The 71832-nt window shown below is 35.5% G+C and overlaps 7 protein-coding genes and 1 non-coding gene across 11 annotated transcripts; 5 read left to right on the top strand and 3 right to left on the bottom strand.

Moving 5' to 3' along the window:
- The first annotated feature begins 215 nt into the window (after positions 1–215).
- On the top strand, positions 216–6817 carry LOC145602677 (uncharacterized). The gene is made up of 6 exons (XM_081658841.1): positions 216–344; positions 465–540; positions 620–672; positions 794–939; positions 2844–3048; positions 6405–6817. The coding sequence occupies exons 1-6, from the start codon at positions 342–344 to the stop codon at positions 6570–6572; spliced, it is 651 nt and encodes a 216-aa protein (XP_081514967.1). The 5' UTR covers positions 216–341; the 3' UTR covers positions 6573–6817.
- Positions 6818–7614: 797 nt separating this feature from the next.
- LOC145601667 (putative zinc finger protein At1g68190) lies at positions 7615–11614 on the top strand. Of its 4 annotated transcripts, none has more exons than XM_081657722.1 (6): positions 7615–7825; positions 8691–9124; positions 9593–9931; positions 10019–10243; positions 10331–10647; positions 11226–11614. In XM_081657722.1, exons 2-6 carry the CDS (start codon positions 8714–8716, stop codon positions 11350–11352), a joined length of 1419 nt encoding a protein of 472 aa, XP_081513848.1. In that variant the 5' UTR covers positions 7615–7825; positions 8691–8713; the 3' UTR covers positions 11353–11614. The 4 variants fall into 4 exon arrangements, with proteins under 4 accessions (XP_081513848.1, XP_081513847.1, XP_081513846.1 ...); XM_081657721.1 differs by having other exon boundaries at positions 7618–7842; positions 8684–9124; positions 9593–9946; XM_081657720.1 differs by having other exon boundaries at positions 7618–7825; positions 8684–9124; positions 9593–9946.
- A 1453-nt stretch (positions 11615–13067) lies between these two features.
- On the top strand, positions 13068–13526 carry LOC145600487 (uncharacterized). Its single transcript, XM_081656376.1, has one exon. It carries the CDS (start codon positions 13068–13070, stop codon positions 13524–13526), a length of 459 nt encoding a protein of 152 aa, XP_081512502.1.
- Positions 13527–24477: 10951 nt separating this feature from the next.
- Positions 24478–27083, top strand: LOC145600488 (Zinc finger C-x8-C-x5-C-x3-H type family protein). Its single transcript, XM_081656377.1, has 2 exons — positions 24478–25167; positions 26775–27083. The coding sequence occupies exons 1-2, from the start codon at positions 24478–24480 to the stop codon at positions 27081–27083; spliced, it is 999 nt and encodes a 332-aa protein (XP_081512503.1).
- A 1104-nt stretch (positions 27084–28187) lies between these two features.
- Positions 28188–30339, bottom strand: LOC145602521 (photosynthetic NDH subunit of subcomplex B 5, chloroplastic-like). Its single transcript, XM_081658714.1, has 5 exons — positions 30050–30339; positions 29433–29493; positions 28956–29018; positions 28820–28878; positions 28188–28714 (listed from the first exon to the last, which is right to left on the bottom strand). Exons 1-5 carry the CDS (start codon positions 30296–30298, stop codon positions 28484–28486), a joined length of 663 nt encoding a protein of 220 aa, XP_081514840.1. The 5' UTR covers positions 30299–30339; the 3' UTR covers positions 28188–28483.
- A 6464-nt stretch (positions 30340–36803) lies between these two features.
- On the bottom strand, positions 36804–37481 carry LOC145600489 (agamous-like MADS-box protein AGL62). The gene has a single exon (XM_081656378.1). The coding sequence runs from the start codon at positions 37479–37481 to the stop codon at positions 36804–36806; it is 678 nt and encodes a 225-aa protein (XP_081512504.1).
- A 4172-nt stretch (positions 37482–41653) lies between these two features.
- Positions 41654–46889, bottom strand: LOC145602137 (uncharacterized). The gene is made up of 3 exons (XM_081658304.1): positions 46719–46889; positions 45797–46353; positions 41654–42171 (listed from the first exon to the last, which is right to left on the bottom strand). The coding sequence occupies exons 2-3, from the start codon at positions 46251–46253 to the stop codon at positions 42122–42124; spliced, it is 507 nt and encodes a 168-aa protein (XP_081514430.1). The 5' UTR covers positions 46254–46353; positions 46719–46889; the 3' UTR covers positions 41654–42121.
- Positions 46890–62267: 15378 nt separating this feature from the next.
- On the top strand, positions 62268–62373 carry LOC145603271 (small nucleolar RNA R71). The gene has a single exon (XR_014104789.1). It is a non-coding gene; the product is annotated as a small nucleolar RNA R71 (small nucleolar RNA).
- Positions 62374–71832: the final 9459 nt, after the last annotated feature.

The following is a 71832-nucleotide window of genomic DNA, read 5'->3' on the forward strand; positions in this document are numbered from 1 at the left end:
ATCACTGAGAAAAAATAAAAGTTTATGGTTACCAAAGAAAATTTCCCGAAAAAATTTTGGTATTAGGTTGTTTTAACAAGAAAAATTTTATAAGGTGTTTTTTCTAAACAATTTGGTTTCAATAGATGTTATTTGACAAAATTTCCTTTTTTAATCTTTAAATGTTGTTTCAAATTTCAAAACTCTCCATTCATAAATTGAAAACAAATTTAAAAATCAAGTGTTATATGACGTAGGATGAAAGGGTTGCGCACTTGCGTATTTTAGTTTCGGACTTTAAACTCATACACTCATACTCAACTCCAATTCCAAAAACCCCAGACCTAGATTTTTACCCTAATATGGTAAGCAATTTTATTCACAAAATCTCTTGTTTTGAATTCGATTTCAATTTGATATTTGATTATTCTCAATTTAATTTTGAATTCGATTTCAATTTGATGTTTGATTAATCATATGAAAAGGGGGATTCATATGAAGAGCTTGAACCATTGTTTGATTATCGCCGAGTTCAACCCGTTACTTTCGTCAACCTTGAAGGTTTCTGACCCTCATTCTCTCTCTTCCTCCTTCATTATATTTCCTTAATTATTTTTTAATATATATTTTTTTTGAACAGATGATTCTGATTCAGATTCTTCGCCGAAGCGGAGAAAGACTTCCACTAATGGGGTATTTTTTTTTTCTTTCTTTCTTTTTTTTTTTTAAATAATTTTTTGGTACTTTGAGCTTTAATTTTAATTGGGGTTGCTTATTTAATTGTAAATTTTTGTGGGTATTGTTGAAAAACAAGGAAGAGAACAATAGTGATAAAGGAAAATCAGTTCAAGTAATTAATTGCGAGGATGAAGATGAGGAAAAGGAGAATTTGTTGCCGCCGCCTCCAAAGAATGTAGCTCCTTCAAAGATTTTTGAAGATTCCACCATTAAGCAATTGAGGTAAAAATTGTAATATTTTTTCCTTCAGTTCAATTATTTGCTCATGCTTAATTTTTATTTTTTATTTGATAGTGTTTTTAGGGGATTCTGTATCATGTTTGAAGTGGTTATGGATGGTTTCTAGTTATTGTCAGTGGTCTGACTAAGAATCCTAGACTATTTAGTAACACGTCGTCTTAAGGGTTTAACTTTTGCTAACCCTGTTTGATTGTTTTAAGGGTGCGTTCAATTGACTTGATATTACTCGTCATTTTCCTTGGCAATATAATATGTTGTATGTTAGTTAATTAATCTCTATATATGTGCTAATGTACATGGTCTTCAACAAAATTTCTATGTCGCTTATAATTTGTGAAGCAGAATGCAATCAATGCATTTGAATCAAAGGGTTTAATGAAAGCTTTTGTGTCTGGTGGGAAGGCAGTGTAATTTACACCCTTATTCTATGTAGCATCATGTTCTTTGGCTTAATGAATGGAACATGTGTAGATGTGATATGTAATTTTGTATATGTTATGCCATCCAAGGAGTTGTTTGGTATACAAAAATAAAGGAACAAAATGGGTTAAGCTGCTAGTGTAATACTAGGTGAATGGACTGCAGTCAACAAAAGATTTTTCAGCATTTTCTAGCTATTGAAACTCCTTGAGATTTGGAAATATACTTGAAACGTAACTTTCTTTTGTGACTAAGGCTTTGATGTTGTTATTTGTTGTGGTGATTGGGAAATGTAACTCTCTATGCACAACTAAGGACTACTAAGTCTGAGCAAGCTTTGTCTCCAATTATTTTTATTCTTCGTCTCTAAAGAGTCTCAAAGCTATGGATGAACAAAAATATGCCATTCTGGTACCAAATTTATTTTTGAAGGATATTTTGGACTTGGATTTGCAAGCGATAAATGAATTTAGAGAATGAGCTGATTGTAATCAGTAGGCACGTGTAATTGGTGTTAGACTCTCAAGGTTACGTTGTAAAATTCAGGATATGTTTGTTTGTTTTAGATGTGTTTATCTTATCATCAAATTTGAGTATGTATCCTTTATACACTTGAAGTCTTGTTTTGAAATTAATATGCAAAATTTGCTTCAACTAGGCTGTGGCTGTGTTATTGTATCGATATGCAGTTGTTCTTTTTCTCTCTCTCTCTCTCTCTTCTTTTTTTTTTTTTTTTTTTTTTTTTTTTTTTTTTTTTGGGGTTTATTAGCCTATGTTGCTTGGGTAGGGTACTTCAGTGTAGGCGTGTAGCAGTATCAATAGTATCTTTAAGAGGCTTGTATATCAAATAATTTGTCTACTCCTAGCTTTAGTTGCCTCTTCCTCTTTTTCATATCTTTGACTGATTGTAGTTCCATTTAGTGTGGATTGTGGATTTTCTTTAGGTGCATATCTTCGACAAGTGAGACAAACATAGGATTGCTTGAAATTGGAAGAGAGTATCTTAAAGCAAGATAATTTACACTGTTTGGATAGTGAAAGGGGAATGAAAAGAAGGGGAGGGAAGGGGAGGGGAGGGGAAAGAAGAATGATGAGTTTTCCTTTAAAATCTCTCCATTGTTGGAGAGATTAATTTCTTACATTTTAATCCCTCCATATCTCTCACCTCCAATTCCCTTCCTTCCTCATTTGCTATACAAATGAAAGATACTCCATCCCTCTCTGTCCCTCCATTTCTTTCAATTCAAACAATGAGCTCTGGTTATTATAATCTGCTCAACAGTCGCCATGAAGCGGTGTTCTCTTTTCTCCGATAGATTTCTCTTTTATTTGTAGTATCCAACTTAGGGTGCCCTTAAGGATTGGGTCATCTAATTTTCCTGTCTTTATGTTTTATGACAGGGGCTTATTTTGTTTTTATTTTTTAAAAGAAGAAAATCTTATGTGGGATTCTATTTCCATGGCAGGTTAAAAAAGCAGGAGTGCGCGTCATTTCTCCAGTCAACTGGACAAGCTTTACAAGCTGCTGATGAACCATTTCCCTCTTTATCTCACTCTGTTGAAGAGAAAACTGCCGAGGAAGCACCAAAGCCCGCAGCTGCGGCTGATCGAACGAAGATAGTCATATCTATGCAAGATAAGGCTGGATCTAAACAATATCGAATATTTGCGGTACATTTTATTACCTTTGATTATTTGACATAAGACTGCATGCAATTCATCAATTATCTTAATATGTTGCGTCACCTACTGTTTCAGTTATAAATTAATACTTTTCAATTAGAGTTTCTTATTATTTGGATTTTGTTTGAAACTTTGCTTTCACTTTTAGTAGTCACTAATCAGAAGTTTGGCTTAAGGAATAGTAACGCTGGTTATATAGGAACTTTTCTGTAATTTGTAATGTTCCTGGTTTTTATGGATTTTCTGTGGCCTAGTGTGGCTTGATAATGATGTTATGTTAGCACCAATGTAGCTGTAAACCAGTCAATATACCGGTCACTTTATGCTGCTAGTTGTACTGTTTGTCAATTAATGTTAGATTATGCACAGCTGGCTACGCTTACTACACTGGTATGGTTTGAGGTCCTAATTGTTCAGGAAAAAATTAGTTCAAGTAAGGGTTTATAACGGCTACCCAATTTTATTCACAACTAAAAATAAGTTCTAATAAGGATAAGCTCAGATAAGTGTAGGTAGGTTAAAATAAGTTATATAAAGTTCATTTAATTTGAGTAAAAATCTGGTGAATGGAATACATTCTTAGTTGTAAATTATGGGTAACCCTTTTTTAACCTTAATGTATCCTTAGTTGTATATTGGACTTGGGCAACCCTTTTTAACCTTTATCAAGACTTGTTAATTCAATGTGTAATATCTGAACTCATTTACCCTATTTGAACTTTTTCCTGAAAGAAGCATAGTCTGAATTGTGGTTGCAGTAGTGACCACGATAACTGTCACATTGTTGTGGAAACGGCTTGTAACGGATATAAGAACAAAATGCAGCTGCGTTGTGAATATTTTCAAAGAAAAAAAAAAAAATTACATTGATGAGTTTAAACCTTGTTTAAAAAACATTCCTTTAACAAAATATAACCAAACTTTACTATAAATATCACGATTTAATAACTAACTAACTAATTACTAATAGAAAAATTTGTTAAAAAAAACCTTTTAAAAGCATCAATTTGTGAAAAACAACCTTTTAAAAGTTTTTTTGCAAAAGAAAACCTCATTGTAAATTTTCTTTGCTGAAGACAACCTAGTATATCTAATTCATCTAATTAACCTCTAATTTCTTCTAAATATCACTTAATAACTATATAATAATTAAATTAATTTATAAATTAAAAAAATAAACCACCACCAAGGCACCAACTTGCCACGACGCCACCCCTTCCTTTCCTCCTCCCTGGCAGCAGGCGTCCCCCAGCTGCCCACCACCGAGTCAACCCCTTCCTTTTCCCAATTTCTCCTTTACCCATTACTAACCCCTTTCCTATTACTAATCAGCTAGCGCAGCTTCAATGTTCAATATCGTAGTTCTGTAAATGATATCACATAAAATTCTAGTTTTAGGGGGTCACATAAGAAAAATCAAGGTAAGTTGGAAAACTAGTTTTCCCTTGTTCCCACGCTGTAGATTTCGATATAGGTTGGAGTAATATTAAAGGGTAATTGAGATTATTTATAACACCCATGTCGCAAAAAAATGTTCTTCTTTAATTCAAAGGTTCAAACCCTCATAATATTAGCAAACTAATAATTAATTCAACAATTATAGAAATCATGAAAATACTTTGCTTCGAAAACACCAATGAAATTTTGTGTTTTTGATGAAAATGAAATTGAACACCGGTGTGTAGAGTTTGCCGAGGACTGTTATCGGTGTGTAGTCGCAGTGACGATAAAGGGGAAACTGGGAAAGGGGTCCACTTGGCGATGGAGGTGGGTCGCTGTGGGTAGAGGGTCCTATGTGGTGGCTCATTTAGGGGAGGGGGCTGCTGCTAGGGGAAGGGTGAAAGGTAGGGGGTGGTGGTATTTTTTTTTTAATTTTGAAATTAATTTAATCATCAAATGGATAAGTGAGAGTTAAAGGGTAATTAGAAAAATTTAGAAGTTAATTGAGTAAAAAAGTAATACTAGGTTGTATTCAACAAAAAAATTTAACAATAAGGTTTTCTTTTGCAAAAAAACTTTTAAAAGGTTGTTTTTTTTAAAATAGTGTTTTTAAAAGGTTTTTTTTGACAAATTTTCCTTACTAATATTCATTGTAACTTAAATATAAAATGGATGTAATGAGTAAAATACATGTTCTATCACAGCAAGAGTAACCTTTATGTAATGGATGACGAAAAGACGTGATATTTATTGCAGCGTCATGTTAAGGAGTTTGCGGAACGGAAAATCCACATTTGTCACATAATGGCCATTCGAATGGCTGAGTTTTTTATCCCATAGAAATAAGGGGAAATAAAGTAAATAAAACAAGGCATAAGTAGTTGGTAAGGTACTTGCCTATAACTGCTGCTCAATGGTGACTTTTATCATGCGATACCAAGTGATATCAGTACGATTTGTCTAGTTGCTGGCTGAGAGCTTGAGACTTCTAGGAAAGCTTTGTTGAAGAGTGATGCTGCTCACTGTTATTTCTGTGGGGTTTAAGAGTCTTTGCATGTGTCTGGACTACATTTTATGCCATCCAAAAGGCTAATTTCAGTCATTGAAAGCCTCAGTCATTTTTTCTATAGCTCTCTAATTTCTGTCTTGTATGAGATCAATAGATTAATTAAAAGGCAATGTAGGTCAAATAGGTTGAAGACCTTGAACAATTCAGATTTCAGAAAGAGACAGCCCACATAGGTGACGAATGGCTGTTGATGATGCCATCTCTTGTAGACTGCTAATTTCTAATGACAATTAACAGGGTGGAATATTTTATTTTTTTGTCTGATAATGAATTTATTACTGGTTCTTTATGCTCTTTAATAAACAAAACATATTCCTGGCAAGGCTGGCATTCTGTTGGATTTGTGTATATATACATACATACATACATACATATATATATATATATATATATATATATATATATATATATATATATATATATATATATATATATATATATATATATATTATACCTTGGAGTATGATGGGTTCCTTTAAACTGTTTAAATTCTGCCTTTTTAAGATGCAGTACTCTGTGTAACTTAATATCAAGCTACATCTGCTGAAGAAGTAAATCTATGAAGCTGAGAGATTAATAGATAATAATAGCTAAATAGCTGCAGCTTCATGTTAAATTTCAATTTCAAGGAGTGAGAAATACAGATTAGACACCAGGGGATTGGGGACCTAAGGCCACAGAGTTATAGAAAGTGTACCATTTTGAAATCATTAAATATTCTTAATTTACAAGGTTTAGGACAATGTGGACTACTTCAGGATATTTGTTTGCTTTACTTTGCCATCTTTACGATTTTCCAGCCATTAATACTTGTTTATCTTTTGCCTTGGTATAGGATGAGAAATTTGAGCAGCTGTTCACAAAGTATGCGCAGAAGGTGAAGACTGATGTACATAACCTAGTATTTACTTTTGATGGCGACAAAATTGATCCAGCATCAACGCCTCAGACCCTTGGGATGGAGGATGATGATCTTATTGAAGTGCATGTGAAGTCAAGCTGACAAGATATGATTTTTTTTTTTTTTTTTTTTTTTTTTTTTCCCTATTTTATGAATTTCCGTTCATGTTTTGTGGTAAACAGTAAACTACCAAGTTTGGCATCCGCTTGGTGCTTTAATCAGTAGAGGAATTTGCAAAGCAAAGTAGTGGAATAAAAAAAAAAAAAAGTTTTTCTTTTTCCTTTCTATTTTTGGAAATATTTTGCTTAACTGTATTTCTCTTGTCCTGCACATATGATTCACTTGCAGAAAATCTGCTCCATCTGTATAATTACTGATTTTGTGCTTGTGTGAGTTTCACTGCACTCTTATATATTGCCAGGAATTGTTGATCAGCTGAAGTTTTTCTTCCCTAACTGTAGATGCTTAGGTTTAATAGTTTTTCTGGTCCGATGGATGAAGTGCAAACCTTATAATTTCGAGCTGTACGGAACGAACAAATTTTGTTCACATTATTCTAGTAAAAACTTGTTGCCATGTTCCTAAAATTTCTAGGTATAGCAAAGTGCTTTTCACAAACTTTTTTTTTCTAAAATGATGAATAAAGCTTTTTCTACATGATTTTTGTAAAATTGTATATGGGCGTGGAAAAATGGCAATCCTAAACAATAAGGAGTAACACATAGTATGTGTTTTAGAAATGCCAAAACTGATTCGAGTTTAATCAAATTCAGTGTGATCCTATCCAACATTAACTGATTCGACCTGATTTGACAATGCTTCTATGACCTAACCCATCAATAACAACCCGAACCTAAGCCCGATTTGACAATGCTTCTAGTGCCCAACTAAAATAGTGCTTATTACAAACGCCATCAAATTTCCAAAAAATGCAAAATTTTGACTAGTAATGAACAAACGTGGAAAGATGGGACAACGTGATTGGTTAAGGCAGTAAACTTTTGGATGACATGAAAAGGTTTTCCAATAAAACAGGATAACGTAAAATGGGACCCACATTTGCCAAGTGGGTCGACCCACGTCGGCATGGCTCTTGCCCATAACTCCCATTCCACATCACCCTAAAAAGTTGCAAAAAAGGGATAGATTTTAGATAAAAAAGTGGACTCACCAAACCAAACACACCCCTTAATTTTTATTTATATTTTCCAAAATATCAAAAAAAAAAAAAAAAAAAAAAAAAAGTTTCTTGTTTGCTGATAAATCACCTTGACTGATGACTTGACTGTTTCAATGGCAGAAGTACAACACTCAAATCTTTGTTAGATTTTATCAAGATTCTTCTTCACTCTCAGGTTGGATTTTTCTTAAAGTATGTTTCTATAACATGATTATTACTCCGTATTTTTTTTCTTAAATTTTTCATCATATGATTCATTGTGATTCATATTTAATAGCATAAGATGAAGTTTAATTTGTAAATTCGAAGATTTTTTTTTTTATTAATACTCGAAATTTATTTTGATTTGGATCGCGGTTATGAACAACATGCGAGTACAAAAGTAATGAATATTAGTACCCAAGTCTCGAGATTGAATTTTGTACATGTTTTATTGTAGTGTTGAATGGATCATTAGGAGATCTAACCAAAACAAGTTTAGAAACTAGTGGGTTTTAAGTTGAATTTGAGTTCACCCTAAAAAGAAGTTACTCTTATAATAATTAAAATGATTAAGATGACATAAATAGACTGTCCTAATGCAAATTATTTTATATTATGAAAACAGGGATAGGAGATTTATTTATTCCCTCTATTAGTTTTGGCTTATGTTTATTTTCATTTAAAATATTACAGTTGACATAATAGATAATTAATAAGTTGTTTTTTAAGAGAAACTGTGCAATCATATAAGTAGTTTTAGTTTGTTAAAAATGTTCAAAATGTTTGAGTTTATTAACCTATGAAGCTTAATTTGTATTGACAATCAACTTTGGATGAAAGTAGATAGTAAGTTTGAAACTTGAGTTGTTCATTGGTTCAAATTGGACGAATATAACCAAACTAAATCAAACTGAAATTCAAATGAAATAAGTCTTGTACGAAATAAGTCTTGTTTTAGATACTAAAGCTAATGTTAAATTTGTCATTTGGGATAATGTGACTATTAATTGTGGACAAAGGAATACAATTTAAGGTTTGACAATCTATATAGTTTGCAGCCAATGAATAAAGGGACTCGAAAATGGAAAAAACATGTGAATTTTGTGGAGCGCCAGGGCCAGTTGTATACTGCGAAGCAGATGCAGCACTACTCTGCCTCTCCTGTGATGCTAAGGTGCATTCAGCTAATGCACTCTTTGGTCGTCACTCAAGGAGTCTTCTGTGTGATTCTTGCAAAGAAAATCAGTCCAGTGTTCGATGCTTAGACCATCTGATGCTGCTATGTCAGGAATGTGATTCGTTCCTGCACAAGTGTTTCGCTCACCATAAGAAGCTGATGATCGGCAGTTTTACTGGATGTCCTTCAGTGAAGCAGTTTGCAGAATTATGGGGCTTTGATATCAATGATCTCCATCAGTTTTCGACAGGAGAGTCTGCAACTTCTACTGCTAGTTTAGATACTGAACGAGGTTCTTGCAGCCAACAGCATAAGGTAACCTGAAATTTTCTGTTATTTCAGCTGATGTTGTAACTGAATATGGACTAATTCACAGCCTTATCTTCTCCTGCTTACCTCCATTTTGTAACAATGGCTTTTTGATTAAATCCCATGTCAGTCATTGATATGAGTTTGTTAGAAACTCCCTCCCCTGCAGTACAGATGATTCTGTTTTTATTCCTATTTTTATTCTGAGAGTCTGATACATTTGATTAGTGAAATTCAAGGATTCTGGAGTCCATTATTATTATTAGTCGCAAAACTTGGTATAACTTATTCCATTGTAGCATTGTAGGCCGTCTGACATACATTACAAGGGAATTCCCATTGTATGCTAATGCTAACTTATGCGTCAACAACAGTTCAGGTCATCAAAACTCATGGAAACTCTGGAATGATCAAGTGCAAAACATAAGTTCTATGAATTGGATCAATACTTATATTTGATTATTTGCTATGCAGAAACTCAGCAATAATCAACACAAGCAGCACAATGGCTTAATCCTGCATCAGCTACTCGAGTTGAAAAGCCTTCAGCTTACTGAAGGAGATAATCAGACAACATCACTGCGACACAATGGAGAGTATGTCACATCCTCCTCGATGCACAGTAATTCAGGAACATTGCTCAATGAAAGACTCAAACAACAATCCAAGGAATTCAATAAAATCACTAATGAGCTTCAGAGCTTAGACAAATCAAATCAAGTACTAAACGGAGAACATTTTCCTTCGCCTATTTCTCAGCTAGATATATCTTCATCTGTAGCAGACCCCTTTTGGCAGCACAATAAAAGTCCGGTAGACAACGATCAGGTTTGTAGATCCTGATAGCTTTTGCAAAATCTGGTTTACATTCTCAAAGAATATTTGGATGTGGCACTGCAGTTTTGGTCGCAAAATTTGCAAGATCTTGGAATGTGTCAAGAACTCGGATCCATTGATGACTTCAACATGCCAGAAGTTGATATAACATTCCGCAACTTTGAAGACTTACTCACAGGTGATCCTGACCTAACCCGAGCTTTAATTGAAGACGATGATCCCATGAGTTCAGATACTGAGAAGGCATCGATGAATAAGTTGGAAAAGAGTCTTATTGAAACAACACAGGTTATATATCATCCATTTATATGTGTGATTTTCTGATGTATATATGAATGAGTTATTTTATGTTTTACTGTTGCATTGCCATTTCAGGAAACGGCTGCTTCATTAGAGTCCATCAATAAGCATATTAATTTCATGAAAGAAGCAAATACATCAGACCATGTAACTCATGGGCTATCCAGAAGTGTGGGGAATTCAGCACATCCTTTTAGATACTCGCGTTCAGCTACATTCTCTTGTTCACGGCTCAGTGCAGAAAGCTGTCGCAGTGACTTTCTAAACTCCGAAACTTCAGGGAATTTCAGAAGAAGTGAATCTTCAAACAATGTGGCAGAGTTACATGGTGTAGAAATGGAAGGTTTGGAAAATTCAGTCAGAACATCGAAAGACAAAAAGAAGAATCGAATGTAAGTGAACAAATAGACTAAACATGCCACTAAATTTGTGAAGTACTTTCTCCATTGGGAACAAATAGTCACATAATATTTTAGGATATCCGGAAAATTTCACAATTTCTGAAGTAGTGATAAATATTATTTAAAATCATTTTCAACCTCTGCTACTGGTGCACATCTGATTTACAGTTTTTCTGAATCAACAGTCGCACAGTTTCTTTACCAGTTTCTTTACACATGACTATATTTCCACATATTGGATACTGTATGATACTTAGCCTAATTATATAATCCAAGATCTTGATGCACAACTTAATTTTTTTTTTTTTTTTTTTACCTTTCCTGCCTTTTTGAGTTAGCTGGTCTCAATAAGCTCGAAACTCAGCAAAATCTTCTTCTGAATGCCTGCTACAGAACTATGATTTCAGATTCCTCATCCCTGTGTTCCCTAGAAGGAAAAAAAAATGTAGTGAATGTTGTGAACGCGTTTAGTGGTGAAATAATTCAGATTTGAGACGAGTTGTGTGATTATGCAACCTTCCATAGTGCAAGATTGCTAAGGGACTGACTGATGTGATTTCTTATTACAGGCATGGTAAAAAGACTCAACTTGCACCACGTAAGGCTAGTACCGATTTGCATAAGAAGAACAAAAGCCGGTATGCTAAGTTACAAGGCTATGATTCCGATACAGTAACTGCAACAAAGAGCTGCTGAACTGAAGTGAACTCGTCGACTTCCCTTGTTGATCTTTGTATGTACAATTGTGCATATTTTTTCATTCTAGAAGTTTGGCTTTCGATATTTGACACGATCCATATTTACAAGCCACACACTTACAAGTTTCACCTTTTTTTTTTCTAGCATTGTAGAACTAAATGTCATAAGCCGAAGCCAAATGAATTTTATACATTCGAGCTCCAGCATTTTCTTCATTTATTATTTGCCTATTTGGTAATCAATTGTAATTTATACCAAATTAAGAGTATTTACATCATGTCAACAGATTTTTTTTGAAATCCAACCTTTGTTGTTTTATTATATTTTTATACAATTTTATCTAATTAATATCCAAAATATAATTTGTGTCCTAATTATCTTAGGATAAAAGCACATAAGCATATTTATACAAGCTTACAATTTATTTTCTTCATTTATTTTTGGTAATCGATTGCAATATACTTATAGGACAGTTTTAGAATGGCCACAATAATTATTTTAGCCACTGTAATTTTTAAATGTGCACCGTTAATATTTAAGATTAAATCTAAGCCATTTGTTTAGTTGACTAGATAAAAATTAAAAAAAGATAACAACAAATATTAGTTTTAAATTTTCTTCCTTCTTAACGCTTTGGTCGTCTTATTAATCTGTTTGATTTTTCATTGATATCCGTCAATTCTTGATAGTTCTTAACATCATATTTTTCTCAAGATTTCAATATAATTGGAGATCAATTTTGTCGATTAAATTAGGGTTTGTGTGAAGGATAGAAAAATATTAGATTGGTGAATAATTGTTCATTTGGAGGGATGATGATAAAAGATTGGAAATTTGGAAGACCTTTACATATATATACTTGATCCGATCTATGTTAAATTTTTCTCCTACATATTTAATGGAGATTTAGGTTGAAGGTTGAAGATAAAGTTGAAACTGCATCAATGTATGGCAGCGATAAAGCAGTTTTTTTTTTTGGCAATTAGTTTTTAAAATTTTTTTTATTCATAATTTCAAAGTCAAATATAAGAATGTACAAGATTAATCTTTAATATTTTAACGGTTGAGATTAAAAGCAGTTACAATGGCTACATTTTTTATGTGGCTATTAAAAAGTCATCCTAATAGGAAAAACTAAATTGAGAATATTTACATCATGTCAATAGAATCTTGATTACCAACAAATGTTTTTTTTCTTTTTGACAATTTTTTCTAATTAATAATTAATATCCAAAATATTATTTGTGTCCCAATAATCTTAGGGTAAAACTGTAAAAGCACATAAGCATAGTCACAACAGTTACAAGACTTGCATAGCAAGCTAAACCTACAAAGATTTAGGAAACTAATCAAAACTTTTAAACATAATCTTATCCTTTAATATCCTAAAATATACACTATACCCTATCATAATTCACAAGATCAATATATTCCTTTTATAATAAACTACCAAAACTTACCATTATTATTATTATTATTATTATTATTATTATTATTATTATTATTATTATTATTATTATTATTATTATTATTATTATTATTATTATTATTATTATATAATCAATACTCTTCAATATCACCAAAAATAATTGTTGTAGTTCATTATTTTTATTTGCGACGCGAGACTATATTATAGAAGGACGGACGTCATACAACAAGATCACTTGCTTTCAAAGTTTCGATCATTACTTCATTAGCATAATTAATTAACAATGTCATCATTAAGCCATGATAATCAACAGCTCGTTGCAACTATTATTCATACTGCCCTGGAAGATGTTCTTATGGGAATGGAAGATTCTACTACGGAATTCAGATACGACAGAGAGTACCTTATGTCCATGAGCGGCGAGATGACAAGATTAGCCACAATATTCTTATATGGCCTCGAAGACATGACCGAGGATGGAGTAATACCGACGTGTGTGGTGCCTGCGGACAAGTCATCCGTGGCAAGTTTGGAGATCAAGAAAGCTAGTCAAGAGTTGGCTAATAGTGGTGAAGTTTGTTCGGTTTGTCTTGAAGGGTGGAAAGTAGGAGATGATGTTAAGTATTCGCCTTGTAAACACTGTTTTCATCCTGGTTGTGTTGATAAGTGGTTCAATATTAATCGCTTCTGTCCACTTTGTCGATTCGAGTTGCCGGCGACGAGAGATGCTAGAGGTGTTTGATCTTCGTATGTATCTTTGTTTTCTTTTCTTTCATTCATTCAACAAAGAATATTATTAGGATTTACTCTTTCTTTCTTTAATTAATACTACTCCGTAGCTTGTTTAAAGTAATTACAATTTGTATCTTAGCTTACCTTGTTGATGTGATTATGTGAAATCCAAAGCAGGTTATATAACTCTCATTAAAATTAGCCTTGTTATGTATTCTTTTTTCATTCTTTGTTACGATTATTGTTACTTGTACCTTTTATCGTTGTTTTCATTAATTTCCGCAATTATATTTTGGTAGAGGTTAACGTGTTATCGAATTTGTTGATGTGTAATTTCTTATATTCATAATTTTATTTGTGGTTTTTAAGTGTGTGTTAATGGCCACTTAAAAATATACACTCGTAAAATATTTCTTATAACTACTAGTACTTTGATACTTGAATCTTTGTAAGAACAAAGACATAGGAGTGCACTAGTAGTCTAGTACCGTACTTAGTCATTATTATTGTTTTTTATTTTATTTTTTTATTATTTGTCCAAAAACCTAGCTTATACTGTTATACAAACATAGAATATTAGTTAGGTTTTACTATTTCTTTACTTAGTTTTTGTTATTAGATTTTTCTTCACACCATAGCTTAAGATAAATTACAGTTTCGTATAGTTGTTTTCATTAATTCCGGCAATTATCTTTTGGTCGAGGTTCACTTGTTATTGATGTATACTAGATAGAATTTATTGATTTGTAATTAATTATATTCATAAAATGATCTAATATTATGATACTGATTGTAATTTACCATAATTCACAATAGGGGTCCTTTAGAAACAGAGATTTTCTTACCTTTATATCCTTATTATTATCCTTAAACATATTGGAATTCTAAAATTGATAGTTGGCGTTGACGCTGACGCGTTTTAGTAACAGTTTTGAACTTTTGATGATATTGGAAAATAAACATATTTTTATGCAAGAAGAACTGTAAACATCCGAGCCCCATAATTTTCCTCATTTATTAGATTTTTGGTAATCATTAAATTGAGAGTAAGGGTCTAATCTCTTCCGTTGAAATTCAGTTCAGTTCAGTTCAGTTCAGCTCTTATGTCTAATAATATTGCTAATGATATAAAGCCAAATTTCATTCTTTTAAGCTCTTATTACAACGACGACAACAACAACAAATAATAATAATAATAATAATAATAATAATAATAATAATAATAATAATTATTATTATTATCAATAAATAATAATAATCATGAATAAATAATAATAATAATACTAATAATAATAATCAATAATTAATTATAATAATAATAATAATTAATAATAATAATAATAATATACACATAGGTATAGTAATATATAATCAAAGAGCACTAATCCGTAGTTAAAAATCACTAATTAATAAGTTCAGTTCAGTTCAGTTGATTTCAGTCAATTAGAACAGGCCCTTATTACATGTCAATTATTGTCAAAAAAAAATATATAAAATTACATATCAACTGAATTAAAAGTAAGTTAGAAGCAAATTGAGTGAAGGGTGGATAATCAAGAAGAAATATCTCTTTCAATCGTTTACCAACTAGTCACATTTTATGTTAAGTAGGTCGTTATTTTATTTTAGAATAATATTTAAAGATTGTTTATTTTTAAAATAACGGTCAAAGGTCATTTTATTCACAATTTTTTAAAAGTAATATCCAAAATTAAATTTGTAATATCCCATTAATCTTAAGATAAAAGCTTATATTCATATTTCATTTTATTTTTGAAAGAACGATCAAAGGTCATTTTATCATTCACGATTTTTTTCAACTAATATCCAAAATTATATTTGTAATATCCCATTAATCTTAAGATAAAAGCACATAGGCATATTTCGTTTTATTTTTGAATGGTAAATGGGAATTGCATCATTCACAATTTTTTTTTTTTAACTAATATCCTAAATTATATTATAATCCCATTACTCTTAAGATAAAAGCACATAAGCATATTTATACAAGCTTACAAAGTTACAAGCCTTGCATATTAAGCTAACCTACATGCAAAAATTTAGGAAACTAATCAAAACTACTTAACATAAATACATAATCCTATCCTTTAATTAATTTCCTAAAATATACTATACCCTATCATAATCCACATGATCGATATATACCTTCCTTTCTCAATAATGTATTAATTTATATATACCACCTAAACTACCTTTATTTTTTTCATCAATACTCTTTCAATACAACCAAAAAAAAAAAAAAAAAAAAAAGTGTAGGCTGTACGGAAATCGTTTAACAGAAGACTACACTTTCGAGCATTAGCAAAACTGATTAAACAATGTCATCATTAAGCGAAGATTATTATTATCAACAACTCGGCGACCTATTTCTTGATATTCCTGCCTTGGAGGATTATATCATGGACTTGGAAAATCTTACGGAACTCTGGTACGACAACGAGATGAGAATAATTGCCATTGCAGCAAGCCGCATCTTAGAGACAATATATACATTACTCATAGATGGCCTCGAAGACGTGAGGACCGAGGATGGAGTAATAATACCGACGGGTGTGGTGCCTGCGGACGAGTCATTCGTGGCAAGTTTGGAGATCAAGAAAGCTAGTGAAGAGTTGGCTAATAGTGGTGAAGTTTGTTCGGTTTGTCTTGAAGGATGGAAAGTAGGAGATGATGTTAAGTATTCGCCTTGTAAACATTGCTTTCATCCTGGTTGTGTAGATAAGTGGTTCAAGATTAATCACTTCTGTCCAGTTTGTCGATTCGAGTTGCCGGCTGCGAGAGATGTTAGAGGTGTACTTGTTTGATCGATCTTTGAATCTTTGTAAGAAGGAAGACATAGGAGTTAAGTGATACTAGTAGTACGTGGTCATTTTAATTATTGTTTCTTTTCTTTTATTAATAAGGGTTTAGCCGTTTTACTAGCTTAAGAGAAATTACATAGTTTGTATATATTATTAGTTTACCTTATTAATGAGAAATCCAAAGCAAGTTTACATTAAGCTTATAGTAAATGCTTCAGTTGTTATATAACTCTAATTAAAATTAGCCTTGTTATGTAATATGTATTTATTTTTCATTCTTTGTTACGACTTACGAGTATTATTACATGTACCTTTTTTTCATAAATTACGGCAATTATCTTTTGGTAGAGGCTAATTTAATGTGTTATTTTTTTTTTTTTTTTTTTGAAACAACAATTTAACATGTTATTGATATATATGGAGTACTAAATAGAATTTAATTGATGTGTAATTAGTTATATTCATAAAATGATCAAATATTATGATATTGACTGTATTTGTGATTTTCTAATGTTTAATACATGGACACTTAAAATAAAATGCTTATAAAATATTTTATGGAGTAACAAATCAAAAGAGATGCTTTTCAATATTAAGTTGATGAAGGTTAAAAAGTTTCTTTAAATTTTATCATTATCATAGAGTTACTTTTTCTTAGATTTTTTTATTTAATTTGGCAGCAAATGTGCCAAAAGCTATTTGTATTTGTAACACAATATAAATCAATAATATTTAAAATATTTTATATTTTAACACCATGCATTTCTGGTTTATTAGTAAGAATTGTATGTATCTCTCAAAATAATTAGGGCTATTCCACGACAGTACTAGCTTAGGGGCTTTTTAGGAATGAAGTTGTTGGAATCTATCTATAAATAATACTAAAGTAGCAACCGTTGACGTCATTCTATTTTAAAACTAGACACATGTCATGCTGTCACTAAAATTTTTCACTCCAAAGCTATAAATGATGTCATCGTTTTGTGAATTCTATTTTATTTTATTAAAATTCTGGTCAATTACATTATTATTAGTATCACATTCTTAAAAATGGTCTATTCTCTTTAACAATGATAATTTAGTTTGTCTTCCTTGAATACTTTTTCGTCATTTAATTTTTTTATGAGCTTTATTTTATGTTTATTTGTTTTGTGAATATTTTTGTTTTAATTTTCATATGAAAAAATAATAAATTTATTAGAAAATTTAATCTGATTAAATTGTGCATCGCACGAGACTAATCTATACTTACTATTTAAAAGCACAAACCATCATCTTTAACATGCCATATTGTAGGCCAGGCGTCGCTCGAAGTGCGCCTACGTTAAGCATGGTGTGAATATGCTTGGCACTCATATATAGGAAGTGGGAATTGACATATACGATTAGGGACAAGGAAAGTAGGGAGCCACCAACAAGTTTTTAAGGAACTTGTAAACCGTTCACGGATCATAAAAGGCAACCACGAAAAGGGACAACGATAGGCAACAACGATTGACCCGTGAAGGTTACACCCCATTCATAATCCATGAGATTACTAACTCCATATGGTTCGGAACCGCGAAAGGAGGATCGGGGATGATGGTTGACAGGCTAAAGTCGTATCACCTAATAAAAAATAATTACCCAAGTCCACTAGCTTATGCAGATAGGGAAGTAGGGTCGAATCCACAGGGAAACTAGTCTTTCTACTCCTAATTAATTAATATAGTCTAAATTATTAAAGTAACCAATATTTGTTGTGATTATAAATTATACTACGAAGATTATGAGTAAAGAGAATAAATAAGGAAGAAATCAATAATAATAAAGCCTAGGGCATAGGTTCACTAATAAACAATATTCCAGGGTAAAACACAATAATCAATCATCAATGCATTAATTAATCAGATCATAAAGGGCTTTCGCTACGTATTACAATCACAGAATTAATTTACCGGTATTAAATCTCATATCTCGAATCTCGACCTAACCATTTATAAATTAATCTGCCTACTGAAACTAAGCCTAAACATCAATTCTCATCTCTCGAATCTCGAATCAATATTGCTAAACTCATACAATTAAACCTGGCCAAATCTAATTGCATAGCATTTAAACAATCAATAGGAAATCAATTAAGCATTAATGATCAACAATCATAAAATTACCCTTTCATATTATTTATTAGATCTCCAAAAACCCTAGAAGGAAAACTACTCAGACATAATTAAAACTAAGAAAAACATAATAATTAAACAAGACATGAAGAAATTGAATGAAGAAAATACTGAGATTAATTAAGAGAGAAATCGTACCAAGACGGCGGAATTACAATAGAGTCGAGATGAGAAGTAAAGTAGAGAGAAAAGTCTAGAGAGAGAAAAATTGAGTAGAGAGAGAAAGTGAAAAGGAAAAGTATCCCAAAATAATTATCCTAAAACGTACTTAAACGAAATTCTAAACAACTCCTAATTAGAAACTAAGTGTCTCGACAAACAAGCACTTCCAGAAACACGCGCCCGATCGGGCGCGCCTTTTTCTCGCAATGCCTTGTAAACCGCTGCGCCCGATCGAGCTAACATTACACCCGATCGGGCGCGCCTATAGCTTGCACCAGCCCCTTTGTTGCACGCCTTGCCCGATCGAGCGTAGCTTGCCCGATCGGGCCCTTGTGGCTCCTCGAGGCTTGGACTTCCGATTGGGCTCGACTCCTCTTCGGGTCTTGAATGCTCGGTCCAAACCTCGGTATTCCAAATACCGAGCCCTTAATCACCGGCTCGATGGCTCTAGCCGGCCTTGGGCTTCAACGACGGTCATACTCCTCCAATGCTCGTAGTAGCTTCATAAAATCCCGGGAAAGTGCTCCAAAGGTGCAATTTCCTACAAAACTCAACTAACACTACGAAAACACTAGAAAATGCATATTAGTAACAAAAGTGGCTCTAAGGAGCCAAAAACACTACTAATTATGACCAAGGGACGGGGGGTAAAACACTATATAAAATGGACATATCAATGGTACGAAGTGAGTCATGGAGTCACATTCGCCCGTATTGGCCTCTACTCGATTCTTATTGTGAAAAGTATTCTTGCAATCTCAAAGGCATACAAACTAAGATTCAATTTGCTCCAAACTATTATTAAGCTATATTGGTTGAATATTAATGCAACACATAATTCTAAAATATTAGTGATCACTTCAATTAATAATAAGATTAAAGGAACCTAAACCGGTCGTCCAAATTATCTTATTAAGCGTGATTTTCAATTACATATTCCCTTTAAACATGCAATATGGTGATCATAATAACAATAGAAACCAACATTAATATTGGAAGCAATTTAACAATAATAGCGTTAGTCAAATCAAATAATAATAATAATCATGATATTAGCAATATAAAATAATAATAAGTAATTAAGTTAATTAATTACTCACATTTCACGCGTTTCTTAAAATTGCTACATCATGAATAAATTGTTAGTAACTTCAATAAAAATAAATCAAATTGAAATAATTAAATTAAATAAAAGTAGAGTTGATTTGGTCCAAACCCTCAGTTAATTATACCTTTCACGCCTTGGTTTCAGTATAGAACTTCGGGTATTATATGGACTCCTAGGAGTGCTTAGGGGAATTATTATGGAAGAATAAGAAAGCTAGAAATTAGGTTAAAGAGGGAGAGGAGAATATTTTAGGTGTAAGGTAAGGGAGAATGATATTTTTGTGCCCTGAACTGCAGAAAGGAAGGGGGTTTTTATAGGGAAAATGAGCAGAGGGAACACACGGAACCCTAAAAAGATAAAAACCCTAAAAAAGGCTACCGCGACACGGTAGATTCTACCGCAACACGGCAGGTTCTACCGTGTCACGGGGAAAATTAGTGTGACGCGGGGAAATTTAGAGTGACACGGGAAATATTTGACCTACGGGAGTAAAAACGCGTGAAGGGTTTACGCGGAAAAGACACGAGAAGATTCTGTTACACGACATAGGTACCGTGACACGGCAGTATCTACCGTATCACGGTACAGTACACCGTGTCACGGTATGGGAGACGCGGAATTTACACGAAAACAACACCGTGACACGGTGGGAATTACCGTGTCACGGCAGCAGGTACCGTGTCACGGCAACAGGTACCGTGCCACGGTGGAATTTGATGCGAAAAAGCTTCAAAAATGGCACCGCGACACGATGCACAGTACCGTGTCACGGTACTAGGCACCGTCAGACGGGAGAAATCACCGTCAAACGGGGCAAACTCCCGTGACACGGTGCTTTTGCACTGTGCACGGTGATTCCATTTTTTTTTACCCTTTTTTAAAATCATCATAACTTTTGATCCGTAACTCGGAATTGAATAAGGCATATAATATATCATTGGAAAGCTTATCAAGTCTACTTTCCAACCCAATACCCAATTAGAATCAGGTCAAAATGATTTGTAGATTTTAATATATGATCGTTTTAGTAGAACGGTGTCGGTTTTGGGCCGAGTTTAGTGTTTTGCTCATATCTTTTTCGTTATTGCTCGGAATTGGGCTTATGATATATGGTTGGAAAGCTTATTGAAAGACCTATCCAACAAAATAATAATTGGATCAAAATTATATAGCCATAAAATCAGTTCAGCTCGGTTTTGTAATGTGGATATGGAAAGTGGAAAGTAAGTTATGGTTTAGGGAAATGAGCTAGGAAATGGATTGGTTTATGAAATGTATTGGATAGAAACATGGATTTAAGCACTCCAAAGATTAAATACTCAACCCAACCAATAACGGCGGTGAAAGGTGTTCATCATCGAGTTTGGTTTTGGGGAGACATTTTTAGGTGTCTACACATATGTACATTTTATTTTTCACCAATGTCACGTGTCACCTCATTTAATCCCCTTTCTCATATTAAAATACTATGTTTAAATCAATATATATATATATATATATATATATATATATATATATATATATATATATATATATATATATATATATATGTGTGTGTGTGTGTGTGTGCGCGTGTGTGTGTGTATGTGTGTGTGTGTGTGTGTGTGTGTGTTACTTGGTTCATTTTCCCCCAAATTAATTTTTTTTCTACAATTACATTCAATTTTCACTCCTTTATCTCCTTTTTAAACTATATATTTTCCAATAAAAACAAATAAAAATTTACAAATATATTATATACCTATAAACAATCCGTGCATTGCACGGGCCATAAGGCTAGTCTAGTTTTAAAATATAGAGTTTCCTTCTAGGAGAAAGGTAGGCGTTGTAGTAATAGTTTTGATGAAATTTAATTGGAAAATATTAATTGTGCAAGAAGAATTGTGGCCCTAGAATTAACAACCGTTGACATTATTAAATGAAATCATGAAATTTGGAAGACCTAAAAGAAATCAATGGAACATGCATGTTACCAAACACTTCGATTGTTTGTTATACTCTAGTTGTCATAGACAAGCAAAACACCCCCAAAACACATCATCGTTACTCTTTCACGTTTATCATTTGTCATAGTCAATCAATTATATGATCCATAACATAAAATTAAATTCAAAAAATTAATGAAGACAACATTTTTTTTGTAGTCCGTTCGTAAATTAAACATACCATTGCTAAACTTTTTTTTTAATTTTTTATTTTTTAAAAAGAATTTAAGTTATTTTAGTTACTCGAGGTGAATAGGTTTTTTATGTCAAACTGATGTGTTAATTCCTTGAATGATATCGTGAAGGTTTAAGGAATAAAGAAAATAAAAGGAGATCAGATACGATAAGAAAAAATAGTCAAAAAAATATTTTATTTTTGTCGAAATGATTGTATATATATTGTTAAACCAACAATATTGCAACATTTACTAAACTGAGCTGAACTGAACTGAACTGATTGGAGCTGAAATGAACTGAATTGAACTGATTAGAGCTGAACTGAACTGAATTGAATTGAGCTGAAATGAATATTTTATGAGAGAGGGAAATTAGGAGTTGAACTGAACAGAACTGATTGGAGCTGAACAGACCTGAACTGAAGTGATTGGAGCTGAATTGAACCGAACTGAACTGAAATTAAGTAAATGTGAACATGCTTTCAATTACAGGCTTACAACTATATTTAACTCCAAACAATGATTAAAATTATTGTATTGATTCAATATTATTTATTAAGTCTAATTTAAATTACCACTTAAGAAAGAGAGAGAGAGGGGGGGGGGGGGGTTAGGGAAGTTATCCTATTTGAAACTTAGGTACAAATAAGGGTTAATTATTAGAGCAGAAGGTTTTGTATGAATCCGTTTCACGTGAGTATTAGAGCAGAAGGTTTTGTGTGAATCCGTTTCACGTGAGTCTAGTTTAATTTATAACATCACATCATCAAAACCCACAACAATGGCAGAACCTTTATCCCCCAATCTAACCTACCACCTTCTTCTAATCAAATTAGAAACAATTCCACCATCTCCAAACCTCTCGGAATCCAAATCTTCCACCGTTGATTGGTTGCCGGAATTCGCCTGATACTCATGGATTGCTTATGGAGCTTCCTCTCTCCTCGTCAATCTAAGTGTTAACTTAGCAAGCCTAAATTACTCATACCTTACCATATAACACCAAGGCCACACCGCAATGTTCATCATACCCCTTTTTTATTAGCTTTTTCAATTCGTTCTCATCTTCGTTGGAAAATTGAGAAATCTGATAGAAGCCACGAAGGTCGAAGGCACCAGAAATAAGAACGACCTTCTCCAAGTTTAATTTTGTACAGTTTTTACAAATTTCTGATATACATAACCTAATATCTGATGTATATATCCTAATATTTGATAGCTATAACCTAATTCCTGACAATTATAATATAATTTTTAATATTTATAATTTAATATCTGACCATTATCATCTAATTTCTGAACCATATCATCTAATTTCTAACCAATTTAATCTAATTTCTGACACTTAATAACTTAATATCTAACCGTTATTATCTAATTTCTGCTATCTAAGAATTTTTTTTTTTTTTTTCTATTTGTATGACCGGACTCACGTGAGTCCGTTCTACACAATACTTTTCCTTATTCGGGAGATAACTCGTTAGACCTATCTTTGTAGACACGTTGAAGAATTGAGTAACCATATAATCATCATCACCTTAGTTGGCTACATAATTTACGATCATCATTTTTTATCGCTCTATAAAGTAAAAATTAAAAATTTAAAGATTGTAAGACCTCCTAGCTTTAATTGACTTCCGAAGAAAGACAAGGACAATGCGGTAAAATTAAATCAAGAAAATTACAGTCTCGCTCATCAATTCACCATTGACGGTAAATTCTCATTCCGGCGTTGACAAATTGACTGAGGTCATAACAACCAACAAAATTCGGATTTTCCCCTCTTTATTTTCTTCCCGCCCATTTCCTTCTCTCTTATTCACCGCCACTCTATTTCTCTCTCTTCCCTCTCCTCTTTCTCTCTCTAAAAAGTTTCCTCAATTTTCTCAGAAGAAATTCTTCTAGCTATTCTTCACTTTAATTTCGAAGTAGATTATCAAGAATTTCATCCTGTAAGTGATCCTCTGCTATTTTCTGATTGTTAATTTCTTTATCTTCGTTGAAATTTGATGTTTTAGGTTACTGAGATTGTTTAATTCATTCTACTGAAACAAATTTTTACGATAATTGAAACTTTTCGCTGATTTATGTATTGTTATTATTGAATTTGATCGCAATTTCAATTGTTTATGAATTTCAATCTGTAAGTGATCCTCTGTTAATTATTGATTGTTAATTTCCTTTATTTTCGTTGAAATTCAAAGTTTTAGGTTACTAAGAGTGTATGAATTATTCTGCAGAAAAATATTTGTATGATAATCCAAACATTTCGCTAATTTTTGAATTCGTTTTTGTTGAATTTGATCGCAATTTCAGATGTTCTATGATTTCGAGTTTTTGATTTTCCTACTAGCTCAGAATTCGCAATGTTGTAATTTTCTCTCTAAATTCGATCAATTAGTTTCTGATTACAATAATTCACTGTGAATTTGTGAAATTACGATCGAATTTTGTGATTCGATCATCTGCATTGTGTAAAACCCTAAGAATTAATCACTGAAATCTATTTGCTCTGTTTTCTCTTCAATTTTGCCAGAAAATACCGGAAAATGCAGCAAGACACTTCCTCCTCTACAAACGTGATGTCATCAGCCGGAGATATGTTCACTCCACCGCCATACTCCATTTTCTTCCACTCCGCTACTTCTCCGACGAGCTTCAACTCATCTCCGGTCAATTCCGACGGTAATTCCGGCAGAAACACCGACAGCATCAGAGCTATAGCTTTGAGAAGCCTCTCTCGGATAATAGCGGAACACAAGGAGCTGCTCAATCGCCACTCACTCTGCCTCACTCAGCTTCAGAAGACGTTCAATGAAGCAGAGACTCTCAGGCAAGAGAACACGAACCTCCGACTCGAAAATCTTGAGCTGAGCAACCAACTCAACCACCTCATCCAGGATAATATCCAGAGTCGATACCTAGCTATGTCGTTTTCTGATTATCCGGAGAATTTAGGCGGTGGCAGCAGTGGCGAAAGCTTCGAGAAGGAGAGAGTGAGTGGAGGTTGGGATGAAGGATTCTGCAGTAATAATCAGAATCGATCAACTGTGAATGAGAAGAGTCAAAAGGAGGATTGTAAGGAGGAGAATGCTCGTGTTGCTCTGCCTAAGAGTATCTCAGTCAGGTCTAATGGATTCTTGAAGATGAATCAGATTGCTACTGGTTCAACTCAGAAGGATTCGACTCCAGCTCGGCCTGTGACTCCGCTTCGATCTTCAGGCAATGTGTCTGGACCGGTATGATTCTAAACTTGATAATTACTTTTTAATTTCTGGATTATACGTTTCTTTGATTATAATTTTATTTGTTAAGTATTATTATATGGTTAATGGTTATGATTAATTGTTTGAAGTTATGTAATGGTTGTTTGGTGCATGAATAAAGTTTAGTTGAATTTACATTGGTTGATTGTTGCTATGGTTGTTACGTGACCAAATTAGCTTTTGAATTGGTGATATGGTAACATGATTTCGAATGTCCTGTCAAAAGAAAAATATCAATTTCAATGTTAGGCAATGGCTGTTGGTAACTTTATTTATTGTTAAGGTGACTAAAAGTTGATACATTTATCTTGTTCCTGTGATGGTGTTACTGTGATAGAAATTAGGAATTTTTTTGTTGTTATTGTTGCTGTTGGTTTGCCTCATTGCAAAGGCCGCCAAGTTAGTGTTATATACGGAGTATTTGACTGGCTAAGCGTTCATATTAGTCAGAACATATTGTTTAACTAGCACTGATTATTAGATGAACTTACGGTGTTAATTGTTGAATTAGGAATTGTGTTCTATTTTACATGTAGCAGAACTTCTAAAGATTTGTTAAGTAGTAGTTGACTAGTTGGTGATTTGCAGTTTAAGTTCTTGTGTGTGAAAGCTATTTGGATGTCTTCAATTTAATACTTGTATTAATTTGTAAGCAATCATGATTTTGTACTTGATGATGCAGTAGTATACTTGTACTACTCATGCCTCTGAACTTGATAAACACAGGGTTTAGACTATTATACTTACAGTTCTAAAATGTGAATATCAAGTAAAAAAATAAATATAGTTCATCAATCCTTTTCTTTGATTTAACTGGCTTAAGTAGTTATATTAAAGTACAGCTTTAGGTTGAAGTAAGTTATAATTTACTAGCTCAAATTTATTTGTCTTTGGAACTCAAAGATATAGGTATTGGTCATTCTATACTGATTTTGAATTACTCTTTGTCATATTTCTTAACAAGGACAGTATGTTAAGGACCACATGCTGTGCATTACCTGTATTTTGTTATGTGTATATGATTAGCAACCAATTTCTTGTGCTGATCATTGCTGTTAAATTTACTCATGTAGTATTGGCTTGGGGGCTGGGGTTGTGAAGTGAGCACCGCTTGAGCAATTTCAAGTAGTTGCAGGATTTCACTAAACTAGATTGATAATTTTGGTCATAAGAAAGAACATAGTAAGCCTGGTGATTAATTAGCATGCTGAAGATCTTCAGTTTGATTTTAAGACTTGCCAATATGCTTTAATGTGTACTTGTGTAGTAGTAGTTTGTTGTTGTTGGGGTAAGAGTATTTCTGAAATTCTCACTGGATATCAAATCTTCCCCTCATTTTGGCTTGGTATCATTGAGAAATTATTTGGGATTGAGTTGTTTGGCCCGAAAACTTCACCTTCCTAGACTATCAATTGCTATCTTATACAGTCTTTCATTCTGGACTTCAGGTCAGTACATAGCAGTAAAGCAGTTGTCTATTAGATATCATCTGATTTGTGTAAAATTCTAATTCCTGCATTATCTTATAGATATCATGAGGACTGCAATATTTTGCTTGATTAACTTGTTCTGTGTGACAGCAAAAGGTATATGTGCGAGGAGGGAGCAACAAAAACGGACCAATTGAGCTGGAAGTTTACAATCAAGGCATGTTCAAGACTGAGCTATGCAACAAATGGCAAGAGACTAAGACCTGCCCTTATGGTGATCATTGCCAATTTGCTCATGGCATTGAGGAGCTTCGTCCTGTCATCCGTCACCCTCGCTACAAGACTGAGGTCTGTCGCATGGTCCTTGCTGGTGATCCCTGCCCTTATGGTCATCGCTGTCACTTCCGCCATGCCCTCACTGATGAGGAGAAGCTCATGCATTCACCCAGGCTTAACTAGCCAACTCTTTCCCTGGTTGCCCAATTCATCATCTGCTGGAAACCTAGTCTGAGGTATGATGACTTACAATATACCATGATGGGAGACTGAATGTTTATAGTTCCGTATAATAATACCTATGAGTGAAATATACTATATAGCATAAATTACATAAAAAGATATAAAAATTACATAATCAGGATTCAATTAGTAAGTATAGTGTCTATAATTACCAAAAAAATTAAGAAACAGGAAAGTAGATATCATTGTGGCTGAGAGAAGATGTTGATGGTTTGCTAGCTTTTACTGATGCTGAAAGCGTCAGTCAAGACTCAGAGGAAAACTGAACTAGATTTTGTAATAAGTTCTATTAGTTCATGCTTCATTCCACTAGCAACATTTTGCCAGAGCTTGTTTGTAAATAAGTCATTGAGAATCTGAAACTGCAGAGGTTTTTGATTCATAGTAATGAATCTATACTTTGTATATTGTGCATGGTTTGATTGCATAATATTCTAAGGATAATTGTATATAACAGTACTGTTCAGTAGTGGTATCAAACAAGCCCTGTAATGGTTTGAGTGCTTCCAAACATTCATCATTCATGTTTAAATTCTGAAGAGTCCTCGTATTTTAAGAGGGGGGTGTGGAGGGAAGAGGAGGGAAACGGGAGTAATCTAATGTCGTATAAGTAAGATTGTGTCATTACATTGATGTCTGATATGGTAATCTGAAATTTGGAATTCGGTCTGCTTTGTTCAAAAGTCACATAAGCTAAACAATGTTTGCCAGGATGCCATTATAATGCCGTTGCACCTTAGGACAACCAAACATTTTCAAGACTAAGGAAGCTAAATATTATAGCCACATATAAACAATTGACGCCACATTAGTACATAGAGTGTCTGCTTCACATCAGAATCAGAGAATCAAGATTAAGGCCTGCTGCTCAGAAAACTAGATTGCCATCCCTCAATTAACTGCTCATAGCATTTTCTTTCATTCAATATTCACGAAAGCATGTCCATATCCATAACAATCTACAATAGTGAGGACTTTGTTATATTACAAAACTGATGTAGGTAAATCAGATCACATAGCAAAATCAAATACAAATCTGCACTCTTCTGATAACGAATATAGTATCATGAATTACCATAGAATAATATGTATGTGAATTTATTATTTACAATCATACATTTTTTTTCCGTGACAAACTGACAATAATAAGGCCATGGTTTGTGCTCAGCAGCTTCAACTTTCAATTTACATGTTGGACACTAATTCAATTTGTACACTCTGACCAGAGACCAATTATTGGACAAGGCTAAACATCTTAACTGAAGAAATCAGACAAATATACCCGATTCAACTAAGCAAGCTAGTTGGGAAAATCCCAAACTAAGGCCTTTTCTGGATAATTATCTCTTCGCTATATCATCGTTCTTCAAAGTAAAATCCCAGAGTTCTCCGTATTTTTCATTAAAGTCCCAAATGTCCATAGTATTATAATCAGCAATCAACTTATCACGAGCTCCTCTCTCCATGTTGTATATTTGGGGCTCAAAGTTGTGAGGTTTGTCTGGTTTATCCATCTCAATTATGCAAAATACGATTGTAAATAGACCTGCTCCAATGTACAGATACTCCCCCTACAAGTTGGTCACAAAAGTTTAAGCTTAGTTTATCTATGAATCTATCAAGGTATGTGAGCTTTAATAGTAGGTAGTGGATTATCATTGCAGACAGTTTAGTACCGGAACATTGAAATACATCCCAGCAGCAACTGCTGGAAGGAACAGCCACGAAATAAGACCTGCCAATCAAGATAAGTGTGAAGTTAACAGTTTATCATAAATCATATATATAGAGAGTCGGAGAACAAAAACAAACCTTGGAAACCAGTAGGTGGCTCCATGGCATTATATTCTTCAGCCACTGCTCCCCAAAATGTTCCTGAAATAGATCGCCAGAAAGTGTATTTATATGATCTCATTGACTGGAATTAAAGCGGGTGTAAATATATGACACTTTCAACAGCATTCAATTTATACATAAAACATGAAGTGATGCTATATCCTCTTGTTTTCAGGAAATGATGTCGAGTATTTTCTGTATAATTTTCCCTGAAATTCTGTTTCATACTGCAACTTCCTGTATGAACTGATAACTCCATATTAGACATACACTGATGCACATATAGATCCTCATGTAACTGGTTTAGTGGTATTAAACAATTAGATGTGCTTTATAGAAAAGCTGATATATTTTATCTAAAGAATTTTTACACTGCCTGACAAATATTTATTTCGAAAAACAAGCAGTAAAGTCAATTTACAAGAGGAGACCAATCAACCAAGTGTTCCCTACCTTTCTCTGAAGTTTCAAAATATGTATGATGTCCATCATATTCTCCATATACAAAATCTTCCTACAGACAGCAGTAAAAACCAAATTCAACCAACACATATGCTTACTGTAGTAACAAACAAATCCAGTTAAAGACTATATATACCGTCGATGAAAATGGTACAGAACTGCATTTGATATTATAACAACTTTCTAGCTATGTAACATTCATATAAATTATAACGACTTTCTAGTTATGTAACATTCATATAAAAGATTTTTGCTCAATTATCCATAATTTTCTCTGTTCTTCCTTATTTAATACTCAGTTTATCCGAAACCCCAATTACCAAATAAGAAATAATCACCACAATTTCACTATATCACCCTTTCCTCTCTTCACCGCTTTTTTTTTTTTTTTTTTGGGAAGAGTTATGTTCATGTATCAAAACTGTAATCTAGATCTGTTTTAGGAAATGCGACAACTTTTTTTCCGGACATACTCTATGTGGGTATTGATTTAGATATCAAAATACCCACATTTGTTCAATTAGTCCTTAACCTCTAAAATCACTCAATCATCATACATCATATACAAGTATAATGAAAATTAAAGTAAGAGAGAAAGAGAGACATACAGCATCAACTCCATTCGTAGCCCACCGGTCACCAGGATCTTCATTGAGGTCAGGTTCAATATCGGTTAAACCGGCTGCTCTCAACTTTGTAGACAACCTTGTTGTTGTTCTTGGATTGCTGCTAATCAAGACCTTATTACTATGATAAGGTGTTGGGGTTAACTTCATGCTGATTTTGGATGATGGATTTCTGCAAACTGCTGCAGCTGCAGTTGCAGGTAACCAAGTAGAAGTACAAGTTGCTGCCATAGCTTTGTCTTCAGATCAGTAGCAATTGTTAAGGAGTGGTGGAGGGTGTATATTTAATTTAACATTTTTAACAGATTATACTCATATTGCCTATGGTGTTGCCACGTCAGCTTTTGCTACATCCAATCATTTCTATATCCTAAATCAAAAGGTTGTTATAATTTTTTTTTTTAAAAAAAGGTTGGTTATAGGGTCCGTGTTATGCACAGTCATTTTACTATTTTTAATTAGAAAAACTAGTATTTGGATCTGGACAATGTCCCGGGTCATTGCACATAGCTAACCATGTCCCGGGTATTTGAATCCGGACAATGCCCCGGGTCATAAATTAATACATTTAATTTATGAATCAGTTATCAATCATGTAATTGAATTTGCTATTTATATTGTCTTTTATTAAACATTAATATATTGTGGTGATCATTAAAGTATGACATAGCTTGGTGGTAAGACATTGAGTGTGTTGAATTGGAGGTCACGTGTTCAAATCTTGTATATACGAGTATTTGTTTTTTTAATAAGTTGACGGCATACATGAAATAAGGATCGAAATGATGATTGTGAGTTGTGACATGTGTCACATATAACCGACAGTCGAAATGAGGAGAGTGACACGTGTCACGTAGACTGATTTAGAAACGCCTTTAATTTTAACATATAGTATAAATAATAATATTTTTCTAATAAAAATATCATGGACAAAATACAACTATAATATGTTTATTAAGTATTAACACGACTCAACGCAACTAAGAAAAAAAATCCTAATAAATTATGGAAATTTTGATGAATTTATTTTTTCATATAACACGACAATATGACATGAACCGGACACGAAAAAGTGGGTTTGTGTCATGAATTTTCAACACGTTTAATTAAATGGAGTCGACACAACACGTCACATTCATTATATGGGTCGGGTTAGTGTTGAGGTTTCCCAACCCGTTTCATTTCGAACAAAAACACAACAGACACAATTGTCATCTCTAAATTTTAATTTTAAACTGTACGAAGTAAGAGATATTGAAAATATTTTTTTAATATAAATATGGAAAATATATAAATCAAAATTATAAAAAAAAAAGAAAAAGAAAAAAAGGGGAGGGGGTTTTCGGAGGGAAAAAACAACACCAGGTTTTGACGCATGTCATTCCTTGTGTTTGTTTTAGTATTATATCAGTTTAGAACCTGTGCTATTCACGGTTTTAAAGTATAACTAGTATTTGGGCCCGGGCGATGCCCCGGGTCGTTAAATTTTTTTCTTGTAAATAACTGTTATATATATAAATATTTGTCTCAATAGGTAACATGAATAGCTTGATGGTAAGATGCTCAACTTTAAAAATAGACGTTGCATGTTCAAATTGGTGACATGGCGTAATAAGAAGTTGAGTAGATGATGTGGCGTTATGAAGGTGGTTACGTTGCACATAGACTTTCTTAGGAACGCCTTTTAATAGATTAGTACATACTTTCATTATTCATATATCAAAAATTGTATAAAATGAAACCATTGTTAGGCCCCGTTCTCTTCAACTTAATTTTGTTGAACTGAAATTATTTTTGCTGAACTTAAATTATTTTTACTGAACTAAAATTTACTGAATTGAAATTATTTTTACTGATTTTCTATTATAATTCTTCTTTAAGAAAACTGAATTTTACTGAACTGAACTTATTTAATTTTTACTGAAGTGAAATTAATTTTACTGAACTGAACTTGTTTTTACTGAACTGAACTTATTTTTACTGAACTGAAATTAATTTTACTTTGAAATTATTTCGTTGGTGAAAAAGTTATCAAGTTTTCGAATACGGACAGATGAATCAGAAGGAAAACATCCTCACGGCTACAAAGGATCGTTAGATTGTCTCTCCAATAAGGCTGTAATTTTTATCGATATAAGCGAGAGATGCTCCACAATACAAGATCTACTCGACAATTGTAGTTTTTATGAAGGAAACTTCTATTTGATTCAATATCTTATGTATTTGTCAACATCGAATTTCTATTGTAGATGTCGTATGACTTCTTATTAATGAAATATTTTTGCTATTCAAAAAAAAAAAAAAAAAAAAAAAAAAAAAAAGTAATGTGAGAAGGATGGCATACGAGTATTACAGTATTGATTATTGTTAGTGTTATTAATAATACGGAGTATTGGCTTTGTGAAATTGGAATTATGTAATTGATTTTGAAAGTTATGGTTGTTGCCTCGTTGGTGGCTGGTGACTACTAGAGAGGATAGTCAAAATATTTGATTAGCTTAGTTTTGTAACAATATATTTTTAGGTTTTAAAATGGTTTTAAACAAATTTTCTTTATTTTAATTTTTTTTTTTTATATAATTTCATTCATATGTTAGATGAGAGTATGAGACTACTACGCATTAACATATACTATGTATTTCTTTCATGACTTCATCCTTTTTTTTTTTTTTTTTTTTTTTTTTAGTTATTGACAATATTTTCTCAAACTATAACTCAAAAAAAAAAATCAAATTTTTAATTTCATTTATGTAATTTTTATTATTATTTCATAGTTTCTCAAAAAAAAAAAAATTATTTCATGTTGGATTAAAATTTTCAAAAACTATAAATGCATTGTAAATATTAAAAGAATAATAATTAAGTCTATATGATAATGTTAAAATATAAACCGATAATATGAAAGTCATATTCCAAACGAACGTATAAGATAAATACATCAAGAAAATTAACATTTTCTAAAAAAAAAAAAAAAAAAATTCACTATCAAACAATCCTAATTTTTTTTTTGTAGGTTTAGAGAGCCATAAGGACCGATAATAAGAATTGATCCCAAGATCTATTGAAATCCGGAGGAAAACTATAATCACTTGAGCTATTCCCTCACAACATGAATTCATGATGGAGATTAATGTTTTTGGGTATCATCTAATAATTTATTTATTTATTGATCCAATTGAAGATGCAGTACATCCAAATTCTAAAGAAAGGGAAAAACTACGGAAAAAAACAACGACCACACGAAAAAAAAAAAAAAGAAAGAAAAAAGAAGAAGCTATCTACACCTCGAATATCCTCCTCTAAAATACGACTAAGCTCCAACAAAACATTATTATTAAAGAAAACTAATTGAGTGTCCTGAACGAGTCCGCGGTTGGCCAACCAATATGCCGCCTATTGCCTTCTCTGAAAATATGCGCAACTTTAACTTGCCATTGATAATCATTGAGTAGCTTGAGGCACAAACTCCAGCGTGTGGGCCCTACTTGTTCAATTTCCTCCAAAAAAGACACAATGCAATTACAATTATAAGTTTATAATAGAATTTAAAACCAATAATAGTTAAATCATAACCCTAGGATAACCAATTTGAATTAAAATCAACAAATTACCCTCAATTTCTAAGAACCTTAGTTTTTGTAATCGTTACACCCTAACATTAAAATTCATAATTAATGGAATAAAAGAGAAGAATTACCTATGAATTGTAGACCCAACTTGTTTCACTTCTTCAATTAGGGATTTTCAAAGCAGTGCGTTTTTGGTGTGGCTGCACCATGCAGCAAGTTGCCAAATCAGCAAACAATGACAAAGTAACCCCACCAACCTAGTAACCCCCAACCAAGTAACCCTCCAAGCAAGTAACCCAGCCAACCAAGTAACCCTCCAAGTAAGTAACCTCGCCAACCAAGCTAAGTAACCCCTGGCCCACCTGGTAACCCCTGATCGAGTAACCCCTGAACGGACCAAGTAACCCCTGACTCACTTGGTAACCCCTGATCGAATAACCCCTAACCGGACCAAGTAACCCCTAATCGGACATAGTACCCCTAGCCAAAGAAGTAACCCCGGACCCAGTAACCCCCTTAGTAACCCCTAACCAAGTAATAAGTAACCCCTAATCCTACACCACCTCAAAGCCTTAAACTCCACCACACCACCACTAACTCTTGTACCCACTGCCCTACGCCACCAACCCCAGCCTTTAACCCTAATCCACCCATCCTAACACTGACCAAACCCGAACCCACACCCAAAACCCACCCTAAACAACCAGCAACCACGTCACCGGCCACCAACTCCTAAAATCCACCCTAACCACCACGCCACCACTAACGACGCCCAGCAACCCACACCTAACCCCGATACACCACCATCCCGAATACGCCATGCCACCACCATAATTCACCAAAACCATAAACAAACCAAGATCCAACCGAACCCACACCCAAAACCCACCCTAACCACCAGCAACCACGCGCAGCAACCACGCCACCACCAACTCCCAAAACCCACCCTAACCACCACCACCAACCACGCCCAGCAACCCACACCTAGCCCTGATACGCCACCAGCCCCAGCCCCGATACGCCATGTATGCCATCACCACAATTCACCGAACCCACAAACAAACCTAGATCCAACCAAACCCACAACCAAAAAATGAATTGAACTTACATAATTTATTAATTAGGGATTGTAAATTCGATGAAGATCGTTGAGTAAATTAGGAATTAAACGGTGGCGGCAAAGACGACGACGGAGGTCTGGGTTGGTTTGGAGCTTCGATGACAACGAATTGAAGACGATGACGATGATCTACGGAGAGGAGAGGAAAGGAGAGAGATAGGAGAGAGAAAATAAAAAAAAAATTATGGCTAGCCGCATATAAAACTTTGTGTACGTTTTCAAAGAAAATTGATTTGTTAGGTTGCGTTTTTAATTGGGAAGGAGGGGAGGTTGGGTGTATATATACGACTTTAATTTTTTTGGAGGGAATTGAACAACTGGAGCCCACACGCCGGAGTTTGTTGCCGGAAAGTTGAAATGGATAGTTTTTTTGATAAATTTTTTTATCGAGTAGTTGTTCTCAAATACCCCTATTAAGCGTGTAGTTCATGACAATTTTTCCTAATTATTATTCAAGAGTAGCCACATTCATGACCATTGTGATTGTCCTTGTTCTTAACTAAGGGCCTGTTCACATTTACTTAATTTCAGTTCAGTTTAGTTCCAATCAGTTCAGTTCAGTTCTTAATTTCCCTGTCACATAAAATATTCATTTCAGTTTAATTCAGTTCAGTTCAGTTCAGCTTCAATCAGTTCAGTTCAATTCAGTTCAGCTCAATTCAGTAAATATGAACAGGCCCTAACTATTAGAAGTTGGTTGGTTATATATTTTAATATTGTATTTATGTTATGTTTATCTTGTTAGGAGTTTTAGGCAAGTTAGGTTTCCTTTTGTATTGTGTATATATATTATCATTACAATTAATGCAAGGGCTAAGCCATTTTCTCCAATCGTTCTTGAGTTTAAGATGGTATCACAGGTTCTCTAATTTCTAGAGAATTTTTAATAACATTAGTCCATAATCCCAATACATTGATCCAATTAATTGATCATAACTTAATATGCATAATCCAGCTTATTTTAATATTAAAATAACAATACAAATACCACACTATAATTTCCATCATATTGCGAAGGATCTATTGAATTCTATATATATATATATACATATATATATTTTTTTTTAATTTAGTCACCAATGAAGAGATTGATAAACTCAAGAATATTGTGGAGAAAATGGCTTAACCTTTGTATTGATAATACTCACGTATATATACGCAATACATAACTTGCCTAAAACTCCTAACAAGATAAACTTAACATAAATACAATATTAACAAATATAACCAAACCGACTCTAATAGAGATGATATATACTTATATGAATGAACTATTGCAAAGAGTATTTTCTTTCTTTAAATAAACCACCTTGGCTTTAAAGAACACTAATTAATTTGAACTTTTTGCTTGAAGTACACGACCTTCCTAAATTTCCAACAAAAAAATCCTATAAATATCTATGACGCGCAGAATACAAAAATTTCAACCTAAAAAAGGAAACGAAAAAAATTAACAAAAATTAAGAGGCAACATTAAAAAAATTAACGATTTTTTAATTTTTTTTTTTTTGAATATTTGTTTTAATATTCCTGTGTAAATTTGTCTGAAAATTTGGCCATTGAAAAGCAGATTATTCATCAGTTGAATTTAACTCAGGCCACTAATTAAAACTGAACCAAAGACATATGCTAACCTAAAGCCAAAAGATGATAATAAGAACTTACTTGATCAACAATTCAACATACCATTGTACAACCTATAGTATCAATTGTAACATCAATTACCCGACAATCAAATATACATCAATGATAAATCAAACGACTACTCGACAAATTTATATCGTTGCAACCATGTAAAGATTTAGATAGATATTATAGCATACAAAATTTAGTTCATCCCACCAATGCCGGGTTACAAAATTTGATTAAATTTATAGTAGATATTCTAATTACATAATGCAAATTAACTACTATAATTTGATCGATTAGAACTGAGATACTATAGAAAATTGTAACACTAAATATCCAATACTACTAGTAATCTTACCAAAAACCCTAATTCTCGATCGAAAGGAAGCCGAAAAATCTTTAACAAAACACATTCCTCCTAATCAACGACATCTTGATTAGTCGAATTAGAAGAACAATAATGATTATTGTTAATCGAATTAACCCTAGAAGAAACTTGATCACGTAAACCCTCGAGTGAAACCTTCAATTGTTCAAGCTCCAACAACCCTAAATTATCAATCGGTTTATCCCACCAAAACCCGAACTCGCTATTATCACCACGTGGACTACTCCCATTGGACGACGACGATGAACCAATAACATGATCACTCCTTTTTTTCTCAACCTTGATATTACTCAAAACCCTTTTGTACTGCTCAGAAAGTACACTCGTACCAAACTCGTTCCCATTACCACCATTTAGTACATTATTATTATTCTCGATGCCCCTTGTATAATTAATGTACAGACTAACAACCGCGTCCGCGTTTGGGTGACCGAACGAGAAGAGCTTCCCAGCACCGGAAAAAGTGATAACGGCAACCTCGGAACCGCATAAGGAGCATAACTCACTCGCCTTCTTAAACAACCCGCCTCGCCGTTTCGTGAACGCAACTTGTTTGCTTGTTTTGTTGATTATAGGCTTAATCTCAATCTTCTGCTTTCCGGTTTTCTTCTTCTTCATCACTATTGGCTCGATTATGAAATCTTCGGGGAAATTTAGGGTTTGATCTTCCATTTTGAAAACATTACTATTATTCAAGTATTCCTCCATTGTTATTTATTCAACTATTGAAGAGTGGGTTTAATTATGCGGGTAATAAACTGAATTTTAGAAGTGAATATATAAGCTGTGTATTTATAGAATGTGAGGAGAGAGAAAGTGGGTGATTAATATTATTGTAAATAATGTGTCAGAAAATATTAACAAGAATATTTTTTTGACACAATTTAAGGAAATAAAATCTTTGTTATTACTTCGTATTTAGTGTTCGCCAAGAATTCTAATGTGGGTTCCCGCGTAAAAAGATACACCGACCTAAATGAGGTAGAAGATTGCATGGGCTGTATTTTGTAATGATCAGCAAAAGCCCAATACTTAATCACATTCTACTAGCTCAATACATTAAGCCATTAAGGCTAAAAAAAACTAAAAAAAAAAAAAAAAGTGTGAGATCAATTTGGTCTTTAGGACTAAACCGACCCCTAAAACCTTAACAACACTTTTTTCGGCACGTAAAATGAGAAAAAAATTAATTAGCTGATCGCTAACTGAACTACTTAACTTTAGGTTAATGGCAAGGATATGATGTGTTAAAAAATTGTAACTGACGGGTATCATGTGTAATATGGAAAAACATGGCACAACTTGAAAAAATTAGTTAAACAAGGGCACTATATATGTAGAAAAATAAAAAAAAATAAAAAAGTAAAAACTTGATGTAATTAATTTAAAATCAAATGTTAAAAAAAATCAATCAATAAAACATTACAGGCCTGTTCATATTTACGTAATTTCAGTTCAGCTCCAATTAGTTCAATTCAGTTCAGCTCCAATCAGTTCAGTTTAACTGACAGGCTAGAGTCGTATCACCTAATCAAAAGTATTACCTAAATCCTCTAACTAAAGTAGATAGGGAAGTAGGGTCGAATCCACAGGGAAACTGGTCTTTCTACTCCTAATTAATTAATATAGTCTAAATTATCAAGGTAACCAAATTGTTGTTATAATGTGAAACTATGCTATGGAGATCAAGTTTAGGGAGAAAATCAATAATAAGAAGGCCTAGGGTCACAGGTTCACCAATAATTAATATTCCGGGATAAAACATAACAATCAATAATTAACATTGCACAGATAACATGATTAACAGGCTCTCGCAATTTACTAACCAACATAGATCTAACAGGCTCTCGCAATTTACTAGATCTAAGTTCCTATTGAAAATAGCCTTTAATATCAAATTAACATCTGCTCGATTCATCAATTCAATATTGCTAAACATTTACAATCAAATCACATCTGCTCGATTCATAATCTAATTGCAAAGAATTAAAACAATTCAATAAGAAATTATCATGCAATATCAATAATTAATAATAACAAATTATCCCTTCATATTAATTATGGATCCCCATAAACCCTAGAATTAAACTACTCAGACATAATTAAATCTAAAATAAGCAAAGCAATTAAACAAGACATGATAGAAGAAGTAAAATAAATAACTGAGATCAAACCAAGAGTTGTAGAGAGAGAAACAAAAGAGTAAATAATACTAAGAGTTTAATTAAGGGAGAGAGAGAAAAGAAAACTAAACTAAAACTAATAAAACCAAAACCAAAACCAAAACTAAAGAAACTAATACTAAAAAAACTACCTACGTATTACTACTACCTCCCTTTTATAATTTAGGAAGACTTTCCCACTAAGACTTGAACTACTATAAACTAAGATACAACTATGAAAATAAAATCCTAACAAAAGATAACTAAGCAAAAATAAATCGTAGAAGAAGTCTAACTAATCCCACTAAAACTAGGACTACTAAATTATATTATAGTGAATTGGGAACAATCCACCCAACCGACAATGTCGGACTGTAGAACTGTAGGAGCATATAAACCCAACAACAGTAGGCCCAACTTCACGGACCCAAGTTCACAGCATACGAAACTTCAAATCTTCCCGACTGGGCCTGGTCAAAAGTACAGAGAGCTCGGCTGCTATGTTTCATGGGTTTGTGTCTTAGGCTTTACTCCTCCTTGGACTTGGAACAAAATTAGTACTCCAACTGAATCGAGCACCTATTCACCGAACTAAATTTATCTAACTCGGCCTTGAGCTGAATATACGGTCATAAAATACGATCAAACTTCAATATCTTTTTAGTGGCTCAATATGCTCGAAAACTGTCATAAATCTGCAAATTCCTACAAAATAATATCCACTCTACAAAAACACTAGAAAACGTATATTAGTAATAAAAATAGCTCCGCATAGCCCAAATAAGCACAAATATGACCGTGGGACGGGGAATAAATATATATATAAAATAGACTTATCATTAACTCTTAATTTCCTTCTCTCAAAAAATATTCATTTCAGCTTAGTTCAGTTCAGTTCAGCTCCAATCAGTTCAGTTCAACTCTTAATTTCCTTCTCTCATAAAATATTCATTTTAGCTCATTTCAGTTCAGTTCAGCTCCAATCAGTTCAATTCTGTTCAGTTCAGATCAACTCTAATCAGTTCAGTTCAGTTGATTCAGTTCAACTTAGTTCAGTAAATGTGAAAGGCCCGTACGAGTACACATCAATACATTATATATTTTAAAAGCAAGTAATTTTATTGATGATTGAGCATATAATAGCATGCATAATCCCATTATCCATCAACACGGGGGTGTTGTTGAAGATCAACACTACCTCCAAAATTATTTAGTATTCTTCATTAATAATTTTTGGAAAATTTTGACAATTACAACATACTATTCTTTTCATTTTAGCAATTACCACCTTCTATTATTTTTTTTGAAAATGACCACCTAATCTTTTCTAAAATATCAAAAATCCCACCTAGTTGCCTCCCAACCACCAAATGACGTCATCAGGGCCCCACTTATTACCTTCCATCCCTTTTTTCCTCCCATTTCTTATTTCTCATTCGATTTTCATATCCCTAGTTCCCCTTATCTCTCCTTCGCCATTAATTTCTCATTTGATTTTCATATCCCTAGTGCCCCTTATCTCTCCTTCGCCATTAATGTCAATTAATCCCTACTACTACTACTAGCTACTACTACTGATACTACTGCTACTACTACTAATTTTATTATTATTATTATTAAATATTATTATTGATAATTATTATCATTACTTTTAATATGATTAATAATTATTAATTATTATTATTATTAATAATTATTAAAATTCTTTTTAATATTAATAATTATTATATTTATTCAAAATATTAAATTATTATCGTTAATACAATATTAATTATTATTATTATTGAATATTAATTATTAATATTGTTATTATTGATTATTGTTTGAAAATAGAGCAGAGCAAAGCAAAGCAAAGCAGAGTAGAGCAAAGCAGAGCAGAGCAGATTTCTTTTGAGCAGAGCAGAGTTAAGTAGGACTCAGCAGAGCAGCTCTAAAGAACGGGGTCTAATACTATTTTATTAGACAAAATTATTTAAATTTTAAGTTTAAAAATTGCACCGATACCTTTGAATTTTAATAAACTAATGCATGTGATATATGTATGTCTACAAAATAAAATAGAAGAAGTTAAAGTTACAATTTTTTTTTTTTTTTTTTTTTTTTTTTTTGTATTAATTTGGAGCGGTGACAATTATTTGGAAGTTATTCACAAAAAATTAAAAATTAAAAAGAGTAAGGTTTAGAAAAAAAAAAAAAATTGATAGTTGAAAAAACAAATTGTTAAAAGTTCATTTGCCATTGTTGTGGTATTCTATTTTTCGAGTCCTCTGATTTTGTACTAAGTTTTATAATTTATAATGGGAAAAACTTGTGTAGACTTGAGCTCCATACGTGCAACTGACATTATGTAAAATTTTATGACCCTTATTAAAGTGATACCAAGTGCCACCCTTAAAAAAATTATACTCGTATAAAAAAAATGTGAAGGGCCTCAAACTAATCATGTGCTGTATATATCTACAAGAAAGGAAAAATAAATAAATATAAATATAAATAAATAAATAAATAAAAGAGGAATGAGTAAATGGTAAAGCTAAGAAGATAATTTGCTTGGAAACCTAGCCTTTGCATTTACAAATTACAAGCAACCACAATTCCACAAACTTATCAACAAACTCTGCACGTAATCCCCGAATCTCAGATTTCTAAACAAAAATAATTTACATCACTGTCAAATGCTCATGTAGGAAGATAACTTAGCACATACTAATAATAAAATAAAACAACAAAACAGAGTTTTTGATACGTAGTATTATTTATGAATGAAAAGTATTTACAACTGATGAATCAAGTTAACCACAATATCCAAATGTATTTACAAAGGCGGTCCAAACAAAGAATTTACAAAGAATTCACACTAGCAGTAATTCAAGGCATTTTTTTAATAAGCCAAACTTCCTCTTGTTTTTTGTTTTTTTTTTTCCCCTATTATTTATGTGTGTTTTTTTTTTTCTTTTAAAAAAACATTCAAGATCTTATTAACAAATCTACATGATTAAAAAAAAATACGAGTAAACGGTTTGATGTATAAGCCGTTGCATTTCAACTTACTGTCAATCCCATCATAGTTAGAACAGTATCAAAGAAGTTGAAATACATCAACTGATAAAAACCCCGTTTAACGTTCATGTAATTCACAAACTAAACAGCAGCAGAAAGAGCATGGCAGGAAGCAATCTGGCTAGTTCAGTTATGTTGTAAAGAAGAAAGCCACCGTTCCATGTACTTTTCGCCATCTGCGAACAACGAAGAAAAAATACAGAACAAGATCAGAAAAAATTCGTTACATCCTAAATTGGTTATGGATATCTCAAAATTTGCAGTGTATCCATTTTGAACATGCACACACATAATCACCTTGATATGAACCTACAAAAGCAAAGACGCACACAACATCTGCATAGATAGGATGACAACCTATCTGCAGAATACCCTAAAATACTATAATAGTATTCCGTAGAAAAGTTGCAAAGAATGTAACACTGGCAATAAATATTTAATTGCTACTTGCCTAGTATTTCAGCAAGAACAATTAGTATTACATTATCATAATAATAATACACCTACATCCTACACAATAACAATTTGACTTGAAATCCAACCCCCCCCCCCCCCCCCCCCCCCCCTCATTTTTTCTTAATAAAAAATAAAATAAAATAAAACACACACTTGCTTGATGATCAAATGCAACATTCAAGTTCTTTAAAAACATGTTTTTGACTAGTTCCTCCAACATTCTGTTTGAGTTAAAAAAATAAAAAATCTCCGCAGTCCCTTACACTGTGGATATAAACATGTCTAGGTGCTGAGGTGCAGGGTGATAGTGGTCACTGCTCCCCTCAAATATTCTGTGCCAGTGAACTAAACTTGAGTTCATCCTATATGGCTAAATTTTATTGTACACGGACTACACGCTGCACCTCTAGTGGACTTGAATCAAATCAGGAGAGTGGAACTAACTGAAAGTCTGAAACTTCCCACCTTAATTAGTCTGTAATTTACTTAGATAAATTGGTCACTTGCTAGCGAATAAACAGACAAAGAGCTCTACTACCCAAAGATAGCAGCTACGAGCACAGGAAAGGTTTGAAAAGGCAAAAGCAGATCAGCAGATGGCTGTAGCCTGTACATGCCTCAAAAAAGCGATTGACTTGACAACAGAGTTGAATCTTCAAGTCCTTTTTTTTTTGGTCCTAGGCAAGGCAATTTCAAAGAGATGCAGGCCAAGGCACAAATTTTTCATTTTTCACAAAAATCTTTACTGCAACACACTTAAATGAGGCACGCTAGAAGGATACCCATGGCCTCAATGAACCTTGAGCCATTGCATATATTCCTCTCACCAACTGAAATCTACAAGATGTGCATCAATTTATCCAATAGGACAATCATATATGATCATGGAAAATCACTGAGAACCTTAATAATGGACTTTTTTAGAGGAAAAAAAACAGTAGCTTATTGCCGGATTCCATGAGAAAAATAAGGCAAGGTCTTTTTTTACCTCCTATTTTCACACATGGATGGCATTCTCCTTTTGTGTATTTTCCCTCACACGCAATTTGATTCACTTCTGTTTTACCTTTCATACAGCAAATTCTCTTCTTCCTTCCTCAAATTTTTCTCTCAAAGCCGACATGCATTATGATAAGAAGAATAATAGAAGGGGAAAGAGAGTAGGGGGGATGATAGAAGGGGAAAGAGAGAGGGGGGGGGGGGGGGGGGAGGGGGCTGAGGAGGGTAGAAGCAGGAGGTCTTCCATGGCCGGAGCAAGAATTAGAGGAGGAAAGAGTATAGCTTTATACATAAAGAGTGTGTTACTCGAGCACACAAAGAAGGAAAAAGAGACCAGAAAGTTAAAAAGTCCACCAGAGAAGACAATACAAGCCACAAGGTGTTGCGTTTTAAAGAGATAATTTTTAAGATTCTAATTGACAAACAAAATTATTTAAAAAAAAAAAAAAAAAAATCAATCAAGGTACTAGCTAAAAAAACTAAAGTGTAAAACAAGTTAATTTTTGACACAATGTCCTAAGTTTTACCAATTTTCTAGATACTAAAAGTTCAAGCTTCCACTGCCTATAGGAATATCTCCCATGCAACAGAAAGATGACTAATAATTAATAAACATCATATGTACATAAGCAAAGGAGCACAGCACAAAACATCTATCATGGATAAACGTAAGATATAGTTCTAAACCACATGGTTTTTCTTTCAGCAATCAATCGAAATTTCTCTATCAACGAACACCATAATGTGTACTATTTTCTGAGTTTCAAACCAAGCGGTTTAGGGCTTTGCTACAAATCTAAGACTGCCGCTGAATCGCTGATCAATCCCAACATCTAAGTTCAACAAATCAAATGAACAATATACATGCTCGCATTAAATCGCCTCATTTTCTACAGGCAGATGCACTATAAACTGAAGTAACATCAAACCAATTAAGATGTCTCTATTAGAATGTTCAGACTTCAGAATAATTGCATTACTTTCTGAACTAAACCTAGTAACTTCTAAGAGCAGTATTAAGTGGTGTTGTATTAAGCCCAATAAATTGTCATTCACTCTTAGTCATCCATTACTACCCTCTGTTCTATAGACCATTTTCCTCCAAACCAACTATTTTCATCCACATCAACCACTATCATATATCTAACTGATGCCCAGAATTCCAATCCCACCCATATAAATCTGCCACTCTTCCTCTGGAGCTGGAAACCAAAAACAAACTCAAAAATCTCAGACATTCTCAGGGTGAACAATGCCTACACCAACCACTTATTGATAATTTGTTGGCTCATGACAGGGTTATAGGTGAGTTCTGTTCACCACTTCACCTAATTACAAACTTACTAAGGCTAATTGTAGTAGTGAGCTTGTCGAAACTTCACCTAACTTGTAGGAACTTAGGTAAAATTCCTTGAAAAAGAAATATTTAATATGTATTTCTTGAAAAAGAACACACTCTACTTGTATTTTAAAAAGTGTTAGGCACTTAGGCTACCAACTTGTTATCAACATTAACAGCTTAATACCACAATAGAATCCTAACAGTAATTGTACAAACTAGATTGTACAGAAGAGCAAGAGGGTAAAATCTATTTGATTACTATGCTCTAAAGTCTAAAGTCATTAAACCACAAGCTTGTTGACAAAAGAAAGTCAGTATGGTAAATTGGTAACAATGCTCAATACTATTGTAGAATAGCATTAGCATATCACAAAGGGTAGTCAAGTAGTTTTGTGCCAAAGATTAAGGCATACAATGCAGGCTAACAGGAGAAAACAGCTACGAGCCTAGAAGAGGGCAGATGACTAACCATGCTCCAAGCTTTTTGGGCAACTATGTAAGCCCTTCATTCTTGAAAACCAAAGTCTAGGGAGAGGAGGGATAAAAACAGCATTGCAATTCCGATCCCCTTATATATCAAAGTACAAATAAGACCAACATGAACCGTTCAATACCTGAAAATCAAAGGTATCCTCAATTTCTAAAGGGTTGATATTTTAGATAATAACAACCATTTTTTGTCAAACTTCCGTTTCAAATAGTGACTACAGAACTTAGAGAATCTCACAAGAGTTCTTAGCAGGCAACAAGAAAAATACTACTTATAACACAATCAGGATATATTATGAGTACAATAATCAAGGACAATCATTTTGTCAAAAGAGATATTCTAGCTTTAAGTTCAGCAACAGTTCAAGCTTATAAAGAACAAGATTGCATAAACGAATTAACACTGTTGATGATTTAAAAAGATAAACAAGCAACACAATTGAAATCTAAGGAGTAATATTATCCACTTCCAAAAAAAACAAAAAGCAGCTTCTGAAACCAAATCAGGGACTTACCAGCAGAGTAAAGCTCTGGTACATTGGCATTATTAACCACACTGTTCTTTCTACGGTCTTGATTCCCTACAGAGCCACGCCCATAGCACCGGACAAGAACACCAAATCCCCCATCAATTTCATCCTCACTCAAGAACCCCGAGGCATGTGGCTCCGACCATCCTATCGACCAATCTGAAGCATCCGATTCATTATCAGACGTACCACCTCCATCTGAAGGCACAAGGACAACATCATGCTCCTTATCAACCTTCCCACCCTCTTGAGCCTGCCCTTTTCGCCTACCCCTCCTAGAGTTAGAACCTAAATTACCCCCAGTCCCACTAATACCAGGGAACTTCAGCACATCCACATTCAATTCGGTCGACGAATCCAGAGAAGACCCTTTCTTCAATTTAGCATCTTTTTTCTTACCACTCCACAACCACCAAGATAGGTTGGGAAATGTCAGAGACATAAATCAATAAGATAATCTTGCCTCCTCCTTATTTCCCCCCTAATTTTTATTTTGCAAAATCAAGTACCCTTTTACAGATTAATTCCCACAATTTTGAATACTGCAATTAAAAACAATTAAAACCCATAATCAGCCGGCAATTTACTAAGCTAATGACAATCAAATTCACATCAATCAACATAAACAGCAATAATATTAATCTATCTCAACTAAATCAGGAATTCGCTTAAAACCAACTAAACATCCATGATTACTACAAATTCAACTGTAATTCCAAAATTAGAACTTTCCATTATCAGAATACAATCACAACAAAATCAAGAACAGAAATCAGCACCTTAACAATCATTAATATAATCAAGAAAGATAAACAAAACCCCAGACACTATTTAATCAAAAAACTTAGAAAAATTAAGAAATTCAACAGGAAAATTGAGAAAAAGAAGAAGAAATTAAATTGGGTACCTTGGAAATCGTAAATAAAGTTGATGGAAGGAAGGAAGAAATTTGATTTAGGGTGAAAAAATCAGAAACCTTGTCTTAGACGCCAGTATAACTCCAAAAAGAAGGCGAATAGAAGAATTACGCCATTATTTAAGGAGGGAGAAGAACAAAGGAGGAAGTTGTGTCAAAGGAGGAAAGCTGTTACTTGGTTCATTGAATTTATCCTATTATTATATTCATAATTGGATATTTTTTGAATTTGTACTTTTATTCTTTTCCGTACTTTTTTTTCGCTAATTTATGCAGTAATTTTTTTTTTTTTAAAAAAAAAATTAATGATGTAAAGTGCAATTTATTTTTTATTTTTTAAACTATCAAAGTATAGAATAACTTTTGTATTCCGTGTACAAGAATTTACTGAACATCGAGGGTCACTTTTTATCAAATTTACGGTCACTTTTACAATTTTTTGGGTAACTTTTAGGAATAAAACAGAAATATTCATAACTTTTACCCAAAATAGGGTAACTTTTGCTCATTTTAGGTGTAACTTTATAACAGATGTATAATAATCCGATTTATTTATAAGTTTGTCCAAAGTATATACTCGTATATATCCTTTAAAACATAATATTCCCGATGTTGTTTGGTAATAGCGTTTGAGGTATCGATTAGCGTTTTGACTAGTCAAAACACTAGGAAAAAAACAAAAGTGTTTGGCAATATAGCGGTGTGAGTAGCGATCAGCGGTAGATGAAGCGTTTAGGTAGCTTTTCTCAAACGTTAAAAATAATAATAGGGTTTAAGAGTAGTTGGTAGTGTATTTTTGGTTACTCTTTTTGTAATTATTGATATTAATATATTTTAGTAATACAACTGCTACTTTTGCCAAAACACTCATATTATCAACTTTTACTTTGACAACTTACCTCTACCATCACTAATTGACAAAATGACAGCTAATCACTATCTCAATAGTTATCCGTTACTCGACCGCTAAAAGCCACCCACCACCACTAGCTTTGTCGAATAGGGCCATATTTTTTGTAGCATATATAATAACTTATGATGAACCGCTCATGCGTCAAATCAGCTCAAAGGCGTTATTTAGTGTCTGTTCACATTTACTTGACTAGGCTGAACTGAACTAATAGGAGCTGAATTGAACTAATTGGAGTTGAATTGAACTGAACTAAACTAAACTAAACTAAACTAAGCTGAAATGAATATTTTATGAGAGAAGGAAATTAGGAACTGAACTGAACTGAAATGATTGGAGCTGAAATAAACTGAACTAAAATTAAGCTGAAATGAACATACCTTAATCAATTAAAATGAGAAGATTATACTTCGTATTTGACATTCCAAGTTTTCACAATATAATGCACCACATTTACCTAAAAAAGTATATACTCCCTCCGGTTTCAATTATCTGCAACATTTGTCATATTGGGTGCTACCTATTATGTGCAACAAATTTTTTAGTTTCTATTTTTAGTAAAATTTTATGTGTAAAAAGACATATGTACCCTTACTTTTTTGTTTTAAATCTGTTTAACATAACTTAATCATACACAATTAAACTTAACGCACTCTAATGATTCCCACCAAAATTTAACCCCCTTATACCCTCTCTCTTCCAAACCCTTTCATCTTCCAACTACCTGCATTCATTGTTCTTCATTGAAGATGTCTTGGTTTTGGTGCCTTTATTCATCATTTCTTGAGAATTCTCCAGAAAATTTATCAAATCCCACCCACCCTCTTTCATTTTCGTCACTCTCTCTCCTGCTATCTCTCCTCTGTCTCTTCTTCGAAACCCTAGATCTAAAATTTTTCTTCACTCTTTGCAAGAATGAACCCAGAAAACAATGACCCCCCTCAAATCACCACCCCAGAGCGTAGATTTGAGGGTTCTACGCTTTACAAGCTGCAACGAGGCACTGATATTCTGAAGCCAGTTTGCCGTTGTACTACTTTCTTCCGCCGTTACCGTGGAGGAAAGATCGGAGCCAAATTGGTTGAACACACATCCAGCGATGAGGCAGAGGAGAAGACTGATAGCACAGACGGCGAAAATGGTTCAGATCTGGCCGGAAAAGAGGGTGACGATGCAGAAACGGGTCTCGTTGTTGCTTTGGAGGGTGGTGAAGGCCCTTCAAATGCTGTTGCTGTTGTTGAGGAGTCTTCTGGTGACTCTAATCTTGTCGAGGCTGAAGTTCCGCAACCCCCTGCTGCGATGGTGGTCAATCCTTCCTCTTCGTTCCTGGGGGGAAGGTGTTGCCTGACTCCCTTAAGGCCCCAGCCTCTTCTAGCAGTTTAAGTGGCCGGAAAAGAGTCAGATCTGTTTTTACTCCTGACTATAGTGACTGGGACCCTGGTTATTTGGCTTACCTTAGGGAAAAGTACCCTAATGACTTCCCCCCCAACAACTGATCAGCGTAACTATTTCTTAACCCTAATTTATTGTTTTGTTTTGTTGATTATGCTGGTTGAATTTGAAATGGGTTTGCTTACCCTGTGCTCTGTTATTTGGTTTGATACTGTTGTGTTAAGTTGTTATGTTGGTGTTGTTGGTTGATTGTGAGAAGGGTTTTATTACCCTGTTGGTTATTTATGCTGGTTATTGTTTGTTCATGACGTGTGTGTGTTACTGCATATGCTGCTTCTTTGACTTGCCTATGCCTGTGTACCCACTGCTTTTGTCCTGGTTCTGTATTCAAGCTTGTACCATGTTGTATGTTCATTTCTGCCTCTATAATTGATTGAGTCCCTTGTTGGGGTAGGAAATGTGAGTTGATGTATGATGAGGCATGTGCTGGTGCCCAATGAGTCCCCAATTGGATGTGTTTGAGAGTTCTTGCTAGTCTATGCCTCTGGATGTGAGATTGAGTCCCTCATTCAGTGTTGTGTGATTGAGTCCCTCATTAAATGCTGTCTGTTTGTGTGATTTCCAAATGATGAAGGGACTCAGTTTGAGTGGGATGTGTAGAGTGCTTTAGCTCCAACTACTGTCTAGTACAGCTGTTGTTGAGGTAACTGAAGGAGATTATAGGTACTAAATGCGGAAATAACATGAATCATATTCACATAGCACCAAACCAAGGATCTCATGCATAACACATAAAGAAGTAAAAATTATACCTTTGAAGCGTGATTCCACGGTGATCGAGCAAGAACAATGGGGAGATAAAGAACTTCAAACGTGATTCCTCTACTTGGTCCATGGGCACAGATTAAGACCTCCACTAATGCTAGTTATTCGCAAAAGAACCCTTCTATCGACCTTCTACGGAGATGAACGAACGATCAACTAGCCAAGAACCACCGCGCAACACCACGTGGGCCACTAGGGGTGGCCGGCCGTGGGTGAGAGGGGAGAGTGAGAGAGGCGTGCGTGAGAGAGGGGGTTTGATGGGAAGGAGAACGGTAGGTCGTTTGGCTACCACCCCACCCAATCAAACAAAATTTGTAACTCAACTAACCCCTATGAAGTGTAGTGGAGTCAAGGTCGAACCCAAAGGAATGGAGGTCGAATGCACGATGCCTAAGTTAAGCTATTCCGAAATCTAGTAGGGGTTTATGGTAGAAACTAGAGCTAAGCTAGGCAATGCAAAAGGCTAGTACTAATTGAATGCTAAAGCACTAGGGGAATGGATCCACATGCATCAACGATGAAGTTCAATCAACTTGGGGAATTAACCAATCAAGTCAAGTAATGTGAGGGAAAACCGAAATTGCAACCAAGAGAGTTCATCAAGCTATTCTCCTAGAGGTCTAATTACCGTCAACTACATCAAACACTAGCTAGGAAACATCACAAGATATCTCAATCGAGTAAATGTAAGCCACAAATCAATGGTCCGTATCAATGTGAACTCACAATACAATCTAGTCTGAATAACAAGGGTGATCAAGCCTAATCAAGCACACATATGCACAAAATCAATCAACCAATTTAATCACATTATCAACTCAATCAATTTCCTCCAAATTAATCTCAATTCATCATCAACACATGCTTCGCCAGTACCCTAGAAAATAAACTACTCACAATCCATGAAGAACATCAAAATCAAAGCTAAACTAATCATCATTCCCAAATTCATCAATTGAAATCAAATTGAAACCAACAAATTCAATCAAAATCAATCAAACTATCAATTAACCAAATCAAACAACAATACTAATGAAATCAAACATTAAATTGCATTAAAGAGTAAAGAATCCTTACAAACTTGATAGAAATCAAATCAAATGTAGCAGTCTTCAATCATCAACCATCAAACCCACACTTTCTCTCTCTAAAAATGCTAAGAACTAGTGTTTTTCTCTCTCTAGAATCTAATCTAATCTAATTCTTATTTAATGAAGATCTAATCTCCCCCTATAAAAGGAAAGAAATAACTATCAAATACAAAGAGGAAGTTGGGAAAGTCGTCCAAAAATAGACCCACGCCGGTGCGGGCGCTCGGAGGAGAGAGAATGGTGCGCACGGGAGAACACCCAGACAGGTGCGCCCGCACGCACCTGGTGTGCGGCCGTACTCGACAGATGTGCGGCCGCACACTCCTCGAGTGCGCCCGCACATCTCTGCTGTTTCCTTCTCTTCTTCTTTGTCCTAGCTCATGCGGTGCACACATCCTAGATGATGGTGATGGAGGACAAAGTAGGCAGGAACTTTCTTGAATTTCTTGAAGGGTATAAGCCATGAGGAAGGCATATACAAGACCTTGAAGCATGCTCCTTGGACCTCCCTTTGACTTGAGACTTCTTGCACAAGCTTTAGGCATGAAAATCAATGGAAAAGTATGGAGAGGAAGCTCAGGAATCCTTGGAAAATCAATCACAACCTACAATCAAAGGATAAAAAGCAAGTAAAAGGGAAAAATAGCTAGTAGACTAGAAAATGCATAAAATAGAGAAACTAACTACAAAAGGCATAAAATGAAGAAAACTAGAATAAAACTAGGAAAACTTAAGAAAAGAGTAATAAAATGAAATAAAATTCATCCAAAAAGGGACCAAATGAGTGCCATAAATGTCACTCATCAAATTTCCCCAAGCTAAACTTTTGCTCGTCCTCGAGCAAAACAAAGCAAGAAAGATAAAGGATGAAAATTTTATTGAAAATGAAAAAGAAAGACTCAAGATAAGAATATACACTAAACTCACTGTCGTAGGAATCACGGTTGCTTTTAGCTACAACAAGCCCTTTAAACCCCAAAGTCGCCTATGAGGACGAGTGAGGTCTCGTAAGGGTATCCTAAGAGTTTGACCCATAACTCTCCACCAAACATCAATGAGGCAAACCATAAAAAGAAAGGAAAGTAAAATGAAAACAAACCTTTGCGAAATGAACTAACATAAAGACTATAATGCAAATGAATGTCAATCTTTCTTAAGTAGTTAAGGTATGCACGTTTCAAGATATCCAAGGTTGATTGAAACATAGGGTATGCTAGGCATAGGAATTAGTTATCACAATCCACTTTCATCCCAAACAATCTTACCACGTTCTCCCCACTAGTCTCAAATCTCCCCTTAGTGAGTGTCCAAATGATTCCTCGAAGGAACCGGAAAAGAATTATTTTTAGGCTACTCGACAATCTTGACTATGCATCCCCTTTCCTTAGGCAATGACCCATGATGCCCTCCCCCGAATAGTGACTCAACTATCTAAGGCGAAAGGTCTTTCCCCAAGGTTGTAACGTAAGGCAATAAGGGTGAAGGTAGGCTAAAATTTAAAATTTGGTGGTTTTCCTAATAGTGAAGCAAAGATTGCGCATATCTTTACACCAAGACTAAGTTATCACCAAACAAAAACAACACCCCCAAGCTTACTTGAAGTTATACTCACAAAGAAATATATACAAAAAGCGTACACGCTCCTCCCCCAAGCTAAAATGAAGCATTGTCCTCAATGCTTGGAAGGAGAAAAGAATACATCGAAATATTTTTGAATTTTTCACTTTTTCAATTTTTTTTTTTTTTTTTATAATGCTTTGTCCTTGCCTCTTTTACTTAATTCGGACGGCTTTTTCTATAAGCAACTTATTTGTCCATGCCATTTTGAAGTTGGACGGCTTTTTCTCAAATATTTGCCATTATTCACAAAGAAAATGATATCACAAACTTGCATTCATAAAAACCAAAACTCCAATTCATCCACCACAAACTCCATCACAAATGATCATTTTGCTTCACAAAAACCAAGAAAAGAAAGAAAATGAAACAAAAGGTCAAATAACTAAAGATGTGGCTTGAAAAGAAGGGATAAGGCTCAAATGATTGCAAGAAGGCAAATGTAAACCCAAAAATATCAAAAATGAATAAAGCTATCCTAAAAATGAAGAATACCACCCCGAAAAAGGTGCCTTTTTCCTCCCTAGATAGTTCGGTCTCGGGTTTGAGAATCATACATCAAGCTTTATTAGATTAGGTTTGCATAGTCAAGGATCCACGCCGCTCATACAAGAAATGTTGAAGGCTAGAAAAACAAGTAACCTTACAAGGTTGTGGCAATAACTCACTAGTGGTGTCAAATTGATTATAGGGAGCAACTACCAACATGCCACAAACAAGTAGAATCCGGCTTAATGATCCTCCTAGTTCAAACCAACTACCCTAGCATACACTATCCTAGAGTCAACCAAACATAGTCTCAAACCGTGCACACCTTTACAACCTAGGAAGAAAATCATGCAAAAGACGAATCCAATGTACAAGGTTCATTTCATAAGAAAAATGAAAAATAATGCCTCAAAATCACATCAAGAATAAAAAGAAAAATAAAGGAAAGTAAAAGAAAAAAGAAAATAAAAGAAAGGGAGACATAGAAAAGGAAATATAGGAGAAATAGTATGAAAAGGACTAGAAAGAAAGTTAAACACATAAGAATCCTATTCTATGCAACCAAGAAAAATAAAGAGAAAAATAAGAAAGATCTCACCGGGCTTCCAAGCTTAGCAAAAATAAACGAAGCAGGTAGAAACCACCTCGTTGCATTCCATAAACAAAAGCTTCTTCAAGAAACCAAGTGAGAAAAAGAAAATAAAAGAATCTATATACAAAGAAAATTGTTAGTAACTTCCAAGTGAAATCGGCCGAAAATTCGGCAGCATAACGACAGGAAATGAAAAATATATATCAGAGACAGTGAAACATCAGGAAACATCATCAACAACAAGAATCGTCAGAATAACAGCAGAGCAGATAGATAAGGAATAGAGTAAGTCATCATCAAAGAAATCAGCAGATAAAACATCACAGAGACATCAGAGCAGACAAAGGACATGGAGGCTAAGAAGGAAAATGCGAAAGAACCACTAGCAAGGGGTAAGACATGCAAACCACAACCAACCTAAACCAACTCCCCCAAGCTAGAAATGAGCTACCCCTCCTCCAAGCTAAACCCAACCATAGGGCAAACATGAAACATAATCATGAAACATGCATACGGAGAGGGGTAGCCAACATGGCTCACTCGGCACTAAAGTAGGGGGTAGAACTAGGACTCCCCCCACCCATAGAAACAACCTCCTTCCCTTTAGCCCTACCTAATCTCCTAAGGGCATCAGCAGCAAAATACTCAGACCAATCATCCAAAACAGGGGGACCCGAACGACCCCACCTCCCCTCAGTCTCAAGGGAAGGGAAAGGAGCAGGGTTAGCTGGATCATAAGTCCAGTCACACCCTCCCGGCCTCTTGTAATCATAATCCCCTCTAGAGGTCCCACGAATGGCACTATGTGCCACATGTGGGCCCTCCCAATAGGGATAGCAGAGACGGGGCCCCACCGCCTTGTCAAAAGGCTCCCACTGTGGGATAGAGCCCTCTTGGACCGGGAGGTACGGGTAGTTTACATAAGGCTCAATATCCCCCCTAGAAACATGATAGTCATACACCCTCCTAGCATGATAATCATAGCTACCCTCTAAACAACCATTCCCCATAGAAGAGGAAGAAGACAAAGCAAAAGTAAGGGCATCAATCTTTTCATGCAAGCTAGACAAGTCATGCAAGGAAGGAGATGAAGGAGAAAAAGGAGTAGGAGAAGAAGTACTAGGGTTACCTCCCTTAGATGATGAGGCCTTAGACTTTGGATGAGCATTTCCCGAAGAAGGCATGGAAACCCGACGAAAAGAACTTGGAATATCTCTCTTAGGAGGCTTCCAAGGGTAGGATGAATTTTTGTCTCTTACCATCGACCCTTCGTGGGGATAAGGCACCAATCGGTAGTCCTCGACACTTTCCAAATGAACAAATCGTCCATGATGGTGCGCTTAATGAACTTTTGGTTGATCAAGGCAAACGTGCCCAACAAGCAAGATGAAGACTTCTCTCTAGGATCCTTAATCTCCTTAAGATCCCCAATCTTGGATGCATACTTTTTGTAAAGTGACAACACAATGATGGTAATCATACCCCCTATTTGTATGCTCCCCGAGAGAAAGAAGCCGTCCCTAATGTCGATGAAACGGTCGAGCAAGTGCCTTGCAAAGTCGATCACCTCCACTTCATCATCCTTGGGCCGACTAGCCAACCATAGCCAACTTAATTGTTCTTGAGACATGGCTCCAAGAGAATCCTTGGAGAAAAATGCATAAGTAAGGATGCGGCTAAAATAGCGCATCGCACCATGGACTATTGAGGCCGACTTTTAAGATTGAGCACAATAAGCGTCTTCAATAGAAATGTCATCCCACCAATCATCCTCATCGTACTTATGGTCGTGATGAAGAGTTTCATAGGCCGGATAAATCAAAGGCACTCCCTCGATGGGCTCCGGAAAATGGAACATTTTGTTTAGGAATGAAAGGGGAATAGAATAATCGTCATTGAACACTTGGAAAGATAGTGTTGGACATTCATTGTCGTTGCTACTCTTGTGCACATCGAGCGATGATAGAAATTCATATGTGAGCCTTGCAAAGGTGGGAGCACTAAGATCGATGAATTGCTCAAGGCCCAAATTCCGAGCCAACATCCGTACATCATCGTCGATCCCTAGAAGAGTAGTGGTGTCACGATCATAAAATCTCGTAGAATATAATTTCCTTGATGATAGACTCTCGAATCGGTCCCAATGCTTTTGGACCGTGAACTTGATGCCGTATGTTTCTTTGATGGTGGAAGGTGGATCAATAGTTCTTCTTGAATTTGTAACCTTGGTGCGCTTAGCATGCCTTGAACTATCCATCTACAAAATAATGGACAAAGAGAATGGTTTCAAAAATAGGAATAGTATGCCAAAAATCAATCATGAATATGGGGAAAAATAAAGTGTACAATATTCCATGAGTGAAGCAAAAATTCAATAGAGTTGAATAATGCATAATCAAAGCATCACAATTGACACAAATATTACCTCAAATCACAATTAATAAAAGCAACAATATACCATACTACCAACAAACCATTATCTCCATTATCACCATCAACATCAACAAAATACCCTAAAACTAATCATATGAAAATCCAACGAAATTCATGCCAAAATCCATAATATGCTCAAATAATATCATCATCATAATTAAATTTCACAAAACCAACATCAACATTTCCATAGTCATCAACATAAGAACAAGTAGTGGTAGTAATGGCGGTGAGAGTGAGGGTAGTACTAGTCATGCTCAAATTCTCATGAGGTATAAAAATTGAAACTTTATCACATAAAACATGCAATTATACTCTCAATTGATAGGAAATCACAAGATTTAAGCAAGAAAAACACTACTACACATAAACATCTCCAACAATCATACCAACAAGTTCCAATTGAAAAGTACCCAAAATTTTTCAAACTAGGAGTGAGAAAATTACCTTTAATGATGTAGAATGAAGACTTGGGTAACAAAGTAGTGAGAATTATGGAGATTTTGATGTAGAAAGATGAAAAACAATATGATGAAGATGGAGTATAACTATGAGCAACCCCAATAGATCTAAGAAGGAAGTAGAATGAAGTAGGAGAGAGAGAGAAAAGGAAAATCGGGTTAAAAGAGGAGGGAAACAAGCCCCTCGTACACCCAGCTAGGTGCGGCCGCACATAGGAGATGTGCGCCCGCACAGAGCTCGTGTGCGGCCGCACCTTGCTGACGTGCGGGCGCACAAAACCTGGAGTTTTCCTCCGAGTTTCTTCCTCCCTCATCTTGTGCGCACACCCCTATGATGGTCATGGGGAACCATATAGTCAGTAGCTACACTTCATATTGGAGAGTGAAAAACATGAAAATCATGAAAATAAACACAAGTACTCACCATCCTCCATACTTACCCATTTTTCCAACTTAAGAATTGGGACAAGTTTACCTCAAAATTGGCATCAAAATTGATGGAAATCAACTCAAACCAACCTACAACATCAAACACAACAAGATTAAACCACAAAAACACCATCAAAACACAAAGAAAAACCAAAAAGATAAAGGAAGAAAAAGTTAGAAAAACACGGGTTGCCTCCCGTGAAGCGCTTATTTTAGAGTCTCAAGCTAGACATCCTCCACCCCTTTCAAGGTGGATCATATAGAGTCATGTCATGGATGACCCCCACAAATACTCCATCATAATACCGCTTGAGCCTATGTCTTTGACCTTAAAAGTCCTCGAGAAATCCAAAGGAGAAATTTCAATAGAGCCATTTGAGAACACCTCTTGAACAACAAAAGGACCGGTCCAACGAGACATCAATTTACCGGGGAAAAGCCTCATTTTGGAATTGAAAAGGAGCACCTTATCCCCCGGAACAAACTCTTTCTTCTCAATGAGCTTATCATGCACCTTCTTAGTTCTAGCTTTATACAAGCTAGCACAATCATATGCATCCAACCGAAGCTCTTCTAACTCATGTAGGTCCAACCAACGTTGCTCACCCGCACTAGCTAAATCAAAATTGATCTTCTTAATAGCCCAATGAGTGCGGTGTTCAAGCTCAACCGGAAGGTGACAAGACTTCCCATAAACCAAGCGATAAGGATTGGTACCAATAGGAGTCTTAAAAGCCGTTCTATATGCCCACAAGGCATCATCAAGCTTGTTTGCCCAATCTTTCCTACTCCTTGAAACCGTCTTCTCAAGAATCAACTTAATTTGACGATTTGATACCTCAACTTGCCCATTGGTTTGAGGATGATAAGGAAGACCAAATCTTTGGTTCACTCCATGGTTCTTCAACATCTTCCGGAAAGCATAGTGCACAAAATGGGAGCCATTATCACTTATAACCGCTTTGGGGATGCCAAACCTAGGGATATTATCTTTTTGAACAATTTCATCACCACTTTATGGTCATTAGTTGGAGAAGCAATGGCTTCCACCCACTTTGACACATAATCAACGGCAACAAGAATATATTGATTCCCATAAGAAGATGGAAAAGGACCCATAAAATCTATACCCCAAACATCAAATATTTCCAACTCAAGTATTGGTTGTTAGGGCATCTCATTCCTTCTTGAAATATTCCCGGTCCTTTGGCATTGATCACAACTTTTGACATACTCCCAAGCATTCTTGAAGAGGTTAGACCACCATAATCCACATTGAAGCACCTTAGAGGCCGTTCTTGAAACACCCATATGACCACCACTAGGATCCGAGTGGCACATCTTCAAAACATTTGGCATTTCCTCATCTGGCACACACCGGCGCAACAATCCATCCACACCTCTTTTGTACAAGATTGGTTCATCCCAAACATAGTGGCTAGCTTCTCTCTTGAGCTTCCTCCTTTGATTGTTGGAAAAGGAAGGAGGGAACTCCCCACAAGCAAGAAAATTCACCAAATCGGCAAACCAAGGGAGCTCCTTCACATTGATAACATATAATGAATCATCCAACATCCGGTCCTCTATAGGAGACCCATCATCTTGAACTTGAAAATCCTCAAGTCTAGACAAATGATTCGCAACAACATTTTCCGCACCTTTTTTTATCCCGGATCTCAAGATCAAAAGATTGAAGCTTAAGGACCCAACGAATCAACCTCGGTTTGGATTCCTTATTTCCAAAGAGATATTTCAAAGCCGCATGATCGGTGAAGACTATAGTCTTAGACCCCAACAAATAACAACGGAATTTCTCAAAAGAATGAACAATAGCCAAGAATTCCTTTTCCGTTGTTGTGTAATTTCTTTGAGCACCATTGAAGGTCTTTGACATATAATAGATGACATGGAGTTTTTGTCAATTCTTTGACCCAACACACCTCCTATGGCCGTATCACTTGCATCACACATAAGCTCAAATGGCAAATCCCATCTAGGGGCTTGGACAATAGGAGTAGAAGTCAAAGCTTTCTTCAATCTATTAAAAGCTTCCAAACAAGCATCATCAAAGACAAAATCAACATCTTTTTGGAGAAGATCATTTGAGGGCTTAGCAATGAGAGAAAAGTCTTTGATAAACCTTCTATAAAATCCGGCATGACCCAAAAATGATCTTACCCCTTTCACATTGAACGGAGGGGGCAAATTCTCTATCACCTCAATCTTAGCTTTGTCAACTTCAATGCCTTTATGAGAAATCTTATGGCCTAGAACAATACCTTCTTCCACCATGAAGTGGCATTTTTCCCAATTAAGCACCAAATTGACCTTTTCACATCTCTCAAGACATTTTTCAAGATTTATGAGGCAATCCTCAAATGAAACACCTCCCACGGAAAAATCATCCATGAAGACTTCCATTTCCTCTTCAAGCATGTCCCCAAAAATGCTCATCATACACCTTTGAAAGGTCGCTGAAGCATTACACAATCCAAAGGGCATTCTTCTATATGCAAAAGTACCATAGGGGCATGTGAAGGTTGTCTTTTCTTGATCCTCGGGATGAATAGGAATTTGAAAGAATCCCGAATATCCATCAAGGAAGCAATAGAATTTGTGCCTAGTCAACCTTTCAAGCATTTGGTCAATAAAAGGGAGAGGGAAGTGATCTTTTTTGGTTGACGTGTTTAGACGTCTATAGTCTATACACATCCTCCAACCAGTGACCGTTCTAGTTGGAATGAGCTCACCTTTCTCATTCTCAACTACGGTCATACCCCCCTTTTAGGAACGACATGCACGGGGGAGACCCACCTTGAGGTTGAGATGGGGAATATGATTCCCACATCCAAAAGCTTGGTGATCTTTTTCTTGACTACTTCTCCCATTTGGGGATGTAGTTTCCTTTGTCGTTCAATAGAAGGTAGGGTTCCCTCCTCAAGTGTTATGTGGTGTGTACACAAGGCGGGGCTTATGCCTTTAATATCATCAATTGTGTACCCCAAAGCACCTTGGTGCTTTCTCAAAACACCACATAACGCTTGAGCTTGGCTCTCACTCAAGGATGCACTAACAATAACGGGATATGTAGAATTAGGGCCTAAGAATTCATACCTAAGGTGTGATGGTAGAGGTTTTAACTCTACCATGGGAACACCTTTACCTTCTTTGGTTGAGGCCACTTGCAAAGCATCTTGACTTGATATCCCCACACAAGTTTCTTCTTCACTCCCTATATTGCCTCCATCAAGCAAATCTTCATACAATTGCACTTCCTTGGTTGGGATACCTATCTTTTCCTTATTCAACAAGACACACTCAAGAGGATCATTAGATGTGAGCAAGTGCTCATGCATGGAATTCACAATATTATCAAGCACTTCAACTCTCATGCAATTTTCTAAAGAAAAAGAGGGATATTTCATTCCTTCATTCAAATCAAATTCAACTACCTCCTCTCCAATCTTAAGAGAAATCTTAGCACTTTTAACATCTATCATAGCCCCCGATGTAGCAAGGAAGGGTCTACCTAAGATGATAGGTATTGTAGCATCTTCATCCATATCCAACACTACAAAATCAACCGGAATAACAAATTTCCCAACCCTTAAAGGCACATCTTCTACCTTTCCCTTAGGAATCTTGATTGACCTATCGGCTAATTGCAAAGTAATCTTGGAAGGTAGAAGTTCTCCTAGACCTAATCTTTGATAAACCGAATATGGCATAAGGCTAACACTAGCTCCTAAGTCACATAAGGCATTATCAATTTCGGTCTTGTTGATGGCACAAGGGATGGAAAAATTTCCGGGATCCTTCAACTTAGGAGGCATCTTGTTCATGATAATTGCACTACAATGCTCGATAAGACTAATGGTCTCCATCATATCACAAGTCCTTTTTCCACTCAAAATCTCCTTAAGGAACTTAGCATAGTTTGGCATTTGTTCAACAACATCGGTGAAAGGAAGAGTTAGATGAAGTTGCTTAACATCTCTACAAATTTCCCAAATTGCTCATCCAACTTATATATATTATATCTTTAGGGATAGGGAAGCCTTGGCTTGCAAACCTCTTTCTCTTTCTCTTTCTCTATCATCTTCTCTACTTGTTCCTCATCAACACTTTCACTCATAGGACATTCACCACCTTCAACTTCAATGGGATTCTCACTAGTGCTCTCTCTAGCAACACTCTTCTTAGGCACACCTCCCTCAAGGACCTTACCACTTCTAGTAACAATGGCATCCATAGGGTTCCTAGAATCTAGGCTAGGTGGAGTCAAAGAAGAAGAGTTTGCATATTCCTTGAACACACTAGTCAATTGAGAAAGTTTTCACTCAAATCCTTGTTATATGCCAACATGTAATTAAACTTCTCTTCATTCAAAACCATACACATTTCCAAAGTTTTGGCTTGTTTCTCAATGACACTTTCCAAAAATTCCCTAGAAGAAAATGATTGATCATAGGAATTATCATTTGAACTTTGAGCATTTGGAACTAAATCAATTGGGGAACTATCTTGAAAATTTGCTTAAAAATATCCCCTAGTTTGATTATTCCAATTACCCCTAGTTTGATTTTGGCTCCTTTGTTGACTATGGTTATCATAACCTTGATTATGATCCCCATGTCTATGGCCATGACCATGATCATTACAACCATGATGGTTATAGTTACCATGAATCCCTTGGTATCCATGATTTCTACAACCTCCATTTTGGTTATAATCATCATGATTCATATGATAATTCCTATTTCCAACATTCCTTTGAACATCAATTCTAGGTTCACAAGCATGATTATTGACATAATTCACATGTTCCATTTCACTTCCATCACATTCACTACAAGGAACATTTGGGCACATAGAAGCATTGTGATCATTCATTCCACATAATTCACATGGCCAACATTCCACAATCATGCAATAAGAAGAAAGATTGGAGTTAGAGTGAGAAGATGTACCTCTCCCCTTAATTTGGGATGGAAGAATTGGAGCATGGGAAGGGGGCTTCTCAAGCTTTTCTTTGAGAGACATAACTTCTTTCCCCAAATCCGCAATCAAAGTAGTCAAATCAATGATGGCACTAAGTTGTTCGATTGAGTAACCCTTGCTTGTTGGTTCTCTCTCCACTTCTTGCCAACTCATGTAATGACGAACCACTTCATCAATTGCATCAACCACTTCTTCTTCCGTTTTGTTCATGATTGGGCCTCCAGCTCCGGCATCCAAACTTGCTCTCCCATGAGAACTCAACCCTCACCATAGAAGATATGTATGATTTGATAGGTAGGAACCCCATGGTGTGGACACTCCCTTTAATAATCCTTAAATCTTTCCCATTCTTCATAAAGACTTTCATTTGGCTTTTTCTTGAACCCTTGAATCAAAGCTCTTGCCTCCGCCGTCTTCTTTTGAGGATAGAAACGGAACAAGAAAGCTTTGGCGACATCATCCCAAGTTCTCAAAGAATTGAGCTTCACTTCCTTATCTAGCCATTCCAAAGATCTTCCTTTGAGAGAGAAAGGGAACAACTTAAGGCGGATAATCTCTTGAGATACTCCATTGACCTTGATTGTGTTACACTATTTTTCAAACTCCTTAAGATGGTTCAATGGGCTCTCGTTCTTTGCCCCACTATATTGTCTCCTCTCAATTAGGGTGATCATTGCCGGCCTAATTTCAAAATCGTTTGCCGGTGTTGTAGGTGGAGCTATGCCGCTCTCATACCTATATGCACCGGGCACTCCAAGTTCCTTCAAGGCAACTCTTGAATTTCCTCCCATGGCTTGGGATCTATGCACACAAAACTCAAATAAAATATTAGTAGCACGTCTACAAGTGTAGCCTAAAGTGTAAAATCTTTTTGTATTTTGCAAATAGAGTGGAATAGACTCAACAACAACATGCACTCAAAGCACCATTCCCCGGCAACAGCGCCATTTTGATGGGAAGGAGAACAGTAGGTCGTTGGGCTACCACCCCACCCAATCAAACAAAATTTGTAACTCAACTAACCCCTATGAAGTGTAGTGGTAAGTCAAGGTCGAACCCAAAGGAATGGAGGTCGAATGCACGATGCCTAAGTTAAGCTATTCCGAAATCTAGTAGGGGTTTATGGTAGAAACTAGAGCTAAGCTAGGCAATGAAAAAGGCTAGTAATAATTGAATGCTAAAGCACTAGGGAAATGGATCCACATGCATCAACGATGAAGTTCAATAAACTTGGGGAATTAACCAATCAAGTCAAGAAATGTGAGGGAAAACCGAAATTGCAACCAAGAGAGTTCATCAAGCTATTCTCCTAGAGGTCTAATTAGCGTCAACTACATCAAACACTAGCTAGGAAACATCACAAGATATCTCAATCGAGTAAATGTAAGCCACAAATCAATGGTCCGTATCAATGTGAACTCACAATGCAATCTAGTGTGAATAACAAGGGTGATCAAGCCTAATCAAGCACACACATGCACAAAATCAATCAACCAATTAAATCACATTATCAACTCAATCAATTTCCCCTAAATTAATCTCAATTCATCATAAACACATGCTTCTGATGTGTTCATTTTATATATATATTTATCCCCGTCCCTTGGTCGTAATTAGTAGTGTTTTTGGCTCCTACGAGCCACTTTTATTACTAATTTGTGTTTTCCAGTGCTTTGGTAGTTTTGCTTGAGTTTTGTAGGAATTTGCGTACTTGGAGCAATTTCCCGGGCTTTTCGAGGAGCATCTACAAGTATTGGAAGACCGCGACCACGTTCGATAGCCCAAGGCCGATTGGAGGGATCAAATCGGTGATTAAGGGCTCGGTTATGAAGATCCAAGTTCGGAGGCCCAAGGGAGGAAGATTCGAGGCCCAAAAGCCTCGCCCAAGTTCCATGAGCTCCGCCCGGAGCACGCGCCCGGCCGGGCGGGGCAAAGCAAGACGCGCCCGGACGGGCGCGAGAAGCCAACCTTGAAGAGAAAAGGCGGGCCCGGTCGGGCGGCCCCTTGCCCGACCGGGCGCGTGTAGAAATTAGGGAAATTTGTTTCCGATTAATTTGTTTTAGCGGATAATTCTTGCTTAGTATTAATGTAATTTTATTAGGCAAGATTAGGACTTCTTTTTCATTATTATTACTCTAGTTTTATTTTCTCTTCCTTCTCTCTACTTAACTTTCTCTCTCTAGACTTTTATTTTCTTTCTTGTTCCTCAACTCTATTGTAATTCCGCCGTTTGGTACGATTTCTCTCTTAATTAATCTCAGTATTTTATTTCTTTCCAATTTCCTTCATGTCTTGTTTAAGTATTATGTTTTGCTTAGTTTTGATTATGTCTGAGTAGTTTTCCTTCTAGGGTTTATGGGGATCTAATAAATAATATGAAGGGGTAATATTATGATTGTTGATTATTAATGCTTAATTGATTTCCTATTGATTGTTTATATGCTATGCAATTAGATTTGGCCAGGTTTGATTGTATGAGTTTAGCAATATTGATTCGAGATTCGAGAGATGAGAATTGATGTTTAGGCTTAGTTTCAATAGGAAGATTAATTTATAAATGGTTAGGTCGAGATTCGAGAGATGAGATTTAATACCGGTAAATTAATTATGTGATCGTAATACGTAGCGAAAGCCCTTTATGATCTGATTAATTAATGCATTGATGATTGATTATTGTGTTTTACCCTGGAATATTGCTTATTAGTGAACCTATGCCCTAGGCTTTATTATTATTGATTTCTTCCTTAATCATTCCCTTACTCATAATCTTCGTAGTATAGTTTATAATCACAACAATTATTGGTTACTTTAATAATTTGGATTATAATAATTAATTAGGAATAGAAAGACTTGTTTCCCTGTGGATTCGACCCTACTTCCCTATCTGCATAAGCTAGTGGACTTAGGTAATTATTTTTGATTAGGTGATACGACTTTAGCCTGTCAAATTTTGGCGCCGTTGCCGGGGAAACGGTTTTATTTTTATTTCTAATTGTTTTTATAGTTTAGATTATTTTTCCCTTTTGCCTCAAAGGACATTAGTTCTTTGAGGTAGTTCTAATATCTGTCTTTTTAGTTCTTTGTTTATGCCCAGGTGTTCCAGATCAGGTTACATTCCATTCGATCCTGAGATCGAACGCTCGTTTCATAGACAGAAGAATTTTTACAGGCAGATCTTAGCAGGTTCTGGGAGTAATAATATTCCTGGAAATCCATTACCTACTTCTAGTGATTCGGAGCATTCTTCTGATTCAGAACTAGAGATGGGTACACCACTTCCACCTCGCAAGCTTAGCGATTATTCGCAACCATCGCTGACGGATTTTCCACATCTTTCTCCTACGCCCGATCTCGAGGGAGTCCAGTTCGAGATCAAGCCCTAGTTCATAACGATGATAAAAAGAAAGCAATTCAGTGGAGCAAAGGGTGAAGATCCTAATCTCCACATTGCAGATTTCTGTCAATACTGCAATTCTATCAGGCAGAATGGGGTAACGCAGGATCAAATCAGGGAGATTCTTTTTCCCTTTTCTTTATGTGGAAAAGCTAAATTATGGTTTAATGGTTTGAATAGAGCTGCACTTGGTATTACTAACTGGGAGACTCTTGCGTTGAATTTTTATAATAAATATTACCCTGCAGAGAAAACAGCTTTATTGAGAAGCGCCATCCAGATTTTTGCCCAAGAGACAAATGAAGCATTATATGAAGCTTGGGAAAGATTCAAGGATCTGCAGAGGGAGTGTCCCCACCACAATTTAGCGAAGTGGCAGCTGATTCAAGCTTTTTACAATGGTTTAGGAAATGCATCTAGGACAATTTTAGATTCCGCAGCTAGCGGTAGATTTATGAATTTAAATGTTGATGATGCAGGTCAGGTTATTGAAGATATGGCAATCCATAATTCCCAATATGGGAATGCTAGAGGTTTTGCTAACAAGGGCAAGCATCATGTTGATTCAGTCACTTTATTGCAAGCCCAGCTTACTTCTATTTGTCAGAAACTAGATAATCTCACTACTAACAATCCTAATTCTGTTGCTAATGTTTCTGCTGTTTCTAATAATGCTAATGATGCTTTCTGTGAAAATTGTGGAAGTGTAGGTCATTATGAACAAGATTGCAGGAGTTCAATGGAGCAAGTTAACGCTTTTCAAACTTACAAGCAAAATAACCCATACTCCAATTCCTACAATCCTGGCTACCGGAACCACCCCTACCTATCTTACCGTAGCACCAATGTTCAAAATCCTCCACCTCCACAACAACCACAACAAGCACCCCCTCCACAGCAGAAATATTACCATCCTCATGCTAATCAGAAACCCCCATCACAGCCCCCTACTACATCTTCTGACCCTGCTTTATCAGAAATTAGGGCAATGCTGACTAATATGCAAAAACATATGGAGAGTAGAGACCAACGGATTGACTCTATTATAGCCCATAATAAAGTCATGGACACCCAAATAGCACAATTGTCCTCTACCCTTCAATCTCGTCAGCAGGGAGCTTTACCAACGCAGGGAATTCAACCTACGGATCATGCAAATGCAATCACCCTAAGGAGTGGTTCACACTACGATGGGCCCCAAATGCCCAAAGAGGATGAACCTGAATTATCTAATATTGCTAATCCTGATTCCGTTGTACCAATTTCCCCTGCAGGGCTGCAGGGTAAAATTCCTGATGCTAATATTTTTGATGATTCATTGCAGGGTACAACCCCAGGGAAGGATGCACCCCAGGGGAAGAGTAGGGAAGCACCACCAGTTATCAAATTACCATTCCCTAATCGCCAACTAAAGACTAAGTTGGACAAGCAGTTTGGTAAGTTTCTGGAGGTTGTTAAAAATTTGCAGGTAATGGTTCCTTTTACTGAACTTATTACACAGGTTCCTGCATATGCTAAATTTATGAAAGATATTTTGACTAGGAAGAGGGCCTTTAATGAAGTAGAAACTGTAGCTTTTACTGAGGAGTGTAGTGCATTGTTACAAAATAAATCTCCTCCTAAATTAAAGGATCCTGGTAGTTTTTCTATTCCTTGTCATATTGGTAATGTCTTCATAGATAAAGCATTATGTGATTTGGGTGCTTCTGTTAGTGTAATGCCATTGTCTATCTGTTCTAAATTGAATATGGGTGAACTAAAAATTACTAATATCACTTTGCAAATGGCAGACCGTTCTGTTAAATATCCCCTAGGTATTTTAGAGGACGACCCTGTTAGAGTTGGTAAATTTTTCATCCCTGTTGATTTTGTTGTATTAGACATGGCTGAGGATACACAAATACCCATTATATTAGGTAGGCCTTTTCTCCATACTGCAGGAGCCATTATAGATGTTAAAAATGGTAAACTAACCCTATCTGTTGGTGATGATAATATTACTTTTAATTTAGGGAAGGTTTTAAAAGGTCCTATGCTTGAGGAAAACTGTTGTTTAATTGATGTATTAGATATAATGGATGATATTTGTGATGATAGCTTGACACAGATTCTTGCAAGGGATCCCTTGGAAGAAATACTTTGTGGTAATTTGTCTGCAGGTGATGCGAGTGTCTGGAGCAAGGAGGTGGATATAATTGAGAAAGCACTTGCCATAGAAGAACTAGATGATAAAGAAAATAAGAAGGTAGTAAAATTAGTTCAGGAATCGAAACCTGCAGAGGTAAAGAAACCTGAACTAAAACCTCTCCCTTCTCATTTAAAATATGTTTTTCTTGATGAGCAGGAAATGCACCCTGTGATCATTAGTACTGCACTTGATGACCCACAAACTTCCCAACTTCTAGAGGTTCTCCGAACCCATAAAAGGGCAATAGGGTATAGTATTGATGATCTCAAGGGTATAAGCCCAGATTTTTGTATGCACAGGATACACCTAGAGGACAACTACAAGCCCTGCATTCAACCCCAGAGGAGGTTGAATCCTAATATGCAAGAGGTAGTCAAGAAAGAGGTTATGAAGTTACTTGATGCAGGTATTATCTATCCTATTTCTGACTCTAAATGGGTAAGTCCTGTACAGGTGGTTCCTAAGAAGGGTGGGATGACTGTTATTAAAAATGATAAAAATGAATTAATTCCCACTAGAACTGTTACAGGGTGGCGTATGTGCCTTGATTATCGTAGATTAAATGTCGCCACTAAAAAGGACTATTTCCCTCTCCCCTTTATTGATCAAATGCTTGAGAGGTTAGCGAACCATAAGTTCTTTTGCTATTTAGATGGGTATTCGGGATTTTTCCAAATTCCGATCCAACCTGAAGATCAGGAAAAGACAACATTTACATGCCCTTATGGCACTTTTGCATATCGTAGAATGCCTTTTGGTTTGTGTAATGCACCTGCTACTTTTTAACGTTGCATGATGAGCATTTTTTCTGATTTCATAGAGTCTATCATGGAAGTCTTTATGGATGATTTTAGTGTCTATGGTTCTTCATTTGATTCATGTCTAATAAATTTAGCTAAAATCCTTAAAAGATGTGAAGAATGCAACTTGGTCTTAAATTGGGAGAAATGTCACTTTATGGTGACAGAGGGAGTAATCCTAGGTCACATTGTATCTGATAAGGGCATACAGGTAGACAGAGCTAAAATTTCAGTGATTGAGCAATTACCTCCCCCAGTTAATGTTAAGGGAGTTAAGAGTTTCTTGGGTCATGCGGGGTTTTATCGCTGTTTTATCAAAGATTTTTCTAAAATTGCTAAACCACTAACTCAGCTTCTGCTTAAGGATGCCCCTTTTATTTTTACTGATGAGTGTCTTGAGTCTTTCAACAGGATTAAGCATGCTTTGATATCGGCACCCATCATATGTGCTCCCGATTGGAATCTTCCTTTCGAGATCATGTGTGATGCAAGCGATTTTGCTCTAGGAGCCGTGCTTGGACAGAGGAAGGACAAAGTTTTACATGCTATCTACTATGCTAGTAAAACTTTGGATGAGGCTCAAGTCAATTATGCCACCACGGAGAAGGAGTTTTTAGCTGTCATTTATGCTTTAGAAAAATTTAGATCATATCTAGTTGGTTCTAAAGTTATTGTTTTTACTGACCATGCAGCTTTAAAGTACTTGATAGCCAAAGCTGAATCAAAGCCTAGGCTACTCCGGTGGGTTCTCTTGCTCCAAGATTTCAACATTGAAATTAGGGACAAAAGGGTGCAGAGAACGTTGTGGCAGATCACTTGTCACGAATCAGGTATGATGAGGGTAAGGATTTTCTCCCTATAGATGATTCTTTCCCTGATGACAACCTGTATGCAGTAGTAGAGCAACACCCCTGGTACGCCGATTATGCAAATTATTTAGTGGGTGGTACTCTACCTCTTGACTTGTCCTACCAACAAAAAAAGAAATTCCTGTATGATGTTAAACATTATTTTTGGGATGATCCTTTTTTGTTTCGTGAGTGTGCAGATGGATTATTTCGCAGGTGTGTCCCCGAATGGGAGGTACATGGTATTCTCACTAGCTGCCACACTTCACCTTATGGAGGACATCATGGTCCCTCTAAAATAGTGGCCAAGATAAACGAGTCAGGATTCTATTGGCCCACCATGTTCAAGGATGCTAACATTTTTGTGCAAGCTTGTGACTCTTGCTAGAGGACTGGCAACATCTCGCGGCGGCATGAGATGCCTCAAACTGGGATTTTGGAAGTAAAAATTTTTGATGTTTGGGGTGTTGATTACATGGGACCGTTCCCTTCCTCTAGAGGGAACCGTTATATACTAGTCGCCGTAGATTATGTATCCAAGTGGGTAGAAGCCATTGCCACTCCTACCAATGATGCCAAGGTGGTCCATAGGCTTTTCAAGAAAACTATTTTTCCTAGATTTGGAGTGCCTAGAGCCATAATTAGTGACGGAGGATCCCACTTTCATGAGTGGAAGTTAGATACCCTCCTAAAGAAGTATGGTGTTTACCATAGGACAGGGCTAGCCTACCATCCCCAAACTAGTGGCCAAGTCGAAGTGTCTAATCGCGAGATTAAGGTCATCTTAGAGAAGGTGGTAGCAAAATCTAAGAAAGATTGGAGCGATAAGCTGGATGACACCCTTTGGGCATATAGAACCGCATTTAAGACCCCTATAGGTACCACTCCCTATAGACTTGTGTATGGTAAAGCATGTCATCTTCCGGTGGAGTTAGAGTACAAGGCATATTGGGCTATTAAGGAGCTCAATTTGGATGCTAAGCTAGCGGGAGAAAAGAGGCTTCTACAACTTAACCAACTTGATAAGTTTAGGTTGATGGCCTATGATAGTGCGCGAGTCTACAAGGAGAAGACTAGGAGATGGCACGACAAAATGATCCTTCCGAGAGAATTCAAAGAGGGTGATAAGGTGTTGTTGTTCAACTCTAGGCTTAAACTTTTCCCAGGAAAGTTGAAGTCAAGGTGGTCGGGTACTTTCACTGTAAAAAGGGCAAATAAGTTCGGTTCTGTAGAGTTGATTGATGAGGATGGTAATGAGTTTAAGGTAAATGGTCAGAGGCTTAAGATTTATCATGACGGGGCTACGATTGGTGCAGTTGAACTACTACACCTGACTAGTTCTAGCTCACTTTGAGAAAACTATGGTAAGTAGGTCGTGCGGGACCTAGATAAACCAGCACTTTGCGGGAGGCAACCCGTATTTTACTTGTTTTTATTTTTGTTTTTCTTCTTTTTCTTATGAGAGGAGAGAGGAGGGAATTTAATGAGTTTTATGAGTTTTTGGTACAGTTTACAGGAAAAGAGTTAGCCAAATTTGAAGAAAGTAGAATCGTCAAACCTTACTCTCGGGCCCGGCCGGCGGATCTTCGCCCGACCGGGCGCGAGAGTTGACGTATACGGACTTTAAATTGGCCCGACCGGGCAGAATTACGCCCGACCGGGCGCGAGAAGAAGGCTCGGAATTGAAGAAAAATCGCCCGATCGGGCAAGCACACGCCCGATCGGGCGCGAGAGAAGGAAATTTTGAATGGTCAAGATCGCCCGACCGGGCCCATCACCGCCCGGCCGGACGCGAGCAAAAAAATACAGACGAATAAAGATCGCCCGACCGGGCTAATGACCGCCCGGCCGGGCGCGACTGGTGCCCGTTCTTTTTCCTCTTCTTCTTCCTTTCTTTTTCTTCTTTTCTCATTTCATTCTTCTCCTTCGGCACTTTATCTCTCTAAACTCTAAATTTCCTCTGACTTCTCTCTAAGATTTCTCCTTCACCTCTTACCCAAATCCAAAACTTTTCACATATTTCTACTCCTCTCTTCATCCTCTACACTCCTACATCAAAAATTTTCAAATTCCACGAAATTTAATTTTTGACCACTCATAATGGCGGCTAAAAGGGCGAGGAATTTTCTCGGGGGAAGCTCAAGCGGGTCATCCCAACAATATGACCCGGCTCTTCAACTCCCTCAGTGGCCGACGATCAAGATCGCGACGGCGGAGCAACGGGAGAAATTGGAGGTGCTCTACGGACGAGAGGTATATAATTCCCTCATGGTGGTTACACCGTCCCACTTTAGAAACTTTAGGTATTATGGTTTTGTTAGGAGATTTTTGAATGATATTGGTACGCGTAAATTTGTAGATATGCATTATTCAACATACCGTGAATTAACTTGTGAATTCTTATCTTCTCTTGTTATTCAAAACCATAAAAGTGGTCCAAAATTAATTTTTAGGCTTAACAATAAAAACATCACTCTTGCTTTTGCGGAATTTTGTACATTGTTTGAACTGGAACCGGAATTAAACAGACAGTGGAATGCTGAGTTTAAAATGGAGGATGTTTATTTAGCTTTAACTGGCATTTCACATGTTTATGCACAACATGCTAGTGCTAGGCCTATTCATCACCCCGTCC

This window comes from Chenopodium album, chromosome 21 (genome assembly GCF_948465745.1).
Source record: "Chenopodium album chromosome 21, dcCheAlbu1.1, whole genome shotgun sequence".
Taxonomy (NCBI): Eukaryota; Viridiplantae; Streptophyta; class Magnoliopsida; order Caryophyllales; family Amaranthaceae; genus Chenopodium; species Chenopodium album.

Excerpts from the sequence above, each read along its gene's own strand:
- LOC145602677 (XM_081658841.1), top strand. Across the intron at positions 673-793 it reads GAAAGACTTCCACTAATGGG|GAAGAGAACAATAGTGATAA; the intron begins GTATTTTTTTTT and ends TTGAAAAACAAG. Across the intron at positions 3,049-6,404 it reads AACAATATCGAATATTTGCG|GATGAGAAATTTGAGCAGCT; the intron begins GTACATTTTATT and ends GCCTTGGTATAG.
- LOC145601667 (XM_081657721.1), top strand. The coding sequence starts at position 8,714 with ATGGAAAAAACATGTGAATTTTGTGGAGCGCCAGGGCCAGTTGTATAC. Across the intron at positions 9,125-9,592 it reads CTTGCAGCCAACAGCATAAG|AAACTCAGCAATAATCAACA; the intron begins GTAACCTGAAAT and ends TTTGCTATGCAG. Across the intron at positions 10,648-11,225 it reads GACAAAAAGAAGAATCGAAT|GCATGGTAAAAAGACTCAAC; the intron begins GTAAGTGAACAA and ends TTCTTATTACAG.
- LOC145600487 (XM_081656376.1), top strand. The coding sequence starts at position 13,068 with ATGTCATCATTAAGCCATGATAATCAACAGCTCGTTGCAACTATTATT.
- LOC145600488 (XM_081656377.1), top strand. The coding sequence starts at position 24,478 with ATGCAGCAAGACACTTCCTCCTCTACAAACGTGATGTCATCAGCCGGA. Across the intron at positions 25,168-26,774 it reads CAGGCAATGTGTCTGGACCG|CAAAAGGTATATGTGCGAGG; the intron begins GTATGATTCTAA and ends TCTGTGTGACAG.
- LOC145602521 (XM_081658714.1), bottom strand. The coding sequence starts at position 30,298 with ATGGCAGCAACTTGTACTTCTACTTGGTTACCTGCAACTGCAGCTGCA. Across the intron at positions 29,494-30,049 it reads CTACGAATGGAGTTGATGCT|GAAGATTTTGTATATGGAGA; the intron begins GTATGTCTCTCT and ends TGCTGTCTGTAG. Across the intron at positions 28,879-28,955 it reads GCCACCTACTGGTTTCCAAG|GTCTTATTTCGTGGCTGTTC; the intron begins GTTTGTTTTTGT and ends CTTGATTGGCAG.
- LOC145600489 (XM_081656378.1), bottom strand. The coding sequence starts at position 37,481 with ATGGAGGAATACTTGAATAATAGTAATGTTTTCAAAATGGAAGATCAA.
- LOC145602137 (XM_081658304.1), bottom strand. The coding sequence starts at position 46,253 with ATGTCTCTGACATTTCCCAACCTATCTTGGTGGTTGTGGAGTGGTAAG. Across the intron at positions 42,172-45,796 it reads ACCAGAGCTTTACTCTGCTG|ATGGCGAAAAGTACATGGAA; the intron begins GTAAGTCCCTGA and ends CGTTGTTCGCAG.